The 60,948-nt window shown below is 42.0% G+C and overlaps 2 protein-coding genes across 2 annotated transcripts; one reads left to right on the top strand and one right to left on the bottom strand.

Moving 5' to 3' along the window:
- Window positions 1-2,841: 2,841 nt before the first annotated feature.
- On the top strand, window positions 2,842-33,363 carry LOC309407134 (L-threonine ammonia-lyase-like; the record flags this gene model as incomplete). The annotated part of the gene is made up of 12 exons (XM_082002587.1): window positions 2,842-2,975; window positions 7,135-7,161; window positions 10,394-10,736; window positions 14,978-15,094; window positions 15,981-16,222; window positions 20,478-20,643; window positions 21,679-21,775; window positions 22,705-22,780; window positions 23,492-23,617; window positions 24,842-25,009; window positions 25,327-25,384; window positions 33,202-33,363. The coding sequence occupies 12 exons, from the start codon at window positions 2,842-2,844 to the stop codon at window positions 33,298-33,300; spliced, it is 1,653 nt and encodes a 550-aa protein (XP_081858713.1). The 3' UTR covers window positions 33,301-33,363.
- Window positions 33,364-43,398: 10,035 nt separating this feature from the next.
- Window positions 43,399-49,222, bottom strand: TMEM254 (transmembrane protein 254; the record flags this gene model as incomplete). Its single annotated transcript, XM_082001886.1, has 4 exons — window positions 48,942-49,222; window positions 47,123-47,226; window positions 45,841-45,900; window positions 43,399-43,519 (listed from the first exon to the last, which is right to left on the bottom strand). The coding sequence occupies exons 1-4, from the start codon at window positions 49,047-49,049 to the stop codon at window positions 43,399-43,401; spliced, it is 393 nt and encodes a 130-aa protein (XP_081858012.1). The 5' UTR covers window positions 49,050-49,222.
- Window positions 49,223-60,948: the final 11,726 nt, after the last annotated feature.

Below are 60,948 nucleotides of genomic sequence, written 5' to 3'. Positions count from 1 at the left end.
CAGATGGTTGAAATGCATACCTGGTCTGCCATGACCAGTATGCTTTTTGATGTGAATGAAGTAGGCAGCACTGTAGGTAACGGGTGGATTCCCTCTCCACACCTGACTAGATGCTCTCGGAGGCAGTGGGAAGGAAGATGTGCAACCCCCTGCTGCTGTGACTTTCACTGTTTGCATCCACCTTCTTGTTGGTGGAATCTAGAGGAGTTGTAAAGCTCCTCTATCACAGTGGTCTGCTTGGAAAAAAATGTCTGAAAAGGCAATGAAATCAGGAAGGAGCTGTAGTCTAATAGCTGCTAAACTATGGATGAATCTAGTTCAAGGATATTAAACCTTGAATCAAAAAGCATAAAATATGTACTTAAGTTCATCCCCAGCATAAGTATTTTGATGTGGGACTGCCCCCGAAAATGTCATTTACAGGGGTATTTCCTTCTGCTGGAGAGTTCTGGTTCTTGGACAGCAGCAGCATATATGCCAACTCCTGCTAATAATTGCGTTAGTGAAGGCAAAAGAAATAAAAAGGGAATTTCCTGGAGAGGGATATTAGGAAGAATTGGGAGACCAGATTAACTTCCTACATGAAGGTGGCTGAGTTATTTGAAGGGTTCAAGTAACAACAATTAGAGATGTCTTAGAGAAATAGATACTGAAAAAAAGTGCCTGTGAAAGGTGACCAAATCCAATTGCTCCAGAAAGAGAAAGCAGGAATGCTGCGCACGGCCATCCTCTCTGTGTGCACAGGTAGTGAAGGCAGATACGTAACGTGGTGGACAAAGTATAAGAAGCTTGTAAGGACAATGAAGTTTGACAGGCAAGAATGAGAGGAAGACACATCTAATAATAGTGTGTGTTTAACTGTTTATCTCTCATTAAGGAAATAAGCAGCTCAGAAAATGGTTGTAGATAACTTACAGCAATTAATGGTGATGCGGTGCCTTCTAAGACACTGCACAGTCAGCGTTTCCAGCACACACTTAGGTAAGGGCTTTGAATGGATGTTTGGCATGGGCCTAAATCTACAGCAGAAATTTCCAAATATCCTCTTTTCCTTAGTGAGCTGATTGTTTGGGAGTGTTTTAGAAGGATAGTGATTCAATGCTTCAAGTAGTTCTGTCCTGAAACAGTTTGGTGAATTTGTTTCAAACTCCTTGGCCAAATGGTCCCAAAAATCCTTTTACCAGTTTTAGGTGGTCTACAAGTGCCAATCATAGATCAGGGCATCATTTTGTGGGGAGCTGAATTCATGTCAAGACTTGATCAGCACATCAGTCTGGGCTCCCAGATACCCAAAAGCTAGGCATTGTGATTTTCACTACTTTAAGTTCCCTTTCCTGCCCACCATTGCACTTCAGATGTGTTACAAGCAAAGCAGGAGCTCCACCTGCCTTCTCTCTCTGCTTCAAGGCACTGGTGAAGGTGGCCTGAACTTCACTCTGGCTTAGAGCTGCAAGTGCTTGCAGCAGCTGACTGCCTTTTTGTCTCTTTGCTTCTGGCAGCAGCGTGCTGCTGGGCTGTGGCCATGTGGAGCATGTGCCACCTCCACAGCCTACACATCTGCCACCTTGGAAAGGGAAGGATAAAGGGGTTTGGGGTGGGAGAGACAGGAGAAACTGATGAATCTGGAACCTCATCTGTACTGATGAAACTGGGGGAGCATGGATCTGGTCTGACACACCTGTGTAGGGAAGGCTCCACCAGCACAGCTCAGAGGTTCCTAGGAGATCCCAGAAGACTATTTGATCATATATTTTGACTCTCTCACATAAAGCAGTTTATTCTATTTCTCATGGTACTCTGTGGGGAAGGTTAGGTCACAGCTTAGGTTAGATTTTACAGTGTGCCTGTTCTCTGTCTTGGGAGGTTTGTACACTATTAGCAGAAAGCAGAGGGTGCTGAGGGACCACTGGTATGTGGAAAGGGTCACCTTGTCAGTCCCTGAGCAGCCTTAGAGCCTGTGCTCCACCAGGGCTGTATTCCAGCAGAGGAGAGCCGTGGAAGAACCCCTGCTCCCATCCCCACTGCACAGCCATCCTGCATCTAGAAATCTGGCACCGCCTTCGCTAACGCTCCATCAGGGCAATGAAGAACAGATTTAGATGCTTGCCGCAGTCTTCTCCCTCGATGATCTTTTCTTTTCTATCTGTATGATCTGGATATCTCTGCTTTTCTGCTACAAGGACTTGTGCCAAGAGAAGTCCTGAACGAAGTAATTGGTCTCCTCCGCGCCTCAGTCACAAAGACCCATGTCCCTTGGTGCTGCCTTAAAGGATCCCTGCAAGTGACTCAATCACCACAGAAAAGCCATCCCTTTCTTGCCGCTTCTGCCTGCCCAAGTGCATGCCCTTAGGTCGTGGGCCCTACAGCAGGTCTAGATCATGCTCCGCAGCTAAGCAGTAAGTAAGTAAAGCTTCAAGTGTCCTGCTAACAGAGCGTCACCCCAGCATAATCCAGGCCCTGACTCAAATTGACAAGGACAGGTTGGCCTCTGAAATAATCTCTTTAAATAGCAGCAGCCATCTCTCTCTAAGGCAGTTCCCTCCCCCAGCCAGCGCTGGAGAGCCGCTTACAGCACGTTGCCCACTGTTTCCCACCCAGGCATTGCAGGGCTGGCACTTCTCACAGGCAAGCGTGTCCCCTGCCCGCAGTCTCCCAGCTTTGCTTTGCACCAGGAATTACAATGAATTTTGCAGCACAGTTTCTCTACTCCAGGGTGTTAAAAAACAGAAGTCCCAGGGACCACTCCAAGGAAGATGAAGACTACGATCCTTTCTGGCAAAGGTTGGAGAATATTGCTGTCTGACTTAGAGCTAGAGCGCTCCTTTCTGCCCCTCGGGGGTCATGGTCAGCCCTCGGGGTCCACCCAGGGCCAGGCCCATGGACATGACAACCCCTGGACCCCTCCTGCCTCCTTATGGTGTTGTAGTTGGAGTTTTGCTTCACCTCGTTGTTTACTTAGTCGCTGTGCTGTATAGGTAATGCTTTCTTTTTCCTTTTCTTACTTTCTAAAAAAAAAAAGGAAATTGTTTGTAATTTTTCAATATCTCCCAAGGTTCTGTGGGTATGAGTTGCTCCTGGAGTCATCCACTAGAAGCAGTGGAGATTTGAATACTTTAAGCCCTTGGAGTTCAGCTTTTTTATTTCTTCATGAATACAGTATTAGAAATAACCCTAGACAGGCCAATGGACTGCTGAAAATTTATCTTGGGATAGCCTGTATCAGATCCTGTTATTACAGGTGTTCTGCAGTTGTCTCTGTTATGGTGCTTGTGGCCTTCTTGAGTTCCTGTTTTCAGGCTTGGATGGCGCAGATGGAATTTAGGAGATGTCTATTGCCCTTGCGTAGCATCAGCTGAGGGGTGTGCACCCGTGTGGCATGGTTGTGTTTGCACAGCCTTGCTCTTAACCTTTTCCGTAGTTGTTTTGTCTGCTAATTTTATTATCTGGACACTGCTAGCAAGATCACAACCTGGTGTTGCCAGATGTGGTATAAACAAGCGGCAGTTCTCATTTCCTGCGTCCTGCCAATAGTCGCAGATGTTGGTAGTACTTAAAAGATAAATTGTTTCAGTGGGATCAACGCTGCTGTTAAACCCTCATGGAACACCAAAGGGGAAGACAAAACCCCAGTTCTGCACTGAAAAAATGGCTTGCTCAAAGTCACACATGATGTGACGCGTTCTGCAGCGAATCTTAAACCAGTCTTCTCATCGCAGGACCACTTTTTCCTCTAGTTTCGGTTATGTTACTTGTTCTTTATTACAAATGAATTATGGAGACGTGTTAAACACCAGAAAACCCTTAAATTCAGAATACGTTTAACTTAAAGAGCAAAAAAGTTTCACTAGTTGGAGAGTTTTAGCTGCCAAACTGTGTGCAGTGTTTGATAGTGATCATTTGACATTCACAGTCACGGTTGTGAATGTCCTTATGAACTGCTTAGAGGGGTGGGTCTGTTTGAGGAACACTTGGAAGGTGTTGAAGCAGAGGTAACCAAGAGGAGTGACCTTCTGACTTCTTCTTGCTTTCAGATTACTTTTTCTCATGTTATCTATTTAGCAGCTGACACCCAGTTGCCATTGCCAGCAGTAAGCAATGTCATTTCAGTAGTATGTACAGGAGACTGGCAAAGGATTATGACCACAGATGAAGGCAGATATAGTACTAGGCTCAGGCTCTGGTAAATCTGACTTACTGAAAGTAAGGAGATATTTTATCAGAACTGATCATGCAGCTTGGTTGTCCTCTGCATGAACCTGAGCTTTCTTCGCGTTTGTTGCTGGTGTAACATCACATGGTTTTGTCAGACCTGTATATGATGAGTAGAATTATAAATACCTGCTCAATCCCAAGGCTTGGTTATTACATTCCTATCTATGCTGGATAGGTCATACATTTGTGTCATACAGGCTAGTAACTAAGTCCTGATCTCTTTGTCTTTAAGACACTCTGATAAGTATCCCTGCTACGAACCTCCTGCGGGAGTCTTAGGCAAGTCACTCGATCTGTTTGTGCCCCAGTTTCTATCAACAAAGTTGAGCTGATATTTACTGAATTTTTCTGTTTAGGGGAAGATGTTGGTAATTCATATGTGATCTAGGAGCAATCACTTTGCGTAGGGTTTGGGTATCTAAATATCAGAGATGCATTTTAAATTTCCATCCTTTAATTGCCACCAGTTGAGTGATAAGAGTCTCAAACAGGTCTTTCTAAATACTAGTGTTATACAAAATAATGATAATTCAAGAAAGTAATGTTTGAGTGCAGTGTTGTCTTCAATCTGTTTTAACTGTGTTGTCAAAGAGAGATCTAGCGTGTTCCTTCCCCATGCCTGGGGGAGTTTACTTGTCACCCTGTAGTCCTGCTGAGAACTCTCAGACACTATACAGTGCAGTAACTTAGAATTACTAGTGGAGAGGATGACATCTGTTATGATGCCTCTTGCCATTTGTATCTCAGCAAGCCTCAATTTTTTCTGTCATTTCTCTTTCATAAAGACCTGCTCGCACAAGCTGCTGAGATGCTTTTAAGAATTGCTGCTATTGCAGCATTTGGATGTGTTTGGGGAGGGGGGGAAAAAAGTAGAAGAGGAGTTGGGATGGAACAGAAATATTTAGGAGTTATTGGGAAAGGGGATTGCAACAAATGGGGAAGGTGTCAGAAGGGTGGGGGAAGGTGTCAGAAGGGTGTGGGAAGGCTCAGGCATCTGCAAGGGTCAGAGGAGATGGGGCTGGGGTTATGGAATAGGAAGGATTAATGCAGCTGAGGAGGTTCTGGGTAAAGGAGGGATTTGGATGAGGGAAAGGGCCCTCTCTGTCATATCCTGGGATTACCTCTTTCTCACTCCTTTGAAAGGAAATCCCAGCCGTAATCTGAGCAGACTGCTACCTGCAACAGGCTGGTCCCCCTGGCTCAGCCCACCGGTACATGACCCATCTCTGCTCAACACTTTGAGATATGAGGCAGAAGTGACTTTAAAGGGGTCACTTTTTGCTGTAATAAGTATTCCAAACTTGCAGACATAAGATCTGAGCCTGTTTATGTAGAAAGCAGATGACAAGTATGTCTCAAACTGTATCTTACCAATATCTGTTGCTCGGTGTGCTCCAAGAAGGTGTTCAGGGAGCCTGAAGACGATGGCAGCATATAGATATGACCTTAAGAAACCCCTACCCCCAAAACATTAAAAAAGAATTACATTTAAAAATGCACACATAGAGAACATGCATATGTGTGCTGATGAGTTAATTACAGGCTAGCCCCAATTGATCGGAATGTTTTGAAGTGGCATTCAAGCTTACACTTTGCCAGTTTGCACTATGCCACTGATCGGTCCAAGTTAGGCATTGGAGTTTGAAATTCTTGTCATGGCATAGACCTATTAGGGATGCTAAAATACTCTACAGGACTTGTACAATACTGTCAGTCGCTCGTTGTGGTGAGTGTGTATCATATGCTGTAGAAATGACAAAGGAATGGTGAGTTTTCAGTCTTACACCAAAATGTATCTGTTTCCTATCATGACTTGGAATTCCTCTCTGTGAAGTAGCACAGTAACATGGGAATGTATGTGTATAATTCCAACTTCATTTCTGCCTTGTTGTGACTCATTATGTAAGAAGTCTAAAAGCACCAAATGGGTCAAATGCTGACACTGGGTACATCTGCAAATCAAAATGGCAGCACTGCATCAGACCAAAGAGCAGTCTACCGCTGTGTCTTCCCTGTAGTGGTGGCCAGTAACAGGAGCTTGGAGAAAAATAAAAGCCACCTAAGATGCTTTCTCTCATATGCTCTCATGGAGTCTGCCAAGTAAGTGCTGAGGGGCTTCTTCAGTGATGTGTTTATTGGCCACTATTAGACCTACTTCCTATAGGTGCACAATTTTTTTAGGAACCCATTTATACCACTGTCCTTCATAGCATCCTGTGGCAATGAGTTCTGTGAGATAATTATTTTCTGTAAGAAGGGCACTTTTAAATTTTCTGTCTGATACTTTCATATGATGTCCCCCTAACATTTATACTGGGAGAAACATTGACTAATCCTTCCCAGTGTGCTATCTCCTGGGCATCCGGGACTTTGTAGACTTTTTGTTTTTGCACCTTCAGTTTTAGAAGCTGAAGAGATCCTCTGTATCAGTTAATCTGTTTAGTCTGTTTCATAGATCCTGAGGAAGGCAATCTGCATGTGTGTTCATCTGGTGGGGACATGTAATTGTCCCATCATTGCAGGATAACTGCGTGGGCATTTCTTTCTCCTTGTAACAAAGGCAACAGTTGTGGTCTTTAGGTATAGTATGCGCTATTACTGCATTTTATTGTCCCAAAATTATTTTTGTTGGTTTTGTTAATTTCTTAGTTTATTAATGCTACTATTTTTCCAAACTTGTTTTCCCCAGTGCTATTTAACTTGATGAAATTTATCAGTGTATGCAAAAAACCAAACTGGAAACAGAAAAATTATTCATGCCGAGTTGTTGCTTTTTGTCATTCTAAGAGTACGTTTCAGCATACACTGACTTTGAGACTTTAAACTATGTAAAGCTATCTGCTTAAACAAATGATATTTTTTCCAGTTCCTTAATTATTCATGGAATGTCTGCATATGGATCTTCTCTTTTATTTTTTGCAGTTATGCTGAGCAGCTGTTCTTGAAAAAGTAGGTTTATAAACTGTATGTTCATGTTTGCTTTTACTAATGACTTTAAAGGTAAAATGTCATAATTTATAACCACGTAACAAAGCTTGCCAGCTGGATATTTGTTTTATGGCTGGAAATAAACAGACTTTTTAATGAAAACTTTTGTAGACAAATTCCAAAAAAGGAAAAGCGATCCATTTGAAAGGAGCAATGTTTTATAATGCTGGGGTTTGTATTTATATTGGCTCAGATTTTCATCTGGTGGGCATGATCGCTAGAATAGGGGCTATATTTTGATACAGTGCATGAGAAGTCACGTGTTGTTTCTGTGTGAGCACTTGCATGCTTTGCTGCCTGCATTGACTGTCCCTGCAAAAGAAATTCATACTGAGGTGATCTATGGCAAGCGTATGAACTGTGTTTGAGTTAGGAAATGCGTCTGACCCAACAGGGTTATTAGTTTCCTGTTTGTGATAGATTACCAAACTTCAACCCACTGTTTACCTTGGGAGTTTAAGAGCTCTCAGTGGGTCTGTGTCATACCCAGGTGGGTTCAATAGGGAAAAATGTCATGTAAATGAAAAATAGGTACATAGAATAAAAATTCATTTGAAATAAAGATACACGATACATACAGATACAATAGTATGATGATATTCCTTTGGTAATGAGGCTGCTGACCTTTCAGATGCAAATGGAGGACAGTTTCCATATTAAATGTTGAGATGGTAATGTTTCAGATGTCCTTTAAACCCATCTCAAGGTTTAAAAGCCTACACCTATTTTACAGCTGTTTGACTTCTTTTTTGCCAGTGGTCATAAGGTGTTGTCTCCATCAGGGTCCTGAGCAGATATTCACGGTTCATGAGAGCAGTGCTGCAGATCAAGGACTGAGAATCTCATTTACTTCCCTCCTTTGTTCTGCCAAAAAAAGGAAATCCAAGAGTAGGGCCAAAAATCAGTGTCCCATTTTGGTCTTTCTACTTGCAGACAAAAACATTTGATGGTACTAGCGTGGTAAGGCATTGCCCTGTAGTTTGTGCTTTCTAGCAGAATCCTGGTTCATCAATAGACTTTTTTGGTCATCTTTGGGGTCTTTTATGGACTTTTTGTAGTTGATTGCAACAGATGCAAGGAAAAAGTGTGAATGCCAGTGAGTAAAAAAAAAAAATTTGACCTAGAAAAACCACAAATTTTTGACCTACCTATAAATTTTACTCTACGTATACCCTTTTAACCCATTGCCAGGGTAAGAAATATCATTCATTGCTAATCATTTTAGATAATATGTTTAGAGAAAAGATGTATATGTTCTTCTCTTTTTGGAGTGGTTGTGGGCTACTGTGATATGGAAAATATTTTTTTTGGGGGGGGAGATGGGGAATGAACTCTTAACAGCAATGTGGCCTCTTAGATGATGGTAGGTGTTGTTTTTGCCAGGGGCTGTGCTGTAACAAGTTCACAGGGAGACAGTCTGATCTGATTCTCATCTTGCATTAAGCTGACTAATATGCATGAGAACGGACAGCGGAAGCTTAACATCTTTATGAAGTGTTCCAACCCTCTAACCTCGAAGGAGCAGAAATGCAGAAAAGTATGGAATAGAGCTACTTGATAAGCTATTTAATTTGAAGGCCGAATGCCTGGTGTTCGGGTATATCAGCTTTAAGATGCTGTATTGGGAAAATACTTTAAATCACAGGTTTCAACATAAACAAGTTACAAATGTGTAAATTATTTATTTATCTTAGAAAATAAGTGTTGATCTCATTAATTTTTGGAAAGACAAAACCCAGCTACAAAAATTGTCCTTTTTTGCCTCCTGTGAGGATATACAGGATGATTGATGCTACTAGTATATTACTTGATGCAAATAACAAAACCTTTTCTGTTGCCCATATTGTTATGTGAAGTCCTCAGTGGAACAATTGGAAGTGTAATAGGAAGCAGAGCTACAGGCACAGATTATTGGGACCACAAAGAAAATGGATGACACTGCCAAATGTGGGGCCATTGCTCAAAAAGCAGCTGTTTCTAAATATTTTAAAATTCTTTTTAGAAATTATTACAATGCATATTACAGTGCTGACCGCTGCTGTAAAACTAGGGCAGCATTGGCTTTAGCCAGCCCTGCTGATGAATAACTGCATAACTTATTTTAAAAAAATAATTTGGATTTAGTAAGTGTTTTTTGTTGCAGATGATGCTGAAATCACTGACATAGTTTAACATGTATATTTTTTAGAAAAGCCTTTCTTCCAAATAGATTAATATTGAATGCTTCATGTAGAGGGATTTATACCATCTGTGTAATCATAGCCACAGACCTGGGATGGTGTCAGCTCTTTTCCAAATCGCTGGTCTTCTGCGTAATGCTCTTTTTTCCCCACATTACTCTCCAAATTCCAAGAATTCCTAGAAGTTTTGCATCTATTTGTAGGGCTGCAAAATCCTACACTGTAGTATATTATCCCTTGTGAACTCCTGAACACTGTGGACCATAGAGTAAGGCAGTTAAAGGTAAGAAAACTGGTAAATTTTTGTAGCAGTGTTGTCTCTCCAAAGTTTCTTGGGGAAGGAGGTTTGTGTGGCATCATGGTGTTGTCTTATCTACAGGTGTTTTTATCTATGAAGTGTTAACTCATGGATCAGGAGACCTAGTTCTTTAGCTCTGTAGTAGGATATAATTATTATCCCTTATCAAAGTACTTTCCTTCCCGTCACAAGGCAGTTGATGACTGTCAAGAGTATGCTCTGCAAGTATGCAAGAGCAGAGAAGCAGACCTCTTGTGTACAATATAATGACATTTGTTACTGCTATTAATAGTATTAGGGAATGCTCTGCAGCAGCTATTAGCCTTTTTTGAAAAAACATGGAATTGCATACAGTAAATACAATTCCAGTTATTCCAAAATTTCTGGAAGCACTGAACTGGGATCATTGCCAGTTGAGACTGAGTACTGAGGAAGGTCTGGCTGCCCAGACAGCACGGACTATACCTTTCTTATTTTCTTGGGTATGACAGTTTCCCTGTTTGTCCACATGAAAGATTATCTGGCTTTTCTAAAAGCTGGCTGGTTACAGTAGCTTTCAATCCACCTACAAGATAAGGTAATATGACGGTAATAATTCAGTGTGCCTATTTGAGGCTTGCAAAGAGCAACTGAGATGTGCATCCTTCTTAAATGCTTAATGTCAAGCCTTTAATCACCCAAGCTTTCCTAACAAGTTTCTTTTATTTGTTTTTAGGGATGACAATAAAATAAAGAAACAAGATGCCCCAGCGCTTTGTGATCTTCACTCTTGTAAGGATGGGCCAGTAAGAAATGGCCTTATTGGGCAGAAACCACCCTCTATCAATCCTGAGAGACTGAAAGATTTTGGTGAGGAGGATTACCTGAACGGGGATGTGAAGACCTGGGAAATGAAGATAGTGAGCCGTAATGATGAGTTACTTAGGGATGCCCTTTCCCGCATCCCTCAGTCAAGCAGTAGGAGCAGCCTGTCAAGCTATAACAAGCTGATTCGATTTGAAGATATTAGTGCAGCAGCTTTCAAAATCCAGTGCGGTGTTCAGAAAACCCCCTGCATGGTAGGGAGTTTATATGGATTTGCATTCTCTCAGTATTTCTTTTATTTGCGTTATAAAAGTTGCTCGGAAATGAATGAAGAGTATGTGTGAGTTGCAGCAGATAGATCTGTGTAAAACAACTCCTATTCATATTAGTTGTTGTTAACTGTCAATAAGCATTTTCTTCATACTTGTTTACACTAACCTAAATCCTCAAAGATTGCAGTGACCTGTAAACAAAGGATAAACCACATTAGGCATAGACTTAATGCACTGTGGTATTACGCTCCCGGTGAAAAACTCTTGCAAGGAACCTGAGACGGAGACGGCCGACATCAGTGTTTGGGTAAGCCGTCTTGTGGGAGGGTCTGATTTGGAACCAGCCCTCATATTTGGAGAGTTTGAAGGTACAGATCTTCCTGCCTAGCCTGGCCAGCCTGGCAAGGCTGGATAAGTTCTGTAACCAGGTGGTTCTGCCACGTGCATCTTCAACAAAACAAGGACATTAAGATAGACACACACAAACATATGCATCTATCGATCAGTCTAGGTATGAAAATGACTGAGACGCTCCCATAAATGTACAAGCATTTGCGAAAGTGTGAGAGAAGTACTGTGGCAAACTATTAAATTCACAGTGTATTTCTACTGTTGGGAACTCTTCAAGAAGGTTACTCTATGCACTCTGTGGCTAATCTCCTCTTTTGCCTGCAGTGGGTGAAAAGAGCATCTTTGCCAAATGGCAATTCCTAACAGCAGCCCCAAATAGCTCCCTCGATGAATCCCTCCCTGTTGCTGCCCGGGGGCACCCCACCAGCCTCTCTACCCGTGGGTTGCCTTCCCGGCCTGTGTCGGGAAAGGACCTTGGTGTCTGAGCCACTGCTTGGGCTTAATAGTCCCCGGAGCAAAGCGGTTTGGTCTGCAAGACACAGTTCTCCTGGTTCTCAGGTGGTGCCTGCTGATGCAGAGACATCATAATGGCTTTCTGCGGGTTTTTTTTTTAATCTCAGAGTTCCCAAAATAAGGATGCCTGTGGTTTTTGTAGCATACTACTGAAGAAGTGTGTCTCGTGACAAAGCACATGATATGAGACAGTCTGGTGCTGTAAGGTGGCACAAAAAACATGCAGACTAGTGTTGGCTGGAGTGCAGGAGTCAAACTGGATGCATTTTGCATTCATGTGCTGCCTGTTTAGAGTGACTTGGGAGTAAAATATCCTGCCAGCTGTACCTGGATTTCCTTTCAGAGTGGAAAAGTTGGCTTGCACAGGAAGGCAGCTGGGGGAGCGAGCAAACACCTGTGCAGCATGGGTGGTCGGGGGCCAGAGGGAAGAACAGAGGGAGCTTACCAAAATGTGTAATGTGTATTACATCGTTTGTCACCAAAGCTCTCAGGCTGTCATGCTTGAGAGCACAGGCAGTAATCTAGACAGAAGTGTCAGTCTTCTGCTTTTGTGGAGAGACTGTCCCAGGAAGAGAAGATTTGCACTTATACTGCAGGTAGTGAGCACTGCACTTCTCTGTAATTGACAGCTCTGGTCATATTTGTTAAATGGGTTTAATCTTGCTGTACAAAGGTGGGTCTATGGGCTGGGAGAGGGTGAGTGTCAGGGCTTAATTTGGAAAGCAGAACTAGCTAGCTCTGCACCCTCTGACAGCCTGAATCATATCTTCCCTGCAGCTCATGGCATTGTGCACTTCTGCCAAACTAGTAAAATCTCAGCCCCATTCCCTGAGCCACGTTCTTGCTCCCAACACACCCTAATGCAGGAAAAGGCAAGACTGTGCCACTGAGTCCATAAACAGGCTAATTTTTTTTAGTCTCTTTTTATGCACTATGCTTTTGGGATGATCAGAATAGTGGAAAACCTATATCCCCGCTTGTTCTAGTGTGAAAATAGCCCATGACTGTTGCTATTGAAAGTAATGTTCCCGCAGAAGTCATTAGTATACGTTTCATGCACTGATTCAAAAGGAAAGTATTGAAAACACAGAGTAGTGTCAAGAAAAACACAGATAACCTTTATCTTAACTCATCACTGAGGGGTAAGAGCCCCTTGTAGGCACATTTGTGTGGATTTAAAAAGCGAGCATGACTATAACCCATTCAGTTACTTGAAGGGAGAAACACTTTGCAGGGTGATTCCTAATCTGCAGGTAAGACCATGGATGGAGCGTCCTGGGTCCTCCTTATGCAGGAGTTTGCCTGGAGCTGATATATGGCATCATGGATGATTGTAACGGATGTTACAAAGGTACTGAGTATAGGAAAAACAAGGAATTAGCATTAAATCGGGCACTTGGTTTAGTTACTGATGTAGGAACTTTGAGGGTTGTTTTGTGTTAGCTTTGTGGATGCCAAATGGAGGCTGTGCTGTGTGTTGTACGTTAGACGCAGTATCTGTAGTCCTTAGATAAGATCACAGTGACAAAAGGGAAAACTTACCAGCCGGTTCAATGAGTCTTACAAGGTCACACATCAGGTCAGTACAGCTGAAAATAGCATTGACACCTCCTTTGTTAGAAGTAATTGCTATATTTAGGCTACATGAAAAAAAGATTCAGTTAAAGGAAGCAGAAAAGGATAACCTAAGGAGTTAAAATATTGAGTATCAAAATTAAAGAAAAATAATAAAAATCTGAAGTACACCACCTCTGTGGTAAAGAGGGATTTAACAACACATATTTTTAAATATAGGAGACTTAGCAACTTTATAAAGTCACAGGATTCATCTCCTTAAATCCTTTTTCTCATTGTTCACTCTAGAACCCAAGATTCTCTACAAAAACAAAAAACTGTAAAACTAGTACGGTATGTGAAGAACAGTAGTGTTTCTTGTTAGTGTTCTTTTTTCTCTTTTTTCTGTTTTGCATATACATTCTCCATAGATTAGGCTGTTTAGGATAGGAACTATTATCCTATTAGTGCACTAAGCACTTTCCATTCTTTCAGTTCTGCAGGCAGATTTGCAAAGCAGCAGTAGGTGGTAGCTCCTGTTGCAGGATTTTCAGAAGCAAAATAGAGAATCTGGCCCCACCTATGGGTGAGGAACTTAATATATGCTTGTAAATCCACTAAAAAGCCTTGCAACATTCATCTTAAATTCTTAGTTTAATTGTATACCTTATCTCTGAAATAAGTACTTACTTTATTTACACAAACTCACATTGAAAGTCCCAGTCTGAAAAAGATGTCACTACATGTTACTATGTACGCTGTACACCATACACATGACGCTGCCAGATACTTTTTGAGGTAAATATTTAAAATATATTGTCATGCTGTCTTTTAATCTATCTCTCTCAGTGACTTATCATAAATGAGGGCTTGATCCCCTAAATCCCCAGGTCCATTTGCTTTGGCAGCCAGTGGAAGGAATAGAGCCAGTTATGAAATAGAGATGCAATAAGCCTAGGGAGCTAGAACCTACAGGCTTACTGTAGCTCTATTTCATAAGTTGTTTTGTTTAAAACTCTTGTTTTAGATAATGAGGAAATAGGAAATTAATATGGTGATGCATGCTGTAGGTGTCTTACTATAAAAAAAGATAAAGGTTTGCCATTAAAAAAAAAAAAAAATACCATGCACTTTGACATTGCACCGCATGTACTATCCTTGCTAATTCCTCTCAGCCCAGGGATCATTTCTGTTCTAAACAGTGAGCTTTTTCAAACAGATCCTGCTTACACTTGCAATCCTTGGAAAAATTTTTTATTATTTCCATCATTCTTCAAATAAGAAATGTCTGTACTAATGTCATACTGGCCTTAGGATGCAAAATGGACAATATTCAGTAGCGAGTCAGTGGCAGAAACCATAGCAGAGTCATAATGGGACTCAAGAAGGACTTTTCTAACTGCTTTTTTATCTATTAGGAGGTGACCTTCTTTTTGGGGCATTCAATATCCAGTCCTGGCAAGTGCTAAAATATCAGACTATAGGGTGGTTTTTAAAATAATTGAAAATACTTATTTTAATATCTGTATTTGAACAGTAAGACCAAAATAAGTGCTATTTTCAGACTTCATAACGGCATGGGGTACATATTTCACTGCTGCGAGTTTGAAAATTACTTCCATAAACCAGAAAATCTGATAGGTAACAACACACTGTCATGTATTTCTAAAGAAACAGATTATGAAATTTAATTTTTAGAGCTCATACATAGCAGTTGAATGCACGCCTCACCGGGGACCTGATGGGGTGTGGAAGATTTTTCTTCATTTTAGACACATCCCCATAATAATGTTTCTATACTCCAGTATTCTAGGCTATCCAAGCAGTATGGAATGGACATCTACCTAAAGAAAGAGTTCCTCCAGTACACAGGATCTGTGAAGGAACGAGGTGTACTTTACCTTCTGACATCATTGCCTCAGGTATAACAAAATGCCAATGCTCAAAAAGAAATGGATTAGTTCTGCTTCACAAAACGCAGAACTACATTACCTGTAATGTCCATGGAATCGCAGTGTTTCTTGCTTTTTGAACCATTGTGCTGAACAACATAGGTAGGTCTGCAAGTATCTGAATGTAAAATACTACTTTATTTATGCTTGGCTGATCTGCTGGTGAAATGCTTAAAAATATTTGGAAAAAAAATCTTGCAAAATGTAAACATCAGCGTTTTTCTGTGGCATTTAGATGAAAGTGTATGTGTACTATGGTTCTGACATGTTGAAACCACCAAACTTCAAGTGATGATGAAATTGAGTTACAATGGGTGATGAATAGGATCTAGATCACCAACTGATTTTGTAATGAATTTCACTATCATTACATGAATAGCTTGTTTGTCATTTGTCGTAGGAGGTTACTGACTCTCTGCAGCAATAATTATGATTGGCATGATACAGCAGCCCAGAAACAGTGGTTATTCCTGCACTTTTGTAATAATATGAGTAAATCCTTCTATTAAAGGGAAACGTGAAATGAAATAATTCCACACAGGCAAGGAAGAGGGACCAGATATCAGCTTTGGGGGCCACATATTGGCTCTTCTGGGATCAGTTTGAGTTTTGCAGCAAATTCCAGTGGAACAAGAATTGAACCCAGAGGAGTGCAGGAACAGGGATTGATCCCGTGCTGTCTTAGCTCTGTGTGTAAGTCCTGAGATCACACCAGACATGCATATACTGTATCGTATCATAATATGATCAACTAGGTGAGGAAAAGAAGGAAGTCAGGCCATTAGAATGATCTAGGATCATATGGGACAACTTTGTGACACGATGTAATGTGCAATAAGCAACCCTGTCTTTTTAGGATCAGCAAAGAAAGGGGGTGATCGTGGCTTCAGACAGTAACTTTTCCATGGCTGTTGCTTACCACGCCTCAGAGCTCCGTATTCCAGTGTTTGTCATCATGTCAACCAGCACGTCCCCAGCCAGAGTGAAAATGTGCCGTGAGTATGGTGCTATGGTTGTATCCTACGGCACTACAGCTAAGGACTCCCAGATGCACGCAAGAAGGTTGGCACAGGAGAATGGTTACCTCTACCTTGAAGAGTAAGTGGAAAGTCAGACTGATTAGAAAGATTAGATACTTGTGCAGCTCTGCAAAAACACTTAGTTTCATTAAAATTTGATCACACGTCATCAAAATGTTGCCATTACCTCAGGTATGGACAGTTACATATTCCCAGGCACGAATCACGAATCTTTTGGTAATGGTTGGGTATGGAAACCAAAATGAAACACATCTCTTTTCCCCAGAATTAGGCAAACCTCCTGATTAGGAATTATATGGGCTAGTATGATAATGGATATATGATATGTACTCTTTATGAACCCTGTCAGAAAGCATGAAGTCTAGCATTCATTTTTGATCTCTTTGTTTGGACTGAGGTGGGTGAAAGCTTATCTTTAATGTAAAGACTTCAGTGACATAGTGTAGAGCAAGAGAAGGTTAATGCTGTAAAATTTTTGCAAATCTGGTGTGACTGACAAAACTAATTCTGCCTTGAAAAAAGATGATTAAGTGGCTACTTCACACATATATTTAAGGTAGATAAGGTTGAGTATAAATTTAAGTTTGAATTATTTGAACAAGTTGGATCCAATAAAAACATGGTTAGAGTAAGATAGGACAGGCAAAAATATTTAGAACTGATCCATTTTCCCTCTTTTTCCTTTTCTCTCTGCAGTCTCTTCTGCCTTTCCCTTCCCTTTTCCTGTTTTTTTCCTTACCTTTGTTCAAGTAAGATTTCCAAAAGCGCTGAGGGGGGAACCATTAGCATGAGGTAGCTGGCGGTCCCTCTGATGCAGAGCTGGAATGTTATTCTCCCTCCCTGTCGCTGCCTCTGTGCAGGCGTTGTCCACCACGTCGTGTTTGCATGGTACCTTCTGCAGGGAGAGCCCGTTCCCCTTTCGGCTCCTAGGCACTGCTGCTTTAAACATAGTAATAGTAAGTAATGTTGCTTGGAAAGAGGATCGCAGAATGGAGACAGTCCTCACTTCTTTCCCAGTGGGTTTATTGGGAAGGCAGTATTAAAAACTGTACTCTTCAACTGCACTGTTAGCTCTGACGACAGCAAGTGACCCGCGGGGCTGGTTGGCGTGCTCTGTCTGTCACCATGGGCACAACCGTGTCCCAGACTGAGACTTTCAAAGCAAGCCAAGGGAATGAGGTACCCTAGATCCCATTGAATTTTAAACCCCTTTGGGCTCTCTTTGAAAACCACAGCTTTCCATAACCTTGTGATTTCCAAATTTCTGTCAGCCATTTTTCAATTATATATTAACTCCCAGCTGGCTTGCACCAGCTATCATGTTTGCACGTAAGAACTAAATGATTTTATTGTAATTACACGTTTAATCTTCCCCCTCCTCTCCAAATAATTATTCATGTTACATAAGGTAGATATTCTCCCGGTTCATGAAGCTCCAGGGACAACGCATGGGATGGACTTCAGCATTTAGAATTGAGGAACTCTAACGTACACGTTACCATTAATAATATCAAAGCACTCTGATTTATTGTATTTCAGGTTACAAGAAACTGAGTTATTCAATCTGTTACTATGTTTAATTAAAACCCCATAGATGCAATTTTTCACACTTTGGAGGAAAAAACAAGCAAACAAACAAACCCCACCACCCCACTACAGTTGTAAGCCTTTTCATAATGGGATGCCTGAAACATATTTTGTTAGGTGTAGGCTGGGTAGAGCTTTTCCAGACAGGTGTATGCATATATGGATAGCCAGACTTCTTCAATGTGTCTCTGACTCACATTCATCGTCACTTGCTCTCTGTAAAACGTCAGCTGATCTCCTGTGCTTTAGAATGGAACTTCTGAAATGTCATTTTATTTCAGTTTAATTCTAGCTTGCATAAAATCCCTAGCAATTTGGTCTCTGGATCTCCTTAACCAACAATTCATTCTATCCTTCTTGAAGTAGACATTGTATGACTGTCTTTGGTTTTACCTGCGTGGGTAATGTCCCGCAGTTGGGTGTATCAATGTCGGTTCTTCCCATTTCTTGAGTGCAATTTAAATACTGTGTTATGAAAATGATCATGCAAGAGTTCAATTGGAGGAAGGAAACTTTTTATCCAACTGCAACTTCCTGTGAAATTCCAGAAAGGAAATGTGTTTTTTCAAGTTGGAATTCAGTCGTGAAGTCTATGTAATTACTGCTTAGGTAACATGGGATTTTTAGTTACTATAGATGTTCAGGACCTCATTATAAATGCAATGAGAAGATTGCCAATAAGTAACACAATACCTCTGGGATGATGTGAGAAAGATTGATTTGTGAATCAGAGAGGTAAGAGTGCTACAGATTGAATTACACACCTTCCTTCCTTCCTTGAGAGTCCATTTTTTTTCTTGTATAACTCCATATCCAAGTACTGATCAGACCTGAACCTTGTTCATTTGTGATCTGATTAGTCTGTTACTCTAGGAAGGATGACCGATAGCTTTTGAGCCCTTTATTTGGAGAACAGGCGAACAGAGCCTGCCAGCTATCATGTCAAAATTTCATTGGGAAACTGAAGCCTGACAGCCCATCTTTGATTGCTGATGTATCACACATTTCAGAAGTCAAATGGCCAGATTTTTAGCTCTGACTAAAAAATGCTTGTTTAAATTTATAGTCTTTAGATTTATCTGCCCTTTTCCTTGATTGTTTTTTTTTCAATGGCATATGATACTGAAAGCAAGAGGTTTGCTTTCACAAAGCAAAGTCACAGTGCAAATAAAATAATGCATTTTATTATAAAAAGCTGAAGTCTGACCAGTGAACCGGTCTTCTAACTAAATGTTAGCAAGGAAAACATGATTATCTGAAACATTCATTCAAACTGCTAATATATCTCCATGCCCAGAGCAGTCTCCTTCGGACAGAATTTGCAGCTGTTAGAGAAGTTTTACTTGTAAATTGAATAACCCAGGTCCTCATACATTTCTTCAGGTCCCTATGGTTTCCCATGTAACCATGGCAGGGGTAACTCTGCAAACTCAGTTCTGAATCTTATTTGCAAATAAGGCTCCAGAGGAATTGTCCAGGAGACCAGTGATATATTTTGTCACATATAAGAAGGAGGAGAGATTTCCTTCAGTATATCTTGATAAAGACAATAAATTCAAGGGTTCAGTTACCCATTCCACTATGATTCCTTGCCTTCATCATTAGCTGCACTACAGGAGTGAAAGTTCATTCCTCCCATCCTTTCTTGTGTAGTTATATAGACCCTTGCTATGAGGAATTTGCTGTATTTTGCTATATATGTGAGGTAACTCCTCAAGGCGGCCTTGGTCTCCACCTTGCAGGCATTCTGTGCTCCTGTGCTGAGCCCCTCTGTGCATGTCTAGCAGCAATAAAAGCATAGCTTCCTACTACCCAAACATCCCGGGTAGAGTAAATCAAGTGAAGTCATTGGATCTATAATTCTCTTTATGTATCCGTTTGCCAGAAAAGGCAGAATATACTGGCACACAGAGGTCTCATATTTTTCATGCACATATCATTCTACATTTACATCATTGCTAACTTTTAAATAAGGCCCCAAACCGCTTTTATAAATAGATCCAAGTCAATTGTGTGACAGTGGACTTTTCTTCAATATTTGACTCTGTCTGTCCCTATTCTGCTCATTAAATTACCTTTTCCTGAAAGTGTTTTACCAGTGAGTATTTTGGCACGACTAAATGCTTCTCTTATCCTTCCAGAGCCTTCCAGAGTAAAATGAAGGTATCGGATATTGGCTCTGGATTGTGGAAAGACTTAGCTCTGCAGCAACCTGTTTGGTATTTGTGAGGTTGAACGCAGTGCTTAAATGTCACAAAAATTCCCATTTATCACAAACACTAAATTCCCCTTATAAATTACACACCTTCCTTCCTTGAGAGTCCATTTTTTTTCTTGTGTACAGAGAAGGAGGTCTACTCTTGAGACTCTGCCTTTAGCTTGGACTGCAACATTTAAAATTTAGGAAGCTTAGGCAATGGAAACATGACTTCTGTCCTTAGCAGCTCTGTAAACACCTGATATTGGTAACAACAGAGATACGTGTCCTTCAGCCTGAAGGCTATTTCGGGGGCTTTGCAACAGCGCAAGTTTTCTCCCAGTAGGTAACGTCACACTTTACAAAGCACACGATGGTGTGACGGCAGCGTCCTGTTGTATTGCCTCCTGACCTTGTTGTGCTGGTGATTTACTCTCGCGTGTATCTTTTTCTGCTGAACGATGTCTTTAAAGCAGTAGGTTGAACTATTATTGAGAGCCCTGCTGAGCTTTGCCCTTCCTTCCTGCAGGGAGGATAGTGCTGTCTACCTGTCGGGCCTGGGGACCGTGGGGCTGGAGGTCTACGAGCAGGTGCCAAAGCTGGACGCAGTGATTTTCCCTGCAGGAGGCCACTGTGGCTTGCTGGCAGGGTCAGCTGCAGCACTCAAACACCTCAGCCCACATATTTCTGTAATTGTAAGTTTCCTTTCACCTGTAAAGCGTTGCATTATGGCAGCTTTTGCTACAGATATTTTCAAAACAGTGTGCCCAGGTGGCCAAGAAGGCCAACAGCGTCCTGGCCTGTATCAGCAATAGTGTGGCCAGCAGTAGGGAAGTGATCGTGCCCCTGTACTCAGCACTGGTGAGGCCGCACCTTGAATCCTGTGTTCAGTTTTGGGCCCCTCACTACAAGAAGGATGTTGAGGTGCTGGAGCGTGTCCAGAGAAGGGCAGCGGAGCTGGTGAGGGGGCTGGAGCACAAGTCTTATGAGGAGCGGCTGAGAGAACTGGGGTTGTTTAGTCTGGAGAAGAGGAGGCTGAGGGGAGACCTTATCGCTCTCCACAACTACCTGAAAGGGGGTTGTGGCGACGAGGGTGTTGGTCTCTTCTCCCAAGTAACTAGTGATAGGACAAGAGGAAATGGCCTCAAGTTGCGCCAGGGGAGGTTTAGATTGGATATTAGGAAAAATTTCTTCACTGAGAGGGTGGTCAGGCATTGGAACAGGCTGCCCAGGGAGGTGGTGGAGTCACCATCACTGGAAGCGTTCAAAAAACGTGTGGACGTGGCGCTTCAGGACATGGTTTAGGGGGTATGGTGGTGTTGGGTTAACAGTTGGACTTGATGATCTTGAAGGTCTTTTCCAACCTTAATGATCTGAAAAGGCACCAGTATCCAGTGATACACCGGCAGAGACTACATATGCTAGGGACAGGGACTATCTGTGCCCCTGGGCTTCACCTAGAAGAACCTCTGAAACGCTGGGTTTAAGAAAAAATGTAGTAAGACTCTTCCAAAGCAAACGAAATCAGTTCTGTGCTTTGAAATAGTTTCTTATGGGAAAAGTTTGGCCCTAAATAAGCCACAGAATAAGTTTAGTTATAGCATAGTTATTATGAAATTTGAAATTAATGGTTCATTCTAAACTTTGCATAGCTTTTTTGGTGTCCACTTTGGTGGTGACTTCTGTTATAACTTGATCAGTAAAAAAGTGACAGTACTTGTCTTCCCCAGGGGGTCGAATCTGAAAGTTTCCCTGTATTGCAACAGTCCTTAAAGGCTGGCCACCCAATTGAAGACCAGGCTTGCAGCAATCATCACTTTTACGGAGGTAAGAAAATGGATTATTCTTTTGAGGGTAAAACACGGTTGTAATTGATTTCTCCAACCGTATTTTTTTGCTCACTAATTCAGTTCAAACATATGTTAAAGGAAATATCTGAAGAGTCAGAATTTAATTTGTGCTGTAAGAGCAACTCCTGACACATTTCCCCCTCCCCACACACACCACACCCCCCGGGGTGCAATACTGTTTTCAGTGCACATGCAATGTTCAGGTGAATACTTAGAAATATGAGAGTATTTATCTGACCATTGTGCTCAAAAGCAGCATCTTAACCAGTGAAGTCAATGGAAAAGCTCTCGTGTAAAAGCCTAATTTGTGAAAAGGCAGGAAAATGTAGTGCTTAAATATTTAGGCTCACAAAACTGTTCTCGCAACAGCAGCATTTATAAACAATACGTTGTTTCCACATCATTTGCTCAAAAAACCTCAGCTGCTAAACAATTTAAGAATATACCGTTTACCTGATATTCAAATCTCTGGAAGCTTTGGGTTAAATGGGAGTTTTATAAACAAACAACTTAACTCTGTTGGTAAGCTCTGCTTGTCTCTGCACTCCTTTGCTAACTGTCCTGTTGTAGCTAACAAACCCAGTACCACTCTTGGTTCTTCTCTGCTTCCAGCCTCTTTGAACAGTGAAAAGCGCTGGGCTGCAGGTTCACTCTCGCACTTGCAGTGCAACTATGCTAGTGAAGAATCAGAATTTTCTTAAAGGGGTCAAAAATGGCAAAATCTTCCTGGGAAATTTGGTCTTTCATTACCAAATATGTTTTTGTCATATAAAAAAATCAAGCAACTTAAGATCATATAACAGTATTGTGCTGCACTCATTGAGGGCACAAAACTGTTAGGACTCTAAAAAATGTTGAACTTGTCTAAAGTATCCAGCTTCATATATTGTCTTTTGAAATTTGCAGATGTGAGTGGGCTTTGCTTTGGTAGCAACTCTTTGCAGCTGACTGGGAAACTTGTGGATAAAGTTGTTGCTGTGAGGTAGGTGAAGAAAAGCAGTGAAATGAATAATACTGGGTGAACATTGTTGTGTATGAAAAATATACTCTATCACCAGGATATGGTGGTTCTTCATGTACAGTGGAGAGCAGGTTGGCAGGAATTGCCATCATGCACACACTATGCACTGAGCATGCTGGTGGTGGGGTCCTTTTCCTTCCAAGAGGGGCACTGAAGACACTGAACCAAATCCCGCATATCATAAAATCATAGACTATCTCAAGTTGGAAGATATCCATAAAGAATCATTGAGTCCAACTCCCTGCTCTTCATGGGACTCTCTAAAACTAAATCATATGACTAAGAGCGTCATCCAGACTGATCCCTTTGGCCAAAACTTCACTTGGTCATGCTCTGGGTGAAAAACTTGTCCTTCTGTTCTACAACACTTGAAGGCAGCCTTTGACAAAACTCTTCTAAATCTTCACAGAAAGGCCAAGTTGGCAGAGTGTACTTACCACTAGGATTTAGCTAGCACAACGGTTCTAGCAAAAAATGCCATCCTGTTTTTGCAGTTAATAACAAGACTGAGATGTACATTCACCCCCAGCAGCACAGCTTTCTGTAACACCAACTTGGGGTCATACGTACCTGGGAGGATGGAAGTAATCCAGTTATACATAAATGTATTGTTTTCTGCTTTCGGTAGGTGTTTTGTTTCATTTTGTTTTGACACAACTTTTTTGCCTTCAGTGAGGAGGACATCCTCATTTCGATGCTGAGATTGCTGGAGTATGAGCGAGCCACGGTTGATGCAGAAGGGGCCATTGGACTTGCAGCGTTGGTTGCAGGGAAACTGCCTGAGTTGAAGGGTAAAAGGTACGGCAGCTATTGCAAACAGGGAGCTGTGGCAGAAGCATGCAGTTGAGTGCCTTGGTCCCAGGAAACAGACAGAAGCTACTTGAGTGACGAGGAAGTTCCTGCCCCTGAAGTAGCAATAGGCTCATCTGTGGCATCTACTTCTGGCTGAAGAGACCGCTTGGGTGTCAGAAGACCATGTTGAACAAGACAAATGTCAGCCTGGAGACCTGACAAATCTTGTCATTTTCCTGTATTCTCAAATGATTGGGGGAAAGGCAGTTACACACAGCTCCATGAGACATGGTCACATCTGCCAGGAGAGCATCCTGCTGTTGTCAGCCTGTTGCCTTCTCTCATTCCACCTGTGGAAATCAGCGCTGTCTGTAGTGGGGCAGCAACTAGGCTGTCTTCTGCGGTCGCTCAGTGACTACCTCCCAGCCCTAAGAACTCCTGCCCAGATAGTCAGTGGAATTACCCTTAGGCTTAGCATTAAACGTGTGGGTAAATGCCTTCTTGCACCTGGGCTTGAGTACTCGGTACTTAAGCGGATTGAGCCTTGGCTCAGGACATAGCCCAGAATGTATTTAAACATACATGCACTCAAGACGAAACAAAATTTCCAATGCACAACGTTGTATGCTAAAACACTGCTGAGGCAGTTCTTCAGCAGGGCTGACAGAGTACAAACTGAAAAGCAGCAAATTTCAATTCAGTACAGCTAAAATAAAAGGGAAAATGCACAGGTTTGGGTTTAAAGGGGTCAGGGTTGACTGCAGAGAGAGAATTATCATGGACTAACCATGTGGTTCTTCACACATTTCTATACTCATTGTGCAGGGCTGAGATGGATTTAATTAATGGTTACAGAAAGCCTTGAACATGCGCATTATCTAACCGTTAAGAGGCTGAGACTCAGAATTTCCAGGGAAAAATGATGTCACATTTAAAAATTCGAAACAGACCTAGAATTCTCCAGCTAATTACCTCTAACAGGACTAAAATCTCCAGCAAATGCAAAATGCAAACAACATTGCAGACCAACTAATGCAGCCAGCTTCTAGGCTCCCACCGCCTGCCCACAACCGATGTGGAGAGCCAGGACCCCTCTGACATGTAATGCATATTTATCAAAGGGCAGTCCTAGCGGATCTTAAGCTGATATTGAATACAGTGCCTGTGATTTACAGTTCCTTTGCACAGACAGGTGCTAATCAAAAATCCTATTTTTCTCTCTGTTTTCAGAGTGGCAATCGTTATATGCAGCGGAAACTTGGAGCTACATTTGCTGCAACAGTGCATAGCTCGTGCCCTGACCCTTGATAACAGAGTGTGCAGATTTTCCCTTGTGCTTTCTGAAAGCCCGGGAGACATTTCAAAGCTACTGGAGATTCTGGCTCGGGAAGAAGCAAGGTAAATCAGACTAGAAGTAAGGAAATACAATCACAGAATAGCACAAAGACTATTAAAGCTTTGGACATGTTTCCAAATGTCCTTTGAATGGAGCTCTGTAGGTAACTAATTAATCAAAGAGTTTTTTTCTTGTTATATTTCAGAAAAAAACTTTTATTTCCTTCATTTTTGTTCCAATGTGCAAGCACCTTTGCAGCATAGAACAAATGTCTAATACAAAAAGCAGCAAAGATGACTACTGTCCAAACACATACGGAAACTATTTTAGAATGACAAAGGATTGTTGTGATCTCTAATTTATCCCTTGTTTGGTCTAGAGTTTTGGATATCAAACAAGAACACGCATTTGTGACATCTGAGCTCTTCACTGTTGAGGTAAGATGAGATGCAGTTTCAGTTTCTCTAGCAGTACTGGCCTCCCTTCGTTTATTCCGTTTTCCTATGTCTCTGTATGACTATGTTGAAGAAGTCCAATAGGGTGTGCACAGTGATTTGGACAGCAGTGTGATAGATAATTTCTTCTGTGTTATACAGCATTTTGCCCCACCAAACACTTGTCAGACATACAAATAACACAGGACCTGTTCTACCTGCTGTTGCGACACTGTGGGTTAAATACTCCAGCTGTTACCATTGCAAACCTTCCTTACGTGCGTGGTGGTGTGCCGGAGGTGGTGAGCAAGCTGCAGCATCCGTCCGGAACTTGAAGAGCCAGCTGTGTAGGCTGGCTGTAATTATCCGAGATCAATTTGCCTTAAAGCAATGTGGAGAACATCCCTACTCTTAAGGAATCCTCGTTTTTAACTAGGGCCTCAGTTTTGTACCTTATCCACAAAGAGCACAGAGAAAAATCATTATTCCTTTGTTGAGTATTTGATACAGTAACAGTGAGGAGGTGTTAGCAGTCAGTGGCATCTCTTAAAACGATCATTTGTCTCATGGCATATCTCTTATTTCAACTGGTTTAGCAAAGGTGTGGTTCCACTGATTTCGTGCTACTGCTGTCCGAGTCCAACCTGACTTAGTTTGTGACATCACAGGTGGAAGTCAAGTTAGAGATCTTTGTTAAACAGGCTCATGACTCGAATTCAGTAAGCAAATTCTTCCATTTTGTCATTTAAGTCTAATTTCCCACCTGGATACAAAAACCAGCTCGGTATTTTCACTTGTGGATATAAAGTACAGGTTATATTAAAGATGACTATAGCAACGGACTACAATAAAGTTCACGACTGTCTTTCAGAAGATGATGTTATCAGTTTTCTCAAGTGTCTAGGACTAAAACTGTGGTGTTCTGCAGTTTGTTATAACAATAGGCCGGCTTACTGGTTTGGGTAACTTGAAGTAACGTGACACTGCGCAGGGTAGGCACATCTCTCTTATTCAGCAACTAACAGCTCTGAAAAACATTTTTACTGAAGGCTAGATTCAACAAACCCTGTAACTCTTCTAAAGTTTTCAGTGTGATTTTTATGAAGGCGTGTAATTTTTATTAATGCTACTAAGTAAATTAAACAAAACCCACTCTTTTAGTTTTTGATTGAGAATGTTAGAACAATTTTCCATTGCTCTTGCAACCCCTCCCAATAAGGTAATTTTATCAGAACCTGTAGTAAATATAATCCCTGAATGAAAAAGTGCCATGTGTTATTGTCTGTGCTTTAAACACAGGAATTTGCATCACTGAATAATTTAATTGGATATTGGATTTGCATGATGGCTTGTGATGTCTGGGAGAGGCTATTGGATAATTAGATGTGAAGTACAAAGTAGTGATCCGGATTTATAGACCTCAGTGACTTTCTAGGCAGCTCTTTCTGGTGACATCTAGTGAATCGTGAACCTTTTTGTTGAAAACTAAACCAAAGGTAATCAAAAGGGTAGAATATTGAATTTATCTTTAAGCATTGAGATGAATTTGCCCTAACCAAAAGCTTTACTTTTTCATAGTAAAGCTAATACGTGTGGGAAAGGTTTTTCTTTTTTCTTTGTTGCTTGTAAGGGCCAAAGCCCTGTGTCAGCAAAGCATTTTAAGCATTTGCTACTAAAGCAGACCTGCAAAGAACTTTGTATCATTTTCATCAGTGTAAATCACAGCACATTAAATTAAGCATGCATTTAAATCTGGATCAAGAAGCAAAATTATTGTGTTGAACTGGTGGTAATAATAAGAAAGGCATTACAGCTATACCCACTCCACTCTAACTTTAAAACATACTTTTGACTGTGGATATAAATGAAGTGTTTGACAGAAGTGTAGTGGCTTATTTGAAACACTAAATTAGTCCTGTCAAGATTGTCATCTCAGTATTTAATCATCCTTTTAGATTTACCCCTTCATTTCCAAAGGAGAGAAACTTGGCTTCTAGTCACCTCTTATCAGGAAGATAGAACATTTTTTTTTTCCCCTCTGGTGAAATGCCTTGCTGGGTTAGTGTTTATTCATCTGGTGCACACTTGGAATGCTCCGTGGGAAGATCATAGCTGATAGTCTGACTGTATGGAGTAGTAAGGACTTTCTACAATGAAGCTTTATGTTCAAACTACACTTTTGGAAAAATAAGTTTTGGAACGTTTCACTGGCAAAAAATAAGAGACTTTTTAAATTAAAAAAATGTGCAGTGGGATCGGCTGGTCACATTCCTCGGAACAATAGGGGAGTTTCTTCTGCATACTGCCTGCTCGTACCTCCAGTTTAGATTCTCTTTCGTTGTGGCTCGTACTGGATTTCTGTCTTGCAGAGGACTATACCCTAATTCACTCTTACCTGAGCAGTTAGGAAATGGCTTCCAAAGTCTCAATATTGAAATAGATAACTCTTAGCAACTCATACCAATAACCAGTCCTGGTATAGGTTATTGGTTATAATATATATATATTATAACCAATAACCTAACAGGTAGGCTCCACATTTTACAGCTATTGAAGCAGGTTAGATGACCAGAAATATCTAGACAGAAATAAAGATCAGAGCTAAGGAAAAAATCATTTAGTATCACCAGCTAACTGGATATAGAGACCTAAAGCATTACCCAGTTCATGGGAGGAAGCTACAATTTGTTTCGGTGAACTTTCCCTATTCTTTATTAGTAATATTCCTCTGATTCAATGTGGGACAATTTATCACTTAAATTGCTTCTATCTATAAACCCCTTTATAACCATTTAAATCCCTTTAATTTCATATTATTATTGACTCTGAAGTCAATGAGCAAAATCAATAAGTTACTTAATAATGTAAGAACTATCTTTGCTATGAAGCCGTGCAAGGCTCTGCTATAGAATAGCAGCTTGCCTGCTTAATGGGTGTCTCATGTTTGGACTTGGGCAACTCGGCTGAAGAAAAAATATCTTTGAGCTCATCAAATTTCTAGAAAAGTCTTCTGCTCACCACCGAAACTACAGCATAACCAGACTGGCAGGTACAGGAGGGTCCTGGAACAGAGCAGCGAAGGCCTGCAAGGTCTTGAGGTGCTTCAGCAGCTTTACAGAGAAGCAGCTGCGGTGGCAGTTTTCCCTCTAACCTCGGTCCTGTTTGACATCATGGGGTTGTCTGGTCTGTTCACTTCAAACCTCTCGGGAGCTTAACTCTGCTGTGGTTTTAAATTACTCAGAAGAGACCAGTTGTAAAAAGAACATCCATCACATTACTTCTCCCTCTGACTGTGCAAGAAAATACTAATTCGTAAATCAAACATTGCTTTTTCTTTATGAGAACGTTACACATTGTCCCAGAGGTGCTGGATTTTCTGGCTCACTTTGTGTGGTGTAATACCTGGTTTTTTCCACACAGTTTATTCACCTCAGGCCAGAACTCGTTAAATGATATTAGTCTGCTCTGGTCAATTCGAGTAAATTCCTTTGGGCCAACTTGCATTTTGTAAAAGGCCAGAGGAGAATATTTTGGATTAGAGTCCCCGGTGGCCAACATATTCCATATTATTGCCCTGTGAAGAGAATATAGAGGAGCATACAGCTGTCCAGCTATGAGAAGGATGCTATCATTCCTAAAGCATTTCCTGCATGGCCTGGGCAAGGCATCGTTTCCATGTTCAGTTCCCATTCAAAATGGAGTTGTTTGGAGTGGGAAGTTTGACAATACATTTCTTCTGAGGCTCTCCAAAACAATTTGGTCATTTTCTTTAATGCCATTCCACAGCAGACTGCCCTGGCACAGAACAGCCTGCCCCAGTTGTAGAAATAACAACCCGAGTCCAGGACGGCCAAGAGTAGACCTGTTGGATTATTATCTGACTTAGGTAATGCGATGGTAACTTGCTCGTGCTCGTGCTCACTGACCTGAATGCAAGAGTATGCCAAAAGATAAGGGCTCAGGTTGCACAACCGAGTGACAGCTGTGGCGGCTGTTGTGCTCTTTCTCAAGCATTGCATTGCACTGACCCTGAGGACTATCTGGCAGCTGATCCCCAAACTATAAACTGTGTTGCTGCCAAATAATCTGTAATGTGCAGTAACCTATACTGGGTGTTTACCAAATAATTCAGAAAATTGTCCAGTTGATTTTTTTTTTTAATAGAAATGAAAAGCCTTGCTTTATTTATAGAACTGAAACCACTGTATATAAATCAAGTATTCATTTCTAAATCCAGTGATTTTCGTGCAAACAAACCTATACTGTTGCTGAGCATGGTCTGTCATGAATATTGTTATGTGAATCCTCCAAGACCAACAGCTTGGAAGAAGGTGGTGAATATGATTTCTAGGATTAAAGAAGTGGGATACAAAAGTTCAATGGATGAGTCAGGGACATAAGGAATTGCACTAGCTGGTTACGATCTGTCTTTACATGGAGCCTGGAAAAGCACAAAAGACTGAAATCTTTTTGTTGAGCAATGCTACTCACATTTCCTCTGCTCTCTACCACTGGCTCAGCATGTCCACCCGATATCTTTACCTGCACACACAACCTACAGATATCAGGCATCAGGGAGTTAAGAGGCACACCAAATTAATTTTTAGTATCTAGGAAAATATGATGTAAAAGGCTAACTGCCCACATGTGAGACTTGCAGTTAAAGGGGAGCAGAGGTGCCCACCCTGTTGCCCAAATTATTGATCACAGAACTTTGCAAATTCCCTCCTTTTGTGAAGTTATGAACTTTCTTCTCTTTGAAATGGAATTAATTCCTGTGAATATTTTAATTTATGCATCTGTATTTTGGTGTTGCACAGAGTAATAACTTGTGATCAATTTTTTCCTTTACCTTTTCTTCAGCCTTTGTCTTGCTCCCTCATTTATTCCTAGTTATTAAATAAAACCCACAAGATATCAGTATTCAGTGAAGACTGTTCTGTCTTCCATTACTTGTAGGCCTGCTATTGTAAAAAACCAACAGGCCAACTAAACCTTTAGGCTGGAGCCAATCTTTAGATTGCCTGCCAGAGAGCGTGGAAATCTAAAGGCAGTAAAAGATCCATCTGGCTGGTTATTTTAACAGTCTGGCGGGAGCAGGTAGTTTTTAAATCATCATTATTTTTTAATCCTGCAAGGATATAATATGGAGGAGAAAAATGCATAAATTGTATTAATTTGTTGCTGTTGCTGGTCTTTGTGGGGTTTTTTTGATACAAAGAAAAGAAAGGTCTACTGTGCAAACATGGTCCTGCCGTCAATGAATGAGAGCTCTGCTGGATCAAGAAGCCTGTGTCTAGTACTGAGGGCTTATAGGTTTGAAACGAATTTAAAGTAAAGTTTTCTCTAGTTGTCATGGGTTATCTGGAGTATAAGAAGCATCAGGCGTTAGGTTCTGTCATTTGTTCTTAAATAAGACCAATTTGGAGCACTTATTCTTAGTTCATCAGCAGGTATGCAACCTCCTGTAGCTAGTAACACCTAGGTGACTATTCATCCTAGATAAATATAATCCTCATATACCTCCCCGTGCTGAAGATTGCTCTGTTGGACACTCATGTAAATCATACTTCCCAGGTGAAGCAAATCAGAGAGAGGAGTTCTGTGAAGGTAAAACCACAGCGTAAAATGGCTTAATCTGAGCAAGAAGACAAATTCTTGCCTTCTTTGCTGTTTAGATCTGTAGCTGCTCGAAAGCGTGGAGCGATTCTCTGTTCGCTCCTGCTGCGAGCAAATGTTCTCTCTTCCTCTAGTTGACAGGTGTAAAAAAAAATCAGGTAAACTTCTGGAGTTCTTTACTATTTCTGCTGCTGCTGTTGTTATTACTTTTATAATACATTGCAGCGTATTAACGGCCATATTGCGTGTTGGATGCTGTGCATGCACAGAACAAAAAGACAGTATTTATCCAAACCGTTTACAAGCTGTCTGGCTTCAATCATGAGCAGAAAGAAAAGGGCAGAGAGGGGGATAGTTAGCTCTATAAATCAAAATGCTTTTGCGCGCGCTTGCTCCCAGGGCAGAGCAACCGCTTGCTGCCAAACATTCAAAGCTGAACCTGGCAAGCCCAGACTGGTTCCAAGCACAGCAATTGATTTGCTCAGGACAAAACAGGCACGATTGCTGTGGAAGGGGAAAAAGGTTCCTTTTTTTAATTACAGACTCTGAGAGAGATGAGTGTGTGCTCTTGAAGACACGACTGCAAAGCTTTAGGGATTTTATATGAACCAGGGAATGGATAATGGGCATTTGGTACTTTGGTGCCTAGATATCCTTTAGATACTTTTCCCAATCTTTGCGTTCTCTCCGCTTCCCTTGTTATTGGTAGTCTTCTGTGACTGCCCTTCTCTCCAGACTAAACCCCACTTTTCCAGAGGAGAAAAAAATTAGCATCTAATTTGTGCTCCAAAGAACCAAACAAGAATAGAACATGTTCAGGATAAGAGGCAAAGAATTATGGAAACAGATCAGAAATGTGGCTTATTTCACGATGGATATTTCGGAAGCTATAGCCAGTTTTCTAAGTGAGCTCATGGCTGTTTAGAATAACCTCGAGTTAGTGTTTATCTTCTCATTCAACAGTTTTGCTAAAGGTTTATTGTTATTTTAAGCTCGTTCCCGGAAACATGAATTCCCAAAGTTCTTATTTAGAAATGTCCTCGTAAACATATTTGAGTAGAGACAATTTCATTTTTTTGCCTCGCTTTCTGTGAAGGATGCAGGTCTGATAGGAACATTATACAGGGCATCTGCCTCTAGCAGTCCACCTTAAGGTTAACATGACCAGTTTTTTCTGTTCTCTGTAGACTTGCCTGTTACAATAAACTCTCTGTTGCACCGTGACTCATCTTGGATCCTTTCCTCAGTAGATTCCCATGTTTCTGTGAGGTCTTTTTTCCACATGGTATTTTCAAGATCAGTGGTAACTCCAGCAGGATCAGAGGTGATGGAAGTCAGTTGTCTAAAATTGTGAAGTATAATTTTCCTTCTGTACCTTCAGATCGGTGCAGAGCTGATGGCAGCACCAAGCTTTTCAAATGATGCAGTAGAGATGTGAGTACGTAGAAAAGAGGCATCGAAGAACTGAAAAAGCAACATTGAAATTATTGTCTTCAGTGATTGCATGACAGGATTGTCAATAATACTTGTGGAGGCAAGTGAAGAATAAGAAGAAAACTATCAGGATGAGGTTTGCCTGGGTTTAGTTTGATTTAGCAGCAGAACAACTAGAACAGAAAACTAGAAGTGATGCAATGAGCAAACAAAAAATCAGAATAAAACAAGAAGGTGTGTGAGCAGACAAAATCAGCCAGAATACCGCAGGGATAATACAGGACTGGGGGACAACGCCATGACAGAGAGGAGGAGGAGAACATAAAGAGCTTGAAGGATGGCACAGACACTGCCCAGAAATATGGAAATGTGGTGAGGTAAGAGTCAGACATGGGTGAGGTGGCAGCAGCGCCACGTACGTACCCCAGGGAAGAGAAAAGAGAAGCTGCTAACAGAAAACTTCAGGGAGGCCAACAGCAGACAAGTATTTTGCCCAGGAGCCAGCAGAGGATCAATCTATCTTATTCAAACCTTGAAGGCAATAAAGTAGGGCTGCTGAAAGGTTTTAAGATCCTGCAGAAGGGCTGGAAGTGCCCCCGGTGCCTGCAATGTCAGTTTTACCTCCGTAGACAGGGGATGCGTGGTCCAGAAGTTTTACGTTGAACTGATCGTTTTGCTTTTACGAGGGTGTTTTAGGATTGAGCTGGAAACGCCTTTGTCTGAGATCGCTGCCATGCCGTCAGGAATGTTCCTAATTCTTTTCCCAGGTCACCTGCACTGTGGAGACCAGAGACAAGATCCACACAGCCCAGCTGAGGAACGCGCTCCTGGAACGCTACCCTACAGCCGCCTGGACCGAGCGGTGATGGGCACAGCACAAGGGAAAGGGCCGAGGTCCTCTGACAAGTATTTTACAGACCCCTAATCTTGAGGCATTTGGAACAAATACTATCTTTCAAAGCTGAACAGTTAGCAAATAGTTTCAGGATATTTATTTCCTGCTCAAAATGTAGTGTATGTCCTTGGGAATAAATTTGAACTCAAAACTTTAGCTTAGCTAGACTGCTAGTCTCTGCTGTTGCTGGAATTCAGAAATTCATTATCAGCTGGCTGTCTGGATTTTGGCTAGTATGTAGGATCCAATGGCATTCAATAAATAAACAGGGAGAAGGCATTTTTCTTTACATCTAAGTATAGACCTCTCAAAGGTCTTTTTAAATTTTGATGCCCCTAGTTAAAGTAATGCAGCTCCTTCTGCTGGACTTTGCCATACTACTGGTGTAGTAATTGTCCATTTCCAAGCCAGGAGCAGTTCTCCATTTGCTGAATCTGCTTCAGGAGATATACACATGTGCGGGGGCATGGGTCTGAACACATTTCTGTTCTGATCTTTGCTATTATGTGAGGAAAAATTATGCCAATGAAATGCGATTTAAACAAAACAAAACAAACCCCTTGGAAGATAAAAGCAAATACTGTATTCACTATTTTTTTCCAAGGGAAAATGATCCTATTTATAAAGTTCCAAAAGATGTTGCAGCAATAAAAAAAAAAAAAAGACACCATATTCTGAATACAATTAGACCTCATATGCAGAACACAAATGTAATTCTTCCTTCTGCTTTTGGGGACTCAGTATAAAAAGTAGCATATAAAATGGCTTGTGTTTCTTTAGAAAAGGGGTCTCTCCACACATGTGAATATTGTAATTAGCATTGCAGTGATCATCTTAGTCTGCCTAAAACAGACTCTATCCATCTCACCTGACAGATTAAGTACACTGTTAAGAGTTAAATATACTTAAAGACCACATGTTAATAGACAAAGGCAGTGCGGGGAGAAGAGGAAGCCTAAGTCTTAGGCACATGGCTAATGCAATTAGCAAAGAACACATTGACCTAAATACCATTTTCATCACTACAGGCAGAGACCACCTAATAAGGTAACAGAGTAGGATGGCAAGAAATGTAAGAGAAATTCAGGCCCACTTCTGAGTGTGCGTTCAACAGTCTCCCTTCCACTTGGGCAAAATTAAATTTAAAACCAGCTGCAACAGAGCCATTCCACTTGGTTAAATTTAACCAGGATTGTCCCGAATTTTGGCTGTAGGTATTTTAATGAGAGGTCTTAATCTTGCCTCTGTAGCATATCAAGTTGATAATTTAGTATATAAAATAGATAAGAAATATGTATCAGTGCCCTAGCAAAGCCCAGCGGAAAATCCAGCAAGGTTTGAGTGTCTCCATGGGCTGCGTGGGATCAAATCATTCCAGTTCCCACATGCAGAGCTGGGTGAGCTGTTGCTAGGTGTCCATGAAAACCAACTTTTACTATAGCTTTTTTGGGAGAAAAAAGCTGCAAGCCCATAGAGACGCTCCTTCGTTGTCATATTACAATCCATAAATTGAGCTTCCATCTTTAGTCCCCCCCTGCAGTTAGGAACGGGCTTGCTAGTACGTTTCCTTTCCTGGTTCTGCAGTGGGCAACTTCTGTCTCTAAAGCATAATCAAGAAGTCACACGTGAAAGAGGAGATGCCCTGGCGTAGCTGAAAGGTTTCTCTGCCCTCTCTTAACTATAATCCATCTGTAGGCTAGGACAGGCATCATCCAGAGAGTTAGAGCAACCTAAACAGAGGGTTCCTATGGATGAAAAAGAATGAACTGCAAAATCCAGTCTTATGCAGATCTCATCTACTGTACCTGCTACTTATGGATATCCAGCTATATCTGTAACTTAACTTGTGCCTGCAAGGGGGGACAAAGAGGACAGCATTCTGGCTGTCTCTGCAGCATTTTTTTCTGGGAAATAGTCTGTTTGTTCCTCCTTATTGTGGCTTGTGAAGGAGTAAGAGTAGAGAAGAGACTCTCACAAATGGTGGACAAATAATAGGAGTTAACTTGTTTGGTCTATTTTTGGAAGGACCATGTTGGTTTGCACAGGGAACTAAGAATTATTGATGCCCCAATGGTTAGTTTCTCTCCCTTCTTGCCATCCAGAACGATGGGTATAAGGCTCGGTCTCCAGAACGTGTCCTGTAAATCACAGCCTGTCAGACACAACTCCTTTCTTCACGGTCAGAAGAATTTAAGAAATCGGTATAGAAATATCTAATGACAGACTACATACTGTGTACATGGTACTTCCATTGAAACAAGCAATGAACCACATCATCAAAGAGCAGATTTGGGGATGAAAAAAACTATAAATAAAGGTCTGATTATCGCCTCATCTCTTCTGGCAAAAATCTCAGGAGATTTTGAGGATGTCTCGGGTGAGAAGAAAATGGGAATTTATAACCAATGTTCTCAGTAGTGGCCAACACCTTTTGCTGTCTGAGTCCCTGGTTTATCATCCCACATTATCCTGGACTTGACTTTTTTTAGAAGCTCGGAGCATTAACAACTTCTTTTCTAATCAGTGGGAACTACATTTAGGAAGTCTTCACACAACCAGGGCAAGAGAGGTAGTAGAAAGAGCAACCAAAAATCAATGCACTTGAAATCACTGCATGATTTTGAAAAAGTGTTTTGGGGGGAAAAAAAGAAAAAAGTTAAAAAAAAAAAAAAGGAAAGTGATGGCTGGAAGTTATTTAAAATGTCAAACATGATATATACAGCTTGGTTTTACTTTTATTGTATTAAGTATAAACATAAGTTGTAAATCACTCTTCAGTGGTAAACACTTTACATGTGAATATAATGATACCAGAGTTGATTTCCATTCTATATTGCTTTTATGTGAGTCCATTGGATTTAAAGCTAAGATTAAATCCTTCCAAAGGAGAAAAAAAAAAAAATTAAACATTTCAATGAATGTATGTTATTGGAAAGAATACTGAAATATCTTTGCTGCTAACCTTTTTGCATTATGAAGTACAACAGGACTACGGCATTTCAAAGATCTAATAATGTGTTTTTAAATGTTTCATTTAAAGAACTATTTTTATATAGAGTGTTCTTATGTACCTTGAAAAAAAATAACTTTAATGATTATGTAAAAATTTCACAAATTGTTAAATCAGCAAAATGTAAATCTCGGCATTGTATTTATTTGAAAAATAATTAAAATTACGCTATGCCACCTCACCAATGAAAGATTCGTCATTCTCTCCTATGGTACTGATAGCAGCCGTGCATTAAAACTTCAGATTTCATTTTTGTTTTTTCCTTTCTCTGCCATTGGCATCAACACGAAACCCACGTCGTTTGTGCACGCCGAGCTGCGGGCTGCCAGGGAGGTGGGCGCAGCCGGGCAGGACTGCCGCTCGTGCCCTGTGGAGCGGGACGGGAGCCTGCCGGAGCGCCCAGCGGCGTGGCTGGGTAAGCATCTCTCCTTACTGGCTCGGAAAGAGATTCTGTTTCACGTGCTGGGCCAGGTGCAAATGCCACCTTGCCTGTAGCCGGCTGAGTTCCTGGGCAATGCGCAGAGTCTGGGTGCAGAGGTATCCTGGGCGGGGATTGTGTGGGTGACTTAAGTCCATGATGTCCGGTGAATTCATCACAACTATTGTGAACTTTGGTAAACCAGTTCTTCAATTTGAGGGTGCAGCAGGCTCCACCAGCTAAAATGCATGTTTGTGTCTCCAGTGCAAGAGGTTGCTCTGACCAGGCCGTTCAGCTAGAGCTGAGCTACTTGCCTTTGGGACCAGTCCTGTGAGCGCACGGTTTGTCAGGGACACAGCACAGCTTCTTCCACAGGCTGATGCAAACAAGGCATATCTTTAATTGAAGCAAAATCTCTTCCCACACTGATTCCTTAATTTCTTCAGCCAGGTCCTGTTAGCTCTGGATTAACACCTAAAGCTCTGCCACTACATCTTTACACAGCATCAAGAAAAGTTCGTCTCCCCATGCAGGTGACGTGTCCTCACATGTAGCACCTTGCCATCTAGCCTACCACTTGGGGAAGATCTAGAAACGTGTGCTCCTCCTTGCCATCGCAAAGTGCAGTAAGTGCGTTTGACTTATATCAAACTTTTGCTAGATCCAGACCTAGGTTTGTAGTTTATTGAATGGAAACTGCAAGACTCCGGGGTTGGGCTGTAATTCCTGCCAGGCATTTATTTGATGGCCTTAGTTCTCCTGTCACCTTCGTTGCTGTTTGTGTAACTGTAAGCAGTCTGCCATGTGTAGGATATTGAAGTTTGCCGAGTTTCTTTCTATTAGAAACCTTTGCTTTCATGTGCTCCCAATTTATTGCTACATCCCAGTGGAGGGGGAATCCTGATGAATATCGTGCCCTTCTGAGCTGATGAATTTCCCATTGTTCAAAAGCACTTTATTTTAAATAAAACTGCAGCAAAAATTGGTGGCTGTGGATGGAAAACATTCTAATAAAATATGAATGTTTTGAAGTAATTCAATAATGATCGTACATAACAACATTGTCCCTAAACCCATACAGCCTTTCTCTCTGAAGAAAGGAAGAGCTGGGCAAGTCCTTAAGGAGCAAAGCCAGATCAACCACACCTGAGTGCATCCACAGAAAGGATATGAGGGGCTTGCCCTGCCCCTAGGAGGGAAGGGTATGTTGCTGATGTCTGAAAGCTCTTCTCAATGCAGGTACTCGCCTTTTCTTCTTTTTTTTCAACTGTGAACTTTTTAATCTTTCACACTTCCGAAATTTGTGGAAAAGGGTGTTGTTTGTATGTGGGTTTTGTTTTGATAAGAAGTCTAGAGTGTCTTTAGGAGGAGATTTTAACTTGTGTGGTTTCTAAACTTGGTAAACCTGTCTATTCCCTCAAGGGGCACCTAAGAGGCTTGGCTTTGAGAGAACAGTGTCAAAGAATGCTGATAAATGATACTACGGTATCCTTACTCTCCCCTGCCCCTTCCCAGTCATGCATGTGTTGTAGCTATGCTTGGAGTTGCAAGGGCCTTGTAAGGGCTATGGGGTCTATTACAGCGTGCGGGTTGTGCCATACCACTGCTTCTCCTCTGAAGAGTGATAGTAAAGGAAATGTTGAGGAGTTTTTTGTTGCTTTTGCTTTCAACAAGCCAAAGCAATTTTTTGACCTGTTCGTCCAGGCCTCGCGTACAGGCACCAGTCTGAATAAACCTGTTGCTGACAAGATAAACTGAATGTATAGGCTGGTGGCCAGATGCTGAAAGTTCTCATTAAGTCCTTAAATGGCTGGAGTTGTTAAAAAAACCTCTAGAAAAATCTCCTTATTTTGTATGTGCAGATCACCTGCTGGGAGGTAGGCGAGTGAAAATGTACAAACTTGTAACCAACAAGCAAAAAAGCAAAGCATTTTTTAAACTGCGTAGCCTTGTAACTAGTGAAGTGGGACTGACGGCCTCATTAACGGGGGCTCATACACAACAGTACTGTAATTAAAAAATGTGAATTGGTGTTCCTCTCTACTCAAACATGAGGTATAAATACAGAAGGAACACTTAATTCAGATTCTCTCATTGATGGAAACTTGACTGCATTAGTTACTTTTTTCTTTGCAAAGGTCATTTGCCTGCAAGCCTTCAAATCAGTGAGCTAAACGTTGCTTTCCATAACATATTCCTCTAAAGTCTACTGTATTTCTGTGGAAGGTCTACAATTTCTGGACACACTCACCCTGAGATCATGCCAGAATGCCCACAAACAGCAGGCTGTAGGGCTTCAAAGACCTTGCCTATAGTGGTGAAAGTTACTGCAGACTCCATGACAGTGGTCACCAAGGCCCTTCCCCCGCCTTTCTCTGGCCTCTGTTGCCATTCAGGAAACCATCTGCCCAGCCCCCGGGCAAATTAAATGTCCTTAATGAACCAACACTTGCGTATTTCCAAAGGCTGGCCCAGTTGACTCCTGTTGTGTTTTGAAAAATCTAGGTCAAAATGCAAGAAAGGCAAAGCAAGACAATATATTGTGATTCTGAGAGGGGTTTTTTCATCACTCCCTTGAAAAAATGAGCTACAGCCCTTAAGGCTTTAGAAACAGTTCTTGGAAACAGATTGGAGACATCTCATTGCCTCTGTTCAGGCTCAGCCAAGTTTCTGGGCTGATGCGGCGTTCCCTGACCCAGCTTCTCATCAACACAGCTTGGTTGGAGCAGTGATTTACCAACCACGCTGATCTGGAGATGGCTCACCTTCAAGTACGTTACAGTCATTTCTGCATATTATGATTTAAAGGTGCAAGTGGATCCGGGTCGTTTCTTTGTGTTTTCTCCCACAACAAATTTACCGGGCAATCACAACATAAAAGCACTGTTGTAAGCGATGTGATTATTTGCAACTTGTATGAAGTGATTTCTTTTGATCACCAATGCAGGTCAAAAAAATAATGCCCTGTTTTGGTATATGCCTGGAAAAAAAAACAGGCACTGTTGTGTTAAATTTTCTCAGCATCTACATTACATTATTGGCATAAAGCATACTCCGTTTTGCACATAGGCTTTCATAACAAGGGGTTTTTTTCTTATGGTTTCAATTTGAAATGGATGGTTTAACAGCATTTATTTCTCTTCAGTACTGCCAGCAGCCTGGTTGGCAGAAATATCCATCCTGAAAACCTTTCTTAGCTTTCTTGGTGATTTACCTTCTTACTCAGTGATGTTTAATAGTAAAAGCCCTTAGAATCACAGAGTATTTTGGGCAGGAAGGGACCTTTAAAGGCCATCTAGTCCAACCCCCCTGCAGCGAGCAGGGACATCTTCAAGTAGAGCAGGTTGCTCAGAGCCCCGTCCAGCCTGACCTGGGATGGTTCCAGGGATGGGGCAGCTACCACCTCTCTGGGCAACCTGTGCCAGTGGTTCACCACCCTCATTGTGAAAAATTTCTTCCTTCTATCTAGTCTAAATCTGCCCTTTTTTAGTTTAAAACCATTACCCTTTGTCCTATCGCTACAGGCCCTGCTAAAAAGTCTGTCCCCATCTTTCTTCTAAGCCCCCTTTAAGCACTGGCAGGCTGCAGTAAGGTCTCCCCGAGCCTTCTCTTCTGCAGGCTGCACAACCCCAGCTCTCTCAGCCTGCGCTCAGAGGAGAGGTGTTCCACCCCTCTGAGCAGTGTTGTGACCCTCCCTTCTGTGAGTTTCATTTGGTTTTCCTTTTGGTGGGAAGTAACATTTTGAAACATTTTTTTCAGTGAGGTACTAACATTTCCAGCCTCTTCCTTGGGCGGGCGGGTGGGTTGGGTGTTGATGTGGGAGGTGGTTCCAGGCTCAGCCTAGCCTTTGAGCTGCTGTGGGAACATGGGGGTACGCTGCTGTTGCTTTCCCCTTTTGCTGTGGAAAGGGTATTTGGATTGCAGTGGAAAGACTTACTCTGCATGATGAAGGGCAGTCCTTTATTGTCGCTGTTAGGATAGCCTGGAGAAATGCTTACGCCTGGTGACCTTAAAGGTCTTTTCCTACCTTAATGATTCTGTGATCCTGTTTCCAAAGAGCCTGTTAGTAGCCATGGAAGTATGTCTCTCTATGGGCTTCGTGAGTTGCCGTCTTGGATTCATGCTTCTTCTGCGGGCTTTTTTTAACTAATTATTTTGTACGGTATTATGGCATGTTTATTTTGCTGCATGCAACATTAGGGACACTATAAACAAATATTCAGAAATGGTATCTCAAAATTAGCTTGAATCTTGTCCTTCTGTGGGTTTCCTTCTTTTCCTCAGGGATATTTTACGTTAAAAGCTAGTCAGCATTGCTTATCCCATACTTCTTGGATTTGAGTTTAGGACCGCACAGGCTTCAAAAACATTAAAAGACCAGCATCAGTGCTTCTTGCAGCTCTGGGACAGAGGCTGCGAATAAATAATAGTAAAAAATAAACAAACAAAATATATAGAGACAGAAAAACTGAACTGCTGCCAGTTCAACATTTTTTCTTTTCTGGCTTCCTTGGGCTGCATTGAGGAAGCTTTTACCATTGCCTCTCTGAAAGGAAGCCCTTCTAATTAAGCTGAGCCTAATGGCAAGCTGTCAACTTCTCAGAGCTGTGATTTACCTACAGCCCTGCCAGCGCCCTGGCGGAAGGGCCGCGAGAGCTGTGCTGGCGCGCGTCGCAGGGGCCTGGTGCGCAGGCTGGCGCGGGGACGGGGAGCTAGCGTAGTAGTTCTGACCTTCTTTACAGCTTCGCTGACGGAAAGTGAATAGCGGGGAACAAGAACAGCCAAAAAAGCCTATTAAGTAGAAAAAAGTCTTTTCCCACCTCTCTTAAGTCTTTAACTAGCCTTGGCGTTACTGTTACACCTTTCCCTCTCTACAGGAACGCTATCCTGAAAATGGTGAACCAAAGTTATTCCTTTCATCCCTTCACATTCTTAAAGTTAATGCTCATTTAGTATTCCATTAGAATTAATCATGAAACACAAAGTAGTATACCTATACAAGTTTTAGTGCCATGGGGATTATTTTTTTTTTGTAGGGCCAAGTCCCATCAACACCTTGCCCTGTCAGAAAGATTAGATTTCTGTGGGACTTAGTCTGGAAAGCATACAGCCAGCAGATTCTGTATGAATACTGATATGGGTGTAAAGATCATGCCTATGTTTTATATAGACACTTACTTCCAGGATAAATTAAAAACAACTTCTTCACTTTTTAAAATCTTTATTCCAGGGTCACAGACTAAGAGAAAAGGTTACACAGTAAAACACAGCTCAGGCTCTTGACATTTCTGTTGCATTTCTAGCCACTAAACATGAGTTTCTACTTCTCTACAAAATGTTATCAGTTCGCAACTAAAAAAAAAAACAAACCCCAAACAAATTACCATTTCAAACCCTTCAGTTCCCCATGCTTTTAGTACCCACTGAAAAGCAAAAACTTTATATACCTGTGCTTGAATAAGACTTCTCCATCAGAAGTGTTACAGTCTGCAGGTACTGCACAAGGCATAAGTTTATTTGTTACTGCCTCATGGAGCTCTTCGCAGGAAGAACAACCTCTTCTTGTCCTTTCTTCCAGAACAGTAGTACCACGGCTGGCGTGGTAAAACTTCTCCCCACACCATAATTAGTATTTTAAATAGTTATTACTTTTAAAAGTGCTAAAACAAGACAATATGATAAAAGGCTCACTACACATACTGGAAGTACTCTGAGGGGTGCTTAAGATGGTCTGTCAACCACAGATTTCAGGACATCAGCATCAGGGAAATACTGGTGTATGCTTACTTACTACATCTAATTTCATTCACAAATATAAAACTGTCAGCTAGGTTTTGAAATACTAATTGATTTTTTTTTCTTGGATAATAAATTACTTCTCAAAAAAAGCTGCCCTCAAAGCTACAGGATTACTACTTTATGCTCTACTAACTCAAAGATTAAAATCTTCATTCAAAAGATGAGGTCGTGCTGCATGAAATTTAAGGCACATGTATTAAACCAAGTTAAAGTGCTTTATGTATCCAAGCTCATCACTGCACCTCAACCTGAACTGAGACTTGGTCTTTTTTAAAGTGCCTGCAGCAGTAAAGTGGTCTGTCCTTTGTGGAAGAAAGTAAGTTGACAAAACAAAGCAAAAAGACTAGGCTCTAACAAGAACAAAAAAAGCCAGTAAAACATCCTGTAGAGAAAACATAGGTAAATTTAAATCCTATGACAAAACGGGTGCAAGTTGCCTTGTGGCTGTAAATAACTCTCCCTGTCATAGAAGAAGATTCCTCCACGTGAAGAGGTAATTTATCAACCACAGCTGTCAGGGACTTTTCAATGACGATCAGAGTACACAGCCTATGCCAAAAACCGCAGAGGAGCAGGAGCAACTTTTGGCTTCTTTAATAGTAAGTGGGATTGAACTTTGGCGGTGCCAAGACTGAAGGGCTGAATTTCTACTGAACTATCCACAGGGCCCTGTGAATTATAATTGTCTTGTTTAGTAAGAGGAGAATTACTTGAGTAGAAGGGCACTGCACCATGCAGCAGGAATGTAATTTAGCTAATTACAGCACCTAGACATGTAAGTGAGGATGTTTTCTCAAAAAATGAGGATGAAGAACGTGAGAAGTGACTTCTTTCACTGTCTTCTAGTAGTGCTTCTTGGCTGAAGGTTTGTAAGACACCAGAAGGCCAAAGGAAGCATACCCAAATAAAAGTGTCTGAATGAACCATTGAAACTGAATCGCCGGGTCAGTGATTCCTTTAGATCTGTAACATTAACAAAAGCATAGAATGTGTCAAAAAAAGTTACGGTCTTGCAGGCTACACTGTGATACTTACTTTGTAAGGTTAGATATTTCTACCCATCCTTGATACAGACTTGATTAGAACATAGGATCTTAGCATCATTAACATCAACCTTCTCAAACTTATTTCCTGTACAAACTAAACATATCAGTTCTTGTGATTTTAGTGGATTTTAAGCTATCCATGGAACAAAGGTTCTTTCAGAGACTTCATGCATACAATTTCCTCAACAATATATAGATTGCAATCTCAATCTATGCTATTTGAAATTACTTATCCTAGAAGTTTAAGTACACAGAACCAAGAAGTCTGAGTAGTGTAAATACTAATCTTAATAGTCTGTATGTAACTTCTTGTTGACTACAGTCACTGAAGGTACACTGCATGCTAGCAGGGCAAAGAGGCCTGACAATTTCTGTGTGATGCAGGAGCACTGTTGCCTGAATTTGTGGCTAGAAAAATATAGGTGCAAGCCGCTGAAGACACTTGGCTTTATAAATAAAGCAGAGACTTTCCTATGTCAGTCAGTTTTAACTTGGCATATGGGAATTTTTCTGCATATTACAGAAAATGTAACTTTTTCCTCCACTTCACTGTTGTTGGGAAATACTACTGAATTTTCAGAGAAAAGAATGAGTACAAACATGACAGCAAACCCAACTGATTTCACATTTCCAGTAAACAGTTGTCAAGCATAACTGTGCTCCAACTCATAAGTTTACAAGGCAGCTCCCTCTACTGACCTTTGCTAGAACAGTTCAGCTGTTAATTGCTCCATAACCTCTACATGTACAAAATGATTGTGTAGCCAGTGTTGGATTAACACAACATTTCTTAACGTTCATTCTTAAATTGTCTTACCAGCTGTGAAAAACTTTTTTTATAATCCCAGCTGCAGTGTTTCCAGAGTTGAGTGCAGAAACTGGAAGACTAGGGCTTAAGAAACTTACCTGCTTATATAAACCAAGAGTCCATATGCAGACATACAGGCCAAGAGCCAATGACAGTACTACTATTGATTAACAAATTTGTATGTGCTTCCTTGCTAGTTCTTCCTCATGCCTCCTTTGTGATATTTGTAAGTATACATCGCTTTTACATCAGTAAAAAGCATATGATGTTTGATGCTTACAGTAAAGTACAACTTTTAGTAATCTATACATATGTCTGAAGAGAGGATGGGCAGGCAGTCCATGCTCTCCCTCTTTCTTCTCTCTGTAACACTACTCTGTAAGACTTCGTTACTTAACTTGATTCCAATAGACCCATTTGGTACCTTCACTGGTAATCAAGTTCCCTCATACTTAAAAATCACCTTAAGTCTACATACCTATCCATCTGCAGAATCAGAGTTAAAACTTTAACGCTACATAATTGAAAACTGAGGCCTGGTAAAAAATTTGTTACTAACTCCCATTCTGAAGGCAGAACATGTTCATCCATATTCTATTATCCTGAGATAATAAAATATAGCTTTCCATGGAACAAAATTCCTTTGCCTCCAAGAGATGTTACCTGAGAAGTCTGTGACACACAGTTGTGAACTGAACTAAATGAAGTGGAAAACCACCATTTTTACAAAGGCAAACAGACTGGCTGTCTACGCTGTAGAGCATGAAAACCACTATCTACATTCTTCTGAATTATTACAAGCAAAATTCAAAGGAACAGAAGGACTATGCGTTTGGACAGCATACCTTTCCAAGGAATTTGTTATCCTAACATAAGAGTTAGTTGGCCCTACTTTCATAGTCTGATTAGTCAAGTATTTTATCCCACAAGCCTGCAGATACTGGTAGATCTTACATAGTCCCAAATGGAAGTGTCCAATTGTATTCTCACAATATAGATACAATCATTTAAGCAGGTAATTAGCAGTCTCAAAATTCTGATGAGGTAAGATCTGATGAAGTTATAACACCTGAAGTTATCAGACTATTTCTACACTATCTGTTGTTCCCTCTGCTTCCTCAAGTGCAATGTTACCCAGTGAACAGTGAGGTCAGAGGCAGACAGACAAGCTCCTGCAAACCTCGTTGCTGCCAGTTCTGCAAGTCGCAATCCCTTGCTTCTGCCACCCTGTACAACAGGAGCCACTGGCAGCATTTGCAGTAATCTCTTGTGGAGGGCAGCAAACTATCACTGCAGCAAGGATTTTATTAGCGTCCTCTGAACTAACATTGCTACTGAGAACCACCAAAATCAGCCTGTAGCTTATGTCACTTGTACCAGAAATCCTTTTCAGAGAACCTGTGTTGGGGTAGGGGAAGGGAAAAACTTACTGGCATAACTTAACACCGTAGAAGGCTTCTACTACATGAATCAGCCAGGATACCCAGAACCTAATAAAAAGAGAAGATATTTTATTTTGTTGAAAATTAGGGAGTAGACTGTTGTATCCAAGATGCATTATGCGGAGAACATAAAACTGGAAGCACAGAAGTAACGTCTCACTTTAACCTAGAAAGGGAGGCGTGTTTCTTATCTCAGAAAAAAGCATACGTAGTCTTAAAAGAAACTAAAGTCCACTGAGAAATTAAGAGGAACTGTAACTTGTTCAATATGCCTGGACCTGCCATTTCAAGTATCCACTGCATGTTTCAAAAGCACTTAGATTAAGCCAAAAAGCCAAATGCTTACAAAAGCAGTACAAGTTAATCTTAGTTAGGTGTGCAAAATCTATCCTTTTATTTACACAAGTATTTTTAGTGGTCCTAATGAGTTACTCAAGTTCTTATAGTTCTATGAAAACAACTGTGTATACAGATTCAAAATATATAATATGACTTGATTAGTCAAACTCTATCTACAAATTTTCATCTAGAAGCTTTTTTTTTTTTTTAAAGAAAAAAAGTTACACAGGATATTCAGTTAGGATCAATTCAATACTTTGCTAAAGCAAAAGATGCTCTCAGCAAAGATGAAGGCTTATTGTTTACATGATGCAATATAAAAGAAAGTCTTGCTGTCTTCCCATCCTTACAGGAAGTCAGCAAGTGAGAGATCTGGTTACAGGGAAGCATCTTCCTGCTTGTTTGTTAGTTAAAATAATAAAAACTAAGTTTTATAACCCAGCAAAGCTTAGCACTATGCAGTTTCTTCAAGCAGGTTATTTCTCACGTGGACAGGATCAGGATAAGTTAGTAGCAGGGTAGAAAATGTTCTTTAATTGCAGCTGGAAAAAGAAGACTCCTAAGGAGAGGATTAGACTACTTGAGTAACAATTTGACAAAAGAACCAGTTTTAGGAGGTGTTACAAATATAAGTTTACATATGGACTAATAACTGTCTCCAAAAGTAGTACCTTAATTTTTTTCCTTTCTCACTATAGCAACACAGATGCCAAATTCTAAGTTGAATTTTTAAACTTTCATACTGGTCTTAGCCTGTCTAGTCCTCTACATACTTATGACTCCACACCCTTAGTTGTAATGAGCTTGAAAGGAGAGCTCCTTAAATGTAATTAACAACTGGGTTACAGAAAAGCTTGTTAACATGGACTAAGCAGTAGAGTCAGAGAGAGGCAACAGGAGAGATGCAAATATACAGTCTGATATAACTTACCCATAGCACACCCATTTGTGGTGGTTCTCCACTAAATAATTAAGGAAGGTACCAAATATTCCCAAATAACTATAGGGGATAGTTGAAGGCCAAAGCGTTACCCACTAAAAAAAAAAAAAAAAAATTAGTTAGCTTACTTGGATGTAGAATTACTATCAATTTAACCTTCAAATTAGCTTTCTTTTTCCTCCCCTTGCCCCCCATGTCTGTCAAACATGGTTTAGTGGCCATCTATTCATAGTATTTCAACTCTTTCATTACATTAACCTTGCATATGACCCATATTCTTCAATGCCAAGACCACTAGCCTTCTAAAGCACACTTACTTAAGATTCAAACCTACAAAATTTCTTTTTCTTGATGTACGAGACATCCAGGTGCTAAGTTTAAGGTTGCTATCTGTGTACCAAGAGTGCACCTGCATATTAAGCGATATTTAAGTTGTAAGCTCATTACCTATTACGTGCGGTAGCAGCAAAAAATATGTTGTCCTGAAGAAGTTAATCTGATGCAACTGACCTGAAGAAGTCAAACAATGACTAGACTGAGGAGGAGGAATAACTCTTTATCCATAGCTAGGGGATCAGTCTTTCCTCTTTTGTCCCTTAAAAAAGAAAATGTCAAATTTTGTTCTATTTTGAACAGGCACAGAAGATAATTGAGCGTGAAGCCCACACATACAACGTTTCAGATGTCTTTCCTGTCATGGAGTTGTCCGCAGTGCTTATCACCGTCTACCTTTATTTTAAAAAGCTGTGCAGGAGAAGCTGGGAGTCGGGGAGCTGCGCACTTGAGAGTCCACTGGGGATGTAAGGTAAATGCTAAGCTGGGCCAAAGTTCACACTGGCTTATCTTTCCTCTGGTATCAGCGCTGCAGTTTCTAATTCTATGTAAATTTGGCTATGCCAAGCATGTGGCAAGATGGTGGATTTAAACAGGGAATCTGCTTAAAGATCATTCTATTTCTTGAAACAGTCCAAAAGCTGTTTTGTGAGCTGTTTGGCCTGCCTTGACCACCATTTTTTCCAGTGGTGGTTCTTATGCATGGATTTTCCATGCAAATAGAAGAAAAACTACAATGTGTGGAAGTCAATGGATGACCTAACTTGGCAGATACATCAAAACTGTCATGAACCTTCCCACTCCAGCAATCTGGCCTATTTTATCTGAAGTCCATTTTTAGTAACGAAAGCAATGTGGTGACTGAACTAGTCTGTTTTCCAACACCACCACCAGTTAATACAGTCTGTAACCAACACTGTCACCTGTGAGTGCGCCTTATTTACTGATACAACTGAGAGCTGTCCTAGAGCGAGTTTTATCAATGTGGTTTCAATCTTGTGAGCGACGAAGACACTTGCACAGGGTACCTGCAACGCAGACCCACACAGGCTGCAGCGCTGGGGTGGCTGTCGCTGTGCGCCTTCAGTGCCACCACCTCGCTTCGCAGTGGAATCCAGTTCAAGTATTTAATCTTTTTTTTTTTTTTCCCCTGAACTTCACTGATGGATTTGTTTAGCTACCTCACAAGCTGACCGGGCCAGAGCACCATCTTTAGTTTTCCCTTTCCGCCCCCTTTATTTCAGAAAGGGGCGCTCCCACGGACACGGGACCGGTAAGGAAGCCTCTTCCACAGACCCTGCAGCTCCTGAGCCGCCCGCCAGGACCGCCGTGGCAGCAGCAAACCCACGGACCGGGTGTGGACCTCCGTCAGTTTGGAGGCTCCAGCCCCCAGGCTACCGCTGTAGGCCCGCACGGCTCGCCCCGGGCCCGCGGAGTCCCGCCACCCTCCCCCCCGCGCCCACCCGCCGCTCCTTACGCCGAGGACGATCATGCCGAAGGTGATGGCGATCATCCAGATGAGCCGGGAGCGCTGGAAGTGGCAGCTGCCATCGCGGAGCCGCTCCGCGCCCGTTACCGCCGTCATCCCGCCGCTCTGCGCGCCGGGTCCTGCCGCCACCCCCGCTAAGGCCGCGGCGCGGAGGGGCGGGGCCGAGGGCGGGGCCGGTGACGGGCCAGCCGGGGCTGCGGCCCGCGAGAGGCCGGGGAGGGCTCTGCCGCCGCGCCGCCGTCCGACTCGGCTGCGGGCGGGGAACGCGGCGGGGCCGTCCAGGGCCGGTGGGGACCGGCCCTGGGCGTTGCGCGCGGCAGAAGTGGCGGGTGGGGCGGGTGTAGGAAGCGCGAGGCCGCCTGTCGTTAGCCAGTACGTCGGCTGGGCTTGAAGTAACCTTAAGCGGCGGATGGCGCCACCTGCCGTGAGCGGGTGGCGCCGTGACCCTCTAGGTTGACCCCGTGACCGATACGACGACGGCGGCGGCAGCTCCGCGTGCCGCGGGAGGCAGGCAGCCGCGCCCGGCCGCGGGCTGGCACGGCGGGGCGCCCCCGGGCACCGCGGACATTAGCAGGGGCAGCAGCGCCCCGTCACTTCCTTCCGGAGAGCCGTGCCCACGCCGCCTCTCCCCGCCGCGGTATGCGGCCGGTGCCGGTGGCGGCTGCCAGCTCTCCGGAGGCAGGGCCGTGCAGGTCTGCGGTCAGGAAGCCGGCCATCCCCCGAGGGCGGCCCGCGAGCGGGAGAACCGCAGCTTACGAAAGGCGGTTACGAAACTCAACGCAGAGCTTGGGAGTGAGCTTTTCAGCCCACATTAACTCCAGCCAGCTGTTTTAGGGATGGAGAAACAGCAGGCGACGTAGAAAACCAGGCCATTACAGCGAACGTAGTTCGACGTGCACCGTGTGCGCCGGTCCCGTTCAGGCCCTCCCCGACCCCAACCTTGCCCGGTGCTGCGCTGCCCCGGCCGCCGCCGCCCGTCCTGCCCCAGCTCGAGGCGGGGAGCGGCGCCGTAGGTGACCCGAGGGTGCTCCCTGGTGGCACCAGCTCTACAAGCGAGGGAACACGAGCTAGCAAGGCCTAGCGAGGGCTGCCGCCGGCCCCGGCGAGGGGCGGAGGCCCGTCTCAGGTAGGAGTGCGCCCAGTGTCGCCGGTGCGGACCAGCTGTGGCTTACAAATCGGCAGTAGTTGCCGCTACTGGGCTAAAATAAACAGGCAGTGACGCTTCTATCGGTGAGCAGTCCAGTCTTCGGGAGGTCAGGGCTGAGGGGCCCTGGGAAGACTTCCTGGGGATCCAGAAGGCCTCAGCTGAGCTGAGGAAGCTCAAGCCTAAGGCTTCGTGCCCTTACATAACCCTCAATTTACGGCAAAGCTAAAAGAGATGCTAGAAGGGTCCAGCTTAATTTCCCCTGTTTTTATGAGATGTAACTGGTTAGAAAGCATGTTTATATTAAATAAATTATTTTAACTACTCAGGGTAAAAAGTACATATAAGTATGCATGCATACAGTGCTATATTACATCTGTATATAAATGAGACACTCCTAGAATACCACATAATGCCTTCCCTTTTGAAAACTACCAATTTAAAGAATATTAAATCCAGTATTTTCTACTCTACACCTTTGGGACTTCGGACTCTGTAATGAGCTTGTCCAAAGAAGTCACCAGGGCTTGGGAAAGGTGCCCACAGACAGAAATGTTGAGGGGGGTGTCTCATGCTTTGCTTAGAGCTTTGCTACCTGTTTGCTTGACAGTGCCTTTGACAGGGTAGAGGATAAATAGAGCGAGAAATGTTGACTGTGCTGTTCTCTCTCCTTGCCTGAAGGTTAAATACAGCTGCTTTTTTACTATGTGTTAATGACGTGCCTATAAAGCTGTTTTCTTCAACAGCTAATGCAGCAGGTCCCAACATTTTCCCAGCATGAGCTCTGTGTTGCAGAAAAGGGTCTCTATAGAGGGGATTGACTTTGCATGTGTTCAGGTTAGTTCTGTCCTGAGACCGTTCTGTTTCCCTGTCTCTGTGTTTCATTCCCAACTGTTCCTGCCCAAACCACACTGTTTGTCTGTTGGGTGTTCTGTGGAGATTACAGGAGAGTTTGGTAAGAATTTCCTGCAGAGGTAAAACTGTTGCTGGGAGGCCATCTATAAAACCAGCGAGGTTAGCTACCTGGAATACCATCTGCATGATACAGTCGCCTGGCTTGCTTTGTTGGTGCAGGGGAAAAGCGTGTGTGGCAGGAACACCTGGCAGGAATTTTTAAAATTCAACATATTTTTTTCTAGTCCATTATTTAATTTCTTGCTCTTTAGAACATTCTATGCAAGTTGTTTCTGCCTGCCTGTAAATCCATGTCCAAAAGTTGTGCTGAGATCCTGAGAAGGCCCGAGCTTCGTGGGAGGAGTGCCTAGGGCTGCCCCACACAAGGAGCTCGGCCCACACACTTCCAAGGGCGCAACTAAAGCAGTTTTACTAGAATGTAAACGAAAAGCAACTGACTTTTTTTTTAAAGGATGGATGTGCTGCTACGCGGAGTTGACTGGAGAGGGCAGTCAAGTACCCAGGGAAGGGTTTTGCTAGACTGGCTTTGGTGGCCAAAAGCAGCCAGGTGAGGTCGGAGGCGACGTCATGTTATCCTTTCTGCCGCATTCCAGTGGAGACTGCCCACACTGTCACGTTGGGCGGAGGAAGGATAGCTGGTTTACTCCTCTTTCACCAACAATAATTGATTTACCTTTTTATTAACGTTAAGTGATATTCCTCCTGGCCCGGATAGACCATGGTCACAAAAACAGCTAGCCCAGCATGTGGCCCACCAGAAGGGGCCAGTCTTTATGTGTGACAGCAGCCCCCTCTTGCTGCCAGCCTTGTTGACACAGGTAGCTCTACCAGCCCTGGGCATCTCCACAGCCTCGGACTTGAAAGTGAAATAGTGAGGGAAGACAACTCCCTGTTCAGACCTTTTGTGGAACCTTCAGCAGTTCCTTTTCTAATCCAGAGCAGTGTCTTTGACCTGACTTTTTAAAAAAGGCTGTCTCTCTTGAAAGAGAGAGAACTCTTTGGAGCATTTAAGAAGCTGAATATAGTTCCAGTTTTCATAAATTAAAGACAGAAGTCCTGTAGCACCGTCTAGTCTGGCCAGCACAGGCCATTCGACATTGTTTCTCTGAATTGAGCTCCATAACTTGCACTTACTTAAAGCACACTTTTCAAGGGACATTTTATCTTACTCTGAAGATGTCAAAAGACAGAGAATCTGCTACTTTCAATGAATAGTCTTTCTTGTGTTTCTTAGGTGGTGTTAGTATGTACCAAACAACTAATTTTGAGGGACTCATTTTCCAGAGCCCAGCTGAAAAGCTTGCTCTATCATATTTTGCAGAATGTTCACATTTATGCCTTCATATTTTGGACCAATAGGTTAGCTACCTTTGTGGCTTAAACACTGTAAATGTTATTTGTCAGTGAATTGCATTTATTGACAAGTATAATCTAAATTAGAAACTACAAATCCCAAACAGTGTTATGTGAATTATTGAAAAATGCAGAACCCATTAACTTTGCTAAGCTTACAGGAAATAAAACTATTTCTGCATGCTTTATTTCACCAACTGCAACTGCTGAGATTTCTACTTTTTTCCTTTCCTTGTCTCTTAATCAGTGCCACAAAGTGACTGAATGAAGACCTGGCATGCTGTTATGAGATGGAAGCTCTCAGTAGCATACTACCCACCAAAATATCACCAAGGCTGAATGCAGACAGCCAGCTCGGGCAGCTCTGGCCATGCTTACTACAAGCCAAATTTAGATTTATAGTTTGGAACACCTATCTCTCTTGTGACAGGTTGAGCACAGCTCCATGTTCTTTCCCAGGCCTTTCTGGTGCTGGAGAACATGCAGCTATTGGTAGCTAGCAATCACGATGACAGGGCTCTGTAAGGGTTTGAAGAAGATGAGCTAATCTAGCTTTACCCTGCTTCAGGCTGCACAGATTGCTAAACTGAGTCTATCTTTACAGTAGTCGGGGCCATAGAGGAGAGAGGGAAAGCATAATCTTAAAAACAAGTTGGAAAGAAAAAAAAGCCTGTACCCTCATAATTGCATACAAGCATTTTTTCTTTCACTTGTATCACTTGGTTTAGATTTCAAATTAGGTTGCTAATTAAAGCCACAAGTACGTTTTAAGAATCTATGACCAAGAGAGGTGTTTGTTAAGTGATAATAGGTAAGGTTACCAACCACACAGTAACATAAAAATGAGATGTATAATCTTCTGTGAGATTTCAAAGACAAATACACTAGCTTTAAAAAAAGTTTTTTCACTGAAATTGTGTCTGTAGGGTCCTGAGGTCTCCATAGTGACTGGGTATGTAAACTGAGATTTCAGATTTCAGAACTAATCGGCAGATTAGTTCTGCTGAAAACAATAAAATGGACCTGTGCATTCTTCCTGCCTAATTCCTGGGACATAGCTGGCGCATTTCACACACTGTTCATATCGGTATAACACTCTCTTCTTAGATTTTCAAGTACCAAAGTTTCTGTTGTACCTAGTAGTGGAGAAAACTTGTTCCTCCCTCAGTTCAGAAACATTTGCTATCTCTAACTTAGAGATATTGACTATCTCACTTTCATCGGGAAGTACAAAGGGTATTTGCCGGGTAGTCTGCCTCTTTTGTTTGGTGTTCTTGGTAGATGCCAGAGACGAGATAGAGACATGTTAGCTCTTCTGTGTCTTTTAAAATTCTTTAAAAAAAAAAAAAAGGAGGGGGGAGGATTAGTCTAATTCAGACCAACCTTTATGGCGTGAGTCATCCTACTGGAGTCAGTGATGTGACTTGTGTAAACAGCAACTTTCTGTAGAAGTAAGGATTAAGGGATTGGGCCGTTTTTAGGAAGTTACTTGGAAATGAACTGCAGCCAACTCTAAACTGGATTTGAAGCTGGTATAAGAGAGTTGAGATGCATTCAGTGAAAGTTACCTAAGGAGATGGATTTATCAATAAAGAACTTTTTAATCAGGGTTAAATGGCACAATGCTGTAATGAAATTGCTGCAAGCAATGTCTGATTCCTAATGTAACTAGTTAACATGTGACTGTTCCTCTGTCATTTTTAATGGGGAGTTAAAAATTATTTCACTTTAATCTTTTAGTTCTAAGGCTACAGAAGCTAAGGAAAATTACAGTCTTTAAAAATATTTCATGTTGCAGTTTGACAAGCCTTACAGTTTTGAGGTTAATGGACAAGATTTTCAGCAGATTCCCATACTTACAAAAAAATTTTAAAGAGTAATGAGATGTGTGTAAGAAGAAACAATGGGGTATAATAATTCTGCTTGTTGTTGTAGTGAATATCCTTTGTGACTTGAAAGTAAATAAACCTTTGCACATATCTCTGCTGTATCCTTCTCATAGGTCTCCTTGGATGTTTGATAAAACTAATTCTCTTCTATCACATTTTTAACACAACTGGGAGCATAATTCAAGTCTTGGAAATTGTCGGCTCTAAAGGTCCCAGACAAATACTTTCTCCTTGCAAAGATCAAGAACTAAGTAATACTTATAAGCTAAAAATTTCTCATTGATTTAATTACAAATTCAATTTGTGCATTTAGAACTCTGCATGTCAGAGTTCTATATGCTCATCCTAACACTATCACTGTGGGGTTTTTTCTGTTATTAAAAAGGAACAGAAAGGTGAAACACGTTTTTATCATGATGCGCTTCAGCCAACATTGCATTAATAAGCCCTTCTAAACAGACAGTGAAGGCTCACTGGTCTGAAGTCCAGGTTGGACAGAAAGCTTCAGTTTTGATCACAGTTGTGCATTCTACAGTTCTGTATTTGTTTTTACTGATGTCTGCTGGAAGTCAATAACTTTAGTCCTACCAAAGATATTTTGTGATCATCTCTGATGGCTTTCTTTGATTCTGCGAGTTAGCTTTAAAAAATGAGACAGTAACAAGTAGCATCCATTTGAAATCTCAGTTTATGAAGGTTGGATTTATGCTACAAGTATTCAGTGGAACTTTTTAATTGGATATATGCTACAGGTATTTGACAGGATTTTTTTAAAGGTATGTGGGGAAAAAAAAAATACGTCATTTGGGGAGGCTATTTAATAACACTGAACATACCTTGCAAGGATAAATTACATGTGACCAGACAGTCTTGTTCATATTGGTCATGGTGGGAAAAAAATGAATAGTTTAGATTATTCAAAACTGTATTACATACAGCTACGTGGCCATGACTCTGCCTACGAGCATCACGCAGCATCATAGACTGAGTGGTTAAAACAGGCTGAAGGAGTAAATCTTCACCAAACCGTCAGCATTTTGATGCCTTGTTCTCTCCCTTAACCACTTGATGAACAGTGTGTGTGTATTTTAATACATAGTATTTGGTATCTGATATCTTCTTCTTTCTCTCTGAAGGAATTCCTCACTCTTTGTTTCTGCTTCCTATTTTGAAAGACACTGCCTTAGGTTGCCAAGTTCTTCACATGCATGGTAGTAAACACAGGAGTGCGGTGTTGGGAAAAGGGAAGGGTTTCCAGTTAGTTCACTGTTCTCGAGGGTCTGTTGGGATGAGCTAATGCATCTTTATCGTGTTTCTCAGTTAACGAAGAAGTCTCATCAATTGACACAGTTTTCTAGCTCTGAGTATTTTTTTTCCTTGTGTATCTGGAATGGGAATATTGTGATGGAAAAGCTAAGAGCAGTACAAATAATCCAGCACAGATCTAGCAAAGAAATGGGGTCACTAGCAGATGGGTGAGATGGGTGGGAAGCACATTTCATTACAACCACATGGGTGTGGATGTTATTTGGGAGATGAGAAGGAATAGGACTGACAAGGGAGGTTAGAGCGATAGTTCTTTGAACAGGGAGGAGAAGACTCCAGACAACTTGTCTCCAGTCCCAGCAGACTAGCCTTAAGGCCAAATTCACTCATCTTTAGGCGACTAGTTATCGTAATCAAGTTCGGCAGACTATGATGTTGCGATTTGTAGTATTTCTATAGTATCACGTGGGTGTGTTTGTGTTCTGCCAGCATAAGAAAAAGATATAGTCCTTGTCCTAAAATATCTGCAGTTCAGAGGTCTGATCCTGTCAGGTGCTAAGAGCCCACAAGTATTTCTGGAGCTGATCAGTCATAGGGCATCTGCCAGTTAAACAGCATGGGCGAGGACGATGACAGCCAGCCTCTTACAAAGGACAGGAGGCAGGGAAGGAGACGGCAGGGAGTACGAGGGAAAGGATTACCATGAAGTAATGCAGACTGTGAACCTGACCGTACCGGGCATGAAGTACTGCTGCATTTAAATGAAATGGTCTTTATCTCAGTGGTGCTGGAGCAAGCGAGGGCTTGCCAGACTGAACCACGGTCAGTAATCCTGCGGGGGCCCAGGCTGGATTTCAGGAGGATATTTTATATGCAATTTTTTGATGTTTCTTTGAGGCAGGATTTTAGTGAATGCAGGTTTCCTACCACATGGGTTCCTGTGCAGCTTTTCTACTCAGCAATCGAAGGGGTACAAGAATACTGACAATCTATGCATTAGGCTTATTAAAAGTGGAAATCCTACCCCAGCCCATTCCTACACTGGTGCGGGCTCTCTGCTCTGCTGATTTGCCCTTCCCTGTGGTCATCCTAACTCTTTACAGGCTCAGGCTTAGCCTGTCCAAACTCCAGATCGGCATTCCTTGCGGCTGTGTGAGGTAGATCTCTCCCACAGAAGAGGGATTTCCCTCTGCCAGAGCAGGAGACGTTGTATTACTTGGGAGTGGGAGCACTAATCACTACCTTCCCAGCAAGTCTGTGCTTTCCTACATCCATCTCCCAAGACATTTTTCTACTGCCCACAAGAAAAATGAATGGTGTTGGGCACCGCCAGGCAACCATTTAATGAAAGACATGAAGTTTGCAAAGGTGTTGGCTTCAGTTTTACCTGGGGTCTTATTTCCTTTAAAAGAAAGGCTGTCTTCTCTTTGAAAGGGATGACAATTTCTTTCAACACTTTCATGGGGCTCAAAAACTCACCAGTAGGCAGCATAATGACAGTACAAGTAAGGAACCATTTTCAGCTTCAGACAACAGAAGACAATTACAACTCAGAAAAAAGATCTTGGAGTTGGATAGATAGTTCTATGAGCATGCCAGCTCAGTGATGGTCGAAAAAGCAAAACAAACATTAGGAGTTATTAGGAAGGCAATGGAGAAAAAAAAAATCATTATCACCATCATAATTTTTAAAAAACTATGATTCATCTACATCTTAAATACTGACAGTCATTCTAGTCTTCTTATCTCAGGAAGAATACAGTAGAACTGGAAAAAGTTCTGAAAAGGGCAACATGAATGGTCAAAGGCACGGAGCAGTGGCCATAGGGCAAGTAATCGTGGACCAGCTACGGTGACTAAAATGGGATTCTTCAGTCTAGAAAAGAGGTGGCTGAAAGGCGAAGGTGATGGGGTTTGGTGAAATAACCGCTGGAACCACCAGAGGTCATTTCACATTCTTGTGTGGGAGGCAGTGAGCATCAAGTGATTATAGCAGGCAGCATATTAAGAACAAATAAAAGTAAGTGTATTTCATATAACACATAGTTAAGCTGTGGAAGTCCTAGTCAGAGGACGCTTTGGAAGCTAAAACTTCACATAGGTTCAGAAAAAGACCAAATAAAGTCACAAAATAGAAGAATATTGTGTTTTCTGTATACCAAGAAACCCTCATCCACCTCAGTAAGTCTCTGGGCTGAAAATATACTAGGTAAAAGTGCCAGTATGTGGCTGACTGACTGACTGAGCTGGCTGTAGACACCTATGTTCCCTAGACAGGTATCCATTTTTGGCCATTGCTGAAAAGTGAAATATCAGGCTCGACAGACATTTGTTCTTAGCAAATATGGCCCTCTCTTTATGGTTACCCGAGATTTCAGACACTAACAATCAGTGCCAGAAATTATTTTAAGGATTAAATATAAGAAAATCTTAAGTGTGAGATTATTCCAAAGTTATGTAAAACTGGCCTAATGTCTTTTTCACCTTGAAATCTATTGTTTTAATGGGAACTGAGTCAGAGCAAGACTTAACAGTTCGTGTTGTTTTCAGCAATATTGTTTTCCTCACCTTCAGGTATTAGAAACACCATTCATTTCAGGTAGGAAAAAAGACTAGAGCAATGCTTTGGCATAATGAAGGTGTTAACTATAAGGGAAAGCCCAGTGGTGCAAGTGACAGCTCTGAAGACCCAGTTCTGGATTGGGGAATGAATGCTCTTAGAAAGCAAGAATTATCATAACTTTTGCCCTCTTTTTTTCTCAGGATGAAAATGTGCCTCCATCCTGCTTGCCCTGAGACATCATGGAAGTGTGTTTGGCCGTTGAATTATTTTCAAAAGAAGACAGGCTGCTGTAAATGCTCCATCCCCTCAAGGGCAGGTGAGAGCACATCCATCACTTTGCTGCTCATGTTCTTTGGAGGGTTCCTGGGCGCATCTGGCTATGACAGCACTGCACATAGGAAGAAATCTTTGTGGAAGAGAATCAATGTTGTTTTGCTGAATTCCACAGTTTTACATTTGACCATGAAATCTCTTTGCCATTCTCCAAGGGTCACTTTGTAGCATTTTTATTTCAATGATGTAAGAGCTGCCTTTTACTGCCAAACCCATAATTAAAGCAGTGTTGACTGCTAAGTAATGGGCTGCAAAAGGTGTACCAAAAGATAATTAAAGATGCACTCCAGATAAGCAGGGCATGAGCATCCTTTTTATGAGGTGTTAATGTCTGAAGACCAACTAGTGAAATTGATCTTGCCTCCTTCAGGATGAAAGTTCTGCTTAAACATCAATAGCATTGTACTGCCCTCGAAAATGTTTGATGTAGGGATTTCTAGAAGGCTGTGCTCATCCTAAAACTCCCCAGGCAGGCGCCTGGTGACAGAGCCTGTGCTGCACTGGATAATCTGGCATCCCATTCCCGGTAGCATGATTTTGGGGTCACCTTTGCATTTCCTAACACTAGGGCTGCTCTGGAGGTAGAGAGGGTAGCTCCATTGGAGCTCCAATGCCCTAGTCTGGACTAGGATAGATGCAAACCTTTTCTCAGAGCCATTGTGGCTAGTCCCTGCCTAACAAATGTGTTGCCTCTCCTAAATGTCATTTACATGCGTATACTTCTCTCCATCCCACTCCCGCCCCGTATTTTCAGCATATTCTACGTGTGATGTGGATTCCTCTATAGCTGCACTTACACCATGACTCTGGCATAAAGAGGCATTGGCAGAGGACACAGTGGGTTTCTGCACTTGAACCTTACTGAAATCAGTAGCAAAATTCCATGGATTTTGGTAGGAGCCTGAAGACAATCTATGAACCGAAGAGAGGCTGTTTTTGTTAAGCATGTTGGTTTTGGTATTCCAGCACTACACCAGCTACTAGGAAGAAAATTAACTCTACCCTAGGCAAAACCAGGACATTCACACTCTTCTTATTTCCCCCTTTCAATTCAGTTGACATGTCATTTTATAGTGCTTTGTGAAATGAATCAAAAATATGTGGGGGTGGGAATACTATTTCCCCTGATACAGTTACGAGAATAGATGGGAGAGCTCACAAACAGTTGTTTTGATTATGACTGACATGCAACAGCATGATGATGCCAAGGGAACATGGGCAGCAAGTGCTGGTCAGTGTTTTTGCCTGGATTAGGGTATGGTCATACTGTAGCTGTAGCAGAAATTAGCTCTTGCATTAGGACAAGTCCATACGTCTAAGCAGAAAGGGGAAAGAAGAGGCGGAGGCAGAGATTGCCATCTTCTTTCCTGGAATCTCACTTAAAAACAAAACTTGCAATCTAAGTCTCTATCAATTAGCATTGCAAAGAAAATCTCTGAAAATGAAGGGTGTAAAGAGGCTGCCTGGCAGAGTGCCTGAAACAGTGACTCCGGGAAGTGTGAACTGCTCTCTCCATAGCCAGAGAATGTTAACAAAAGCCTGGTCTATTTGACCTAGCTAGTAGTGATGGACAGTCACTATTAGCAAGCAGTGCAAGTCGGTGCAAGCCTCTGCTGACTCCTCCTTATCTCTTCTGCACTGGCTGTGGCTATAAGGTGTATATGTGTGTGTTGCAGGGGGTGGCTTTGCCCTCCTTTTGAGATCAATATTGCAGGCTGCCTGCAGGGTCAGCTTTGTGTTCTAGTTATTCCTATGAGATGATGTTTTCTGCCATGAAAACTGGAAATCCAGAAAGAAAAATGACAGTGTTTGTTCTAGCCTTGCCTGTGGCCAGACTGAATGAGTGAGCTCTCTTTGTGTCTTACAAACATCTTTGGTATCCTTGATCCAGTTTTTTATGCACCTCACAGACAGTTGTACTGGAATTGCAGAGAGAGGGAAAGATCATATGTAATTCCATACTTTTCTTGCGGCTGTTTAAATTAGGGCTCCCAACTCCCTTCTACCCTCTGCTCCTGTGCATCCCCATCCCATGCTGGTGCTTGAACTAAGCTCGCCAAAAACTAACTGACCAAAACCAAAGCGATCAGTTTTTGGAAGGAGTAGCTCTGTGAGTTGGCTCATTTTCTAGTTAAGCGTGCACTGGAGGTGGCATGTGCAGGACTGTGTGCAACGACACACGGGCACATAAAGGCGGGTAGAATTGTGCTCTGCATGCTTAGAACGAGGAGGAATAGCTGAAACTGGATTTACTGTAGAGCAAACTGTCAATAGAACTATGCCACCAAGCTTTGTATGTCTGCTCATTGTATCTGAGCCTTCATCCACTCCTCCCTACATATGTATCTGAATATTAAAAGTGAATTAAAACCAAAGGACTAGCAGCACACCTTGACTGTACCTAGAAGTGCTGAACGCCTTGCCAGTTGTCTGTTTTTTTCCCTTTTCCCACATGTAAATTCTTGATTACAAATGTTGTTGTTTACACGGACAGGAAAAACTCTGATCTTGGAGCTCTGGAGGAGAAAAGAA

Source organism: Phaethon aethereus (genome assembly GCF_964289735.1).
Source record: "Phaethon aethereus genome assembly, chromosome: 7".
In the NCBI taxonomy this organism is placed as follows: Eukaryota; Metazoa; Chordata; class Aves; order Phaethontiformes; family Phaethontidae; genus Phaethon; species Phaethon aethereus.
Note: the sequence above shows the minus strand (reverse complement) of the source record. Positions and strands in the feature narration are given on the sequence as shown.